The sequence below is a fragment of the Nicotiana tomentosiformis genome, chromosome 4 (genome assembly GCF_000390325.3).
Source record: "Nicotiana tomentosiformis chromosome 4, ASM39032v3, whole genome shotgun sequence".
In the NCBI taxonomy this organism is placed as follows: domain Eukaryota; kingdom Viridiplantae; phylum Streptophyta; class Magnoliopsida; order Solanales; family Solanaceae; genus Nicotiana; species Nicotiana tomentosiformis.
In genome coordinates, this window is record NC_090815.1 from 117,752,652 (window position 1) to 117,823,465 (window position 70,814).

A 70,814-nucleotide genomic window follows, 5' to 3' on the forward strand; every position below is an offset into this window, starting at 1 on the left:
ATTTTCTAATACCTCCTACCAAATGACCCATTAGATTTAATTAGTAGTACCACCTAATCAGGGGTGAATGCAGCTTTATATTAAGGAGTTTATACAATATTTTCGATACCGATAATAAATTTATGTAAAAATACACTAGATTTGTAACAAGCAGTAATAGATATGAATCCATAACTTTAAAACTATAATGAGTTTAATCTTACGAATCTTTAAAGTCGAACCTATAAATCTTGAATCTTGAATCCGCCCCCAATTCTCGGTCTAGCTTTTGATCATATTTCTACTTGGAGAGTTCTGGAAACTGCAGAAAAGTAATATCTCAAAACTAAATTAATGCACCGCCGACTTGCCATGGCTCAGTGCAAGAGCATGCTGGTGGAGTTCCAGCTCTTAACTAAAACAGCTTTGTCATACAATCATGCTAGTGGATAGCAAATTAGTGGGAGAATATACTATGGCTTTTCCTGAATACATACAAATTAAGGGGTTGACACTTTTGGATTTAATTTGATTCACAAAATAAACATCAATATCTCATTTATGTCTTCCAAATTCAATATCAACAATTCAATTAATATCATTTCGTAGGTTAACTTCGTCTAAATACTTCAGTTACTAGCTTTGTTTGGACAATTTTTCGGGCTTACGTCTAATATTTGGGGGTAAAAAAGATGGAAATTTTACCTCCTATAGCAAGAATATACACTCTATTTATTATAAATTAAATTCATTTTAAAATATTATTTTCTATAGCTATCTTTTATATTTTATAGCAAAATAAGTATTTTATGGTATATACTACCATTGTGGCATGAAATACTCTATTTATGTTTTTCCTCTCTCTTAGACAGCCGGACATACCTGATTTTAAGGAATTGTCGTTATTGTATTCATAAATACATGGCGCGAATACATGTGAAAACATGTGCGTACAACTGGATTGTCCTAATTTTAGGCCTTTTTTGCTGTTATATTCATGAATACATGGCGCGGTTACATGTGAATACATGCGCGTACAACTGGACTGCCCTAATTTTAGGCACTTTTTACTATTGTATTCATGAATACATGGCGCAAATACATGTGAATACATGCGCGTACAGCTGGATTGCCCAGATTTTAGGCGCTTTTTGCTGCTGTATTCATAAATACAACAACGCGAATACATGTGAATACACTACCGTAACAACTGAATAATAGCTATAGGAAGTAATTATGTATATGGTAACTATATATCACGACCCAAAATCTCACCCATCGTGATGACGCATATCTCAATACTAGGCAAGCCGACAATCTCAATAAACCACCATATCTTTTAAGTTTCAAAAACATAATATCTAAATTTAGCGGAAGAAAAACTCACAAATACATATATAAACACTCCCAAAATCCGGTGTCACTAAGTACATGAGCATCTAATATGAATATAAGTCTGGAAAATACGGTCCATAATAGTCTGAGACCAAATGCAGTAATTAAGGAGATAGGGAAGGAGAGGGAAAGTCTGCGAAATACGGCAGCTACCTCTGAATCTCCGGAATATCAACTGTGCGAAAGAAATCAACACCCGTTATGGCCGAGAACACCTGAATCTGCACACGAAGTGCAGGGTATAGTATGAGTACAACCAACTCAGTAAGTAACAATAATAAATAAAGAACTAAAGATAGTGACAAACTATACAGTTATAGTTCACTTTCACTAATTCAACAAGGAATAGACATGCTTTCAAATCCAACAATTTAAGTCAAATCAATTTTATACAGTTTAAGTTCATGTAATCCAGATATAAAATCTTTCAGAGAATTTCACAACAATGACAGATAGCAACTAAGCACAACAATAAATGAAAAATAAGTACAGCCTCTCAGGTCAACAGTCACTTAACTCGTCACAACAGCTCAACCACTCGGCTCTCAGCCCTCGGCACTCATACTCAATGGGTACCCACGCTCACTCGAGGTGTACAGACTACGGAGGGGCTCCTACAATCCAAGCGCTATAATCCGCACGGACAACTCACATGCTATGGTATCAATATCTGGATCCGCACAGACAACTCACGTGCTGCACGGACAACTCACGTGCTATAATATAATATCTGGATCTGCACGGACAACTCACGTACTGCACGGATAACTCACGTGCTATAGTATAATATCTCGATCCGTACAGACAACTCACGTGTTACACGGATAACTCACATGCTATAGTATAATATCTCACAATCAGGTCATCGTCCTCGCTTAGTCATAAATCTCCCCAGTCTCTCGGGCTCTCAACAATCATGAAATTAGCCCAAATAACAATGATATGATGCATCAATAATGAACAATAGAGATTGGGATAAAATAATCAAGCAAACTGTTACTCAGTACAAAACATCAATTAAGCAGATAGTTCAACATGTACACGACCTCTGTGGGTCCCAACAGTACCAACATATAGCCTAAACATGGTTTCTAACATGACTTACAGTCAAATTTCCACAACGCATAGAGAGCACATAGCTAACAACAAGTTATTCAACTTAACAGTTTCTACGGGACGGACCAAGTCACAATTCCCTCGGTGCATGCCCACACGCCTGTCACCAAGCATGTGCGTCACCTCCAAAATAATCACATGATACAGAGTCTGGGGTTTCATACCCTCAAGACCAGATTTATAACTGTTACTTACCTCAAAACGAGAAATTCTTTACTCTGCTTTGCCTTTGCCTCGCAAATCGGCCTCCAGATGCTTCGAATCTAGCCACAATAATTTATTTCAGTCAATAAAATTTATTGAAATTAATTTCATAATAAAATACTAAATTTTCATAAAAATCTGAAATTTAGCTCAAAAATCGCATGTGGGGCCCACATCTCGGAACCCGACAAAAGTTACAAAATCCAAAAGCTCATTCAATCATGAGTCTACCCATACCAATTTTACCAAAATCCGACCTCAACTCGACCCTCAAATCTACAAATCTTATTTCCTAATTTCTAAGTTCAAATGTCTTATTTACACCTCAAAATCATGTAATCTAGTCGGATTATTCGATGATAATTCAATATTATGGAGTAGAAATGATCACAAGGGACTTACCTCAAGTTTTTCTAGAAAATCTATCAAAAATCGCCTCTCCACAAGCTCCAATTTGTCAAAAATGGCGAATGGGACGAAGTCCCCTGCTTTATAATTCTGCCTAGATAGCCCTCGATCCTGCCTCGATCCTGGGCCTTCGATCGTGTTCCTCGATCCAGGGCCTCAATTCTGACCCTCGATCATGGCCCTCGACTTTGGCTTTCGATCTTGCCTTCGATCCTGGGCCCTCGATCATGGCCCTCGACCCTGGCCTTCGATCATGGGCCCTCGATCCTGAGAGATTCTGGGCTCGCTTCTGGGTTCGATTTTGGGCGAAGGAATTTGCAACAAAAGGAAATTGCAGTAGCTATTTTGTCCATTTTTTGAACCGTTAACCATTCGAAACTCACGCGTGGCCCTCGGGACCTCAACTAAATATACCAACAAGTCCTGAAACATCATACGAACTTAGTTGAGTCTTCAAATCACATCCAACAACACTAAAAACACGAATCACACATAGATTCAAGCCTAATGAACTTTGAAATCTTCTATTTCTACAAACAATACCGAAACTTATCAAATCACGTCCGATTAACCTCAAATTTTGCACACAAGTCATAAATGACATAACAGACCTATTAAAATTTTCAGAATCGGATTTTGACCCCGATATTAAAAAGTCAATCCCCCGGTCAAACTTACCAAAAATTCAACTTTCGACATTTCAAGCCTAATTTCTCTATAGACCTCCAAAGAAATTTTCGGACACACTCCTAAGCCCAAAATCACCATACGGAACTATTGGAACTATAAAATTTCAGATCCGAGGTGGTTTACACCTAAGTCCACATCCGGACAACTTTTCTATCTTAAATTTTTAATTATGAGACTAAGTGTCTCATTTCACTTCGAATTCCTTCCGGACCCGAATCAACTAAACCGGTAAGTCATAATTTAATTGTAAGGAATAAATTGAGAAATAAATGGGAGAACATGATTATAATACACAAAACGATCAGCTGGATCGTTACATTCTCCCCATCTTAAAGAAACGTTCGTCCTCGAACTAGTTTAGAATAATATCTGGAGTCTCAAATAAGTGTGGATATTTGCTCCGCATCTCCTGCTCAATCTCCCAAGTAGCTTCTCTGACTGGCTAGCCTCTCCACTGCACCTTCACTGATGTTATGCTCTTTGACCTCAGCTTTCGAACCTGCCAGTCTAAAATAGTCACCGATTCCACATCATAAGTCAAATTACCGTCCATTTGTACTGTACTGAAATCTAGAATGTGAGACGGATCCCCGACATATTTTCGGAGCATGGATACATGGAACACTGGATGAACACCAGATATACTAGGTGGTAAGGCAAGTTCATAAGCCACCTTTCCAATTTTCTTAATTATTTCAAAAGGCCCAATATACCGAGGGCTCAACTTGCCCTTCTTCCCGAACCTCAACACACCCTTCAGGGGTGAAATCTTGAGTAGAACCTTCTCTCCAAACATGTGAACAACATCACGAACCTTCCTGTTAGCATAACTCTTTTTGTCTAGACTGCGCCATGCGAAGCCATTCCTGAATCACTTTGACCTTCTCTAAAGCATCCTGAACCAAGTCAGTACCCAATAGCCTAGCCTCACCCGGCTCAAATCAACCCACCGAAGAACGGCACCGTCTCCCATACAAAGCATCATACAGAGCCATCTAAATACTCAACTGTTAGCTGTTATTGTAAGTAAACTCCGCGAGTGGCAGAAATTGATCCCAAGAACCCCCCACAATCAATGACACAAGCGCGTAACATATCCTCCAATATTTGAATAGTGCGCTCAGACTGTCCATCCGTCTGAGGGTGAAATATTGTACTCAACTGAACTTGTATGCCCAATTCTCGCTGCACTACTCTCCAAAACTGTGATGTAATCTGCGTGCCCCGATCTGAAATGATGGACACTGGCACACCGTGTAGGCGAACAATCTCGCGAATATAAATCCCAGCTAACCGCTCCGAAGAATAATTAGTACCAACTAGAATAAAATGCGCAGATTTGGTCAACCGATCTACTATCACCCAAACAACATCAAACTTTCTCAAAGTCCGTGGGAGCCCAACTACGAAGTCCATGGTAATACGTTCCCACTTCCACTTCGGAATTTCAAGTCTCTGTAGTAATCCACCTGGTCTCTGATGCTCGTACTTTACCTGTTGACAATTTAAACACCGAGCTACAAATCCAACTATATCTTTCTTCATTCACCTCCACCAATAGTGCTGCCTCAAATCCTGATACATCTTCGTGGCGCCTGGATGAATAGAGTACCGCTAAATGTGAGCTTCATAGAGAATCAGCTCACGAAAACCATCTACATTAGGCACACATAGCCCGCCCTACATCCGTAATACACTGTCATTTCCAATAGTGACTTCCTTGGCATCACCGTGGTGAACCGTGTCCTTAAGGACAAGCGGATATGGATCATCATATTGGCGTTCTCTTATGCGATCATATAAAGAATACTGAGAAACCATAAAAGCAAAACTCGATTCGGCTCGGAAACATCCAATCTAACAAACTGGTTGGCCAAGGCCAGAGCATGCAATACTAAAGGCCTTTCAGCTACCGGTAAGTATGTTAAACTACCCAAACTCTCCGCCTTATAACTCAAGGTATCGGCCACTACATTGGCCTTTTCGGGATGATAGAGAATGGAGATATCATAATACTTAAGCAACTCTAACCACCTTCGCTGCTGCAAATTAAGAACCTTCTATTAAAACAAATGTTATAGACTCCGGTGATCGGTATATACCTCACACTAGACACCGTACAAGTAATGCCGCCAAATTTTCAAGGCATGAATAATAGCTGCTAACTCAAGGTCGTGGACCGGATAATTCTTCTCATGTGCCTTTAATTGTCTGGATGCATAGGAAATCATCCTACTGTCTTGCATAAGTACTGCGCCGAGACTAATACGCGACGCGTTACAATACACAGTATAAGACTCTAAACCTGTAGGCAACACCAATATTGGAGTTGTAGTCAAAGCTGTCTTGAGCTTCTGAAAGATCTCCTCATACTCATCTGACCACCTGAACGAGGCACCTTTCTGGGTCAATTTAGTCATAGGCGATGCAATAGACGAGAATCCTTCCACGAAACGACGATAATAACCGGCCAAGCCGAGAAAACTCCGAATCTCAGTAACTGAAGATGGCCTGGGCCAATTCTGAACTACCTCTATTTTCTACGGATCCACCTTAATTCCTTCACTAGATACTATATGTCCCAAGAATGCCACTGAACTAAGATAGAACTCACACTTAGAGAATTTGGCATAAAGTCACTCCTCTCTCAGCCTCTATAATACAAGACCCAAGTGTTGTGCATGCTCCTCCTGGCTACGTGAGTACACCAGAATATCATCAATAAATACTACGACAAATAAATCAAGATATGGTTGGAATACACTATTCATCAAATGCATAAATGTTGTTGGGGCATTGGTTAGCCCAAAAAACATCACAAGAAATTCATAGTGGCCATAACGAGTCCTGAATGTCGTCTTTAGAATATCTGAATATCGAATTTTTAACTGGTGATACCTAGACCTCAAATCAATTTTGGAGAACACTCTCACTCCCTGAAGCTGGTCAAATAAGTCATCAATATGCGGCAAATGATATTTATTTTTGATTGTAACTTTGTTCAACTATCTATAATCGATGCATATTTGCATAGTACCATCTTTCTTCTTCACAAACAGAACCGGTCCACCCCAAGGTGACACACTAGGCATAATAAAACCTTTTTCAAGGAGTTCCTGAAGTTGCTCTTTTAATTTTTTTAACTCAGCTGGTGCCATATGATACGGAGGAATAGAAATGGGTTGAGTGCCCTGCACCAAGTCAATACCGAAATCAATATTCCTGTCGGGTGGCATACCCGGCAGGTCTGTAGGAAATACATCTAGAAAGTCTCGCACGACCGGTACTGAATCAATAATAGGAGTATTTGCATCAACATCTCTCACAGAGGCCAAATATGACAAGCATCCCTTTCCAACCATACGTTGGGCCTTCAAATAAGAAATTACCCTGCTAGGAACAAATTCTAGAGAACATCTCCATTCAACCTTTGGCAACCCCCGCATCGTCGACGTCACAGTTTTTGCGTGACAATCCAGAATAGCAAAATATGGAGACAACCAATTCATACCCAGGATTACATCGAAACCAACCATACCGAGTAATAAGAGATCAAATCTAGTCTTCAGTTCCCCAATAGTTACTACACACGACCGATACACATGGTACATAGTAATAATATCGCCCACTGGTGTAGATACACAAACAGGTGAAACTAAGGACTCATAGGGCATATCCAGATAATGAGCAAAATACGATGATACATATGAATAAGTAGAACCAGGGTCAAATAATATAGAAGCCTCCCTGTGGCATACTGAAACAATACTTGTGATCACTGCATCTGAGGCAACAACATCTGGCCTGTCAAGAAAAGCATATAATCGAGCCTGCCCGCCACATGATCGGCCTCCCCCTCTTGGGTGACCCCTAGCTGCCTGACCCCCACCCCGTGCTGGCTGGGCGGGTGGTGGAACTGCTGGTGCTGGTGCCGTCAGTCGAGGACTTTGCTTTGGATCCCCAATCAACAGCTTAGGACACTCTCTCTTGAAATGACCAAATTCTCCGCACTCGAAACAACCCCTCCTCTAACGGAACTACTGCTCCGGATAATCCGAGGAATTACCTGCAAAAGCCTGAGCGGACGAGGCATGATGAGAACTATATGCCGGTAGTGAACTGAATAAAGACTGGCCTGAGTGAGCACTGTAAGAGTTGTGGCTAGCTGATGCACCACGACGAGCTGGACGACCCATCTGAGCGTGTCTGTAAGAACGACCCCTACCACGGTAAAACTGACCCCCCGAAGGAACACCGTTGTAATCACCTGGACCATGAGGCCTCTTAGCCTCCCTTTCTCCATGTTCCTGTCTACGAACCATCTCTATTTGCCGAGCAATGTCAACAATCTCATCAAAAGTAGCAACAGACACCCTCTCCCTAGTTATAAGTAACCGCAGATGATATGTGAGGCCATCAATGAACCTCCTAATACTCTCCCTATCAGTGGGAACCAACCAGACTGCGTGACGAGCCAACTCAGAAAATCTCATCTCGTACTGTGTCACAAACATGCCATCCTGACGTAACTGCTCAAACTGTCTACGCAGCTCCTCTCTGCAAGACCGTGGCATGAACTTCTCCAAAAAAAGAACGGAGAATTCCTTCCATGTAAGTGGTACTGCACCAACTGGTCTGCGCCTCTCATAAGCCTCCCACCATCTGAAGGCAGCCCAGAAAACTGAAAAGTAGTGAACGAGACCCCACTGGTCTCCAGAATACCCGCTGTCTGAAGCATCCACTAATACCTATCCAGAAAACCTTGAGCATCCTATGACTCAGTACAACTAAATGGTGGAGCTCGAAGCCTCTCAAACCTCTCAAGTCTCCTCTACTCATCATCTGCCATAATAGGAACTACCGGGGTCTGAGCAGCTGCAACTGGCTGGGCTGGTAGTGCCCGCGGTATCTGAAGTCCCTGTACTACCTGGTCTGGAGTACGGGCAACAAGGGTATGAGTACCTCCCCCGGCCTGAGAAGTGGCAGGTGCGGCCTGAGCCGAAACCACCTGAGCAAGACCAGTACAAACTGTCAATATATAGGCCAGAGCCTCCTGAAGGCCTGGAATCACAATAGGTGTAGTTGGTGCCTGAGCTGGTCCCGCCGGCTCAACTGTATCCGGAATCTGCTCCTGAGCTGGAGCAACTGGTGGTACTACAGGTGCTGCTCCAACTGCTGCACGAGCTATACCTCGACCTCTACCTTGGCCCCGGCCTCTACCACGGCCCCGACCTCTCGTAGTCCTAACTGGTGGCACTAGTGGCTGGTCGTCCGATCTGGTAGTACGTGTCCTCACCATCTCTGGGAGAATAGAATAACAGAAATTTAGTTTCCGGAATCAAGAAATTCGCACGACAGAATACAAGAAAGTGAAATTTTCCTAAGGGTTCTGCAGCCTCTCGCAGATAAGTACAGACGTCTCCATACCGATCCGCAAGACTCTACGAAACCTGCTCATGACTCGTGAGACCTATGTAACCTAGGCTCTGATACCAACTTGTCACGACCCAAAATATCACCCGTCGTGATGGCGCCTATCTCAATACTAGGCAAGCCGACAATCTCAATAAACCACCATATCTGTTAAGTTTGAAAAACATAATATCTAAATTTAGCGGAAGAAAAACTCACAAATACATATATAAACACTCCCAAAACCCGGTGTCACTGAGTACATGAGCATCTAATATGAATATAAGTCTGGAAAATACGGTCCATAATAGTCTGAGACCAATTGCAGTAATTAAGGAGATAGGGAAGGAGAGGCAAGGTCTGCGAAACACGGCAGCTACCTCTGAATCTCCGGAATATCAACTGTGCGAAAGAAATTAACACCCGCTATGGCCGGGAATACCTGAATCTGCACACAAAGTGTAGGGTGTAGTTGAGTACAACCAACTCACTAAGTAACAATAATAAATAAAGAACTGGAGATAGTGACGAGCTACACAGTTATAGTTCACTATCAGTAATTCCAAACAAGGAATAGACATGCTTTCAAATCCAGCAGTTTAAGTCAAATCAATTTTATACAGTAAGCCACATATAAAATCTTTCAGAGAATTTCACAACAATGACAGATAGCAACTAAGTATAACAACAAATGAAAAGCAAGTACAGCCTCTCAGGGAAACAGTCACTTAACTCATCACAACAGCTCAACCACTCTGTTCTCAGCCCTCAGCACTCACACTCAATGGGTACCCGAGCTCACTAGGGGTGTACAGACTCCGGAGGGGCTCCTACAACCCAAGCGCTATAATCCGCACGGACAACTCACATGCTATAGTATCAATATCTGGATCCGCACGGATAACTCACGTATTGCACGGATAATTCACGTGCTATAGTATAATATCTGGATCCACACGGATAACTCACGTGCTACACGGACAACTCACGTGCTATAGTATAATATCTGGATTTGCACGGACAACTCACGTGCTACACAGACAACTTACGTGCTTTAGTATAATATCTCACAATCGGGCCTCGGCCTCGCTCAGTCATAAATCTCTCCAGTCTCTCGGGCTCTCAACAATCATGAAATCAGCCCAAACAACAATGATATGATGCATCAATAATGAACAATAGAGACTGTGATAAAATAATCAAGTAAACTGTGACTGAGTACAAAATAGCTATTAAGCAGATAGTTCAACATGTACACGACCTTTATGGGTCCCAACAATACCAAAATATAGCCTAAACATGGTTTCTAACATGACTTATAGTCAAATTTCCACGACACATAGAGAGCACATAGCTAACAGCAAGTTATTCAACTTGACAGTTTCCACGGGACAGACCAAGTCACAATCCCCTAGGTGCATGCCCACACGCTCGTCACCAAGCATGTGCGTCACCTCCAAAATAAACACATGATACAGAGTCCGGGGTTTCATACCCTCAGGACCAGATTTATAACTGTTACTTACCTCAAAACATGAAATTCTTTACTCTGCTATGTCTTTACCTCGCAAATTGACCTCCGGATGCCTCGAATCTAGCCACAATAATTCGTTTCAGTCAATAAATTTTATTGGAATTAATTTCATAAGAAAATACTAATTTTTCATAAAATTCTGAAATTTAGCTCAAAAATCGCCCGTGGGGCTCACATCTCGGAATCCGACAAAAGTTATAAAATCCGAAAGCCCATTCAACCACGAGTCTACCCATACCAATTTTTACCAAAATCCGACCTCAACTCGACTCTCAAATCTACAAATCTTATTTCCAAATTTCTAAGTTCAAATCTCCGATTTACACCTCAAAACCATGTAATCTAGTCGGATTATTCGATGATAATTTAATATTATGGAGTAGAAATGATCACAAGGGACTTACCTCAAGTTTTCCTGGAAAATCTTTCAAAAATCGCCTCTCCTCAAGCTTCAATTTGTCAAAAATGACGAATGGGACGAAGTCCCCTACTTTATAATTCTACCTAGACAGCCCGCGATCCTGCCTCGATCCTGGGCCTCGATCCCGGGCCTCGATTCTGACCCTCGATCATGGCTCTCGACCCTGGCCTTCGATCGTGGCATCGATCCTGGGCCCTCGATCATGGCCCTCGACCCTGGTCTTCGATCCCGCCTTCGATCGTGGCTTCGATCCGGAGAGATTCTGGGCTCGCTTCTGGGCTCGATTTTGGGCGAAGGAATATGCAGCAAAAGAAAATTGCAGCAATTATTTTTGTCCACTTTTTGATCCGTTAACCATCCGAAACTCACCCGAGGCCCTCGGGACCTCAATCAAATATACCAACAAGTCCTAAAATATCATACGAACTTAGTCGAGTCTTCAAATCACATCCAACAACAATAAAAACACGAATCACACATAGATTCAAGCCTAATGAACTTTGAAACTTTTCATTTCTACAAACAACGCCGAAACCTATCAAATCTCGTCTGATTAACCTCAAATTTTGCACACAAGTCATAAATGACATAACAGACCTATTAAAATTTTCAGAATCAGATTTCAACTCCGATACCAAAAAGTCAACCCCCGGTCTAACTTCCCAAAATTTTAACTTTCGGCATTTCAAGCCTAATTCCTCTACGGACCTCCAAAAAAAATTTCAGACATGCTCCTAAGCCCAAAATCACCATACGGAGATATTGGAATCATAAAATTTCAGATCCGAGGTCGTTTATACCTAAGTCCACATCCGGACAACTTTTCTATCTTAAAATTTTCAATTATGAGACTAAGTGTCTCATTTCACTCCGAATTCCTTCTGGACTCGAACCAACTAACCCGGTAAGTCATAATTTAATTGTAAGGCATAAATTGAGCAGTAAATAGGGAAACGGGGTTATAATACTCAAAATGACCGATTGGACCGTTATACTATAGGAAGTTAATAGCCACTAAACAATAGTGATTTCTGAAAATTTCTCAAAAAGATCTTCCGGGCATAAATATCAACTACTAGTAAACTTTCCTCGGTTAAAGTTTTTATTACATGTGGTTAATAGGAAGATTTTTTTTGTATATTACTACTAATTGTTGTCATAATAAAAAGAATGCTCTTTTTCATAAGATGTCGGGGAATTAAGGCACACCGTTCATCTACTTTTCATTTAATTGATCTTAGTACTCTAGCAAAAAGGTGAAAAAAAATAAAGAGAAAAGCTTGCGACCTTTTGAAAAGTCACAAATATAAAATTGTGTCTCCATCAATATTAATTACTCCATATGTTTCAAAAAGATTGATGTAGTTCAAAATATGAGGGTCAAAATACTTAACTTTAACTGTGAAATTGGACATAAATTCTTCAAATTTTGGAAAATAAAATTTATATTTTCGGAAACTACATAAAAAGCATTATAAGTCATAATAATTTACAATTCAAAATATTTATATAATATATAAGAAAAATGTGATCAAAGAGCAACCTTTTTGAAATAGAGGGAGTATATATTAGTATCATTAGTATTCAAGTGCATCTTAGACTAAAAGTTATTAATAACAAAATTTCGAGGAAAATTTGATCAGAGGGAGGCATGCTGTGTTTAAGTGGATTCAGATTGAAAGCGACTAATAATAGATGCGTAAGAGAGGCGAGGCTCCGACAAACTCATACACATTGCGGAATGCGGAATATGTAGTGATGATACATCCAACTGATATAATGCCTGTCTTGTACGATGAGTGATTATCGGGCGGATTGGACGGATTATTACGTTTAACGGTTCTGACTTATAAGTTATCGGATTATAAATGTAGTAATCCGCTAACCATCCAATAAGACAATGGGTGGATTGGTATCGGATTAACGATTATCAGGCGATTATCGGGTTGTTTATCTGCTAAATCAAATAGAAAATTTTTGAACCTTAGTTCTTTTGGTTGCAAAGTTAAGAATATTTTTCCGTAAGTTGTCAGATTTAATTACTACCGCTATATTAAAAAGCACTAAATGAAGTACCTTTTATCCCTTACTCTTGAGGACACGATCAAGGAATATGTATGCCAACAACAGAAGAAGAAAGAAAGAAAGAAAGAGAGAGATGCACGTAACTTCTTAACACACATCATTTCGAGTACCTGCTTTTCAATATACTGTAAATATAGCATGTTTTGATAGCAAAAGAAAGGGAAAATAATAGTTGGGAATTCAAGAAAGAGTACCTTAGGGTTTCAAAATTACTTTATTATATACATGGGTAAAAGTATAAATATAAAATTTTTTAACGGGTTAACGGTTTATCCAATAAGGAAATTGAGTAATCCACCCCCAAACCGTTAGGCTGTTAATTATAAAATCTCAATCTATTCACCAACCGTTATCTTGATAACCCGATACCAATAAGTCAATAAGTTATTTTTTCGGTTCGGTTAACGGTTACGGTTCGATTTTGAACAACTCTACTTGTACATGCGAAGTTCTGGCTAGAATTCAAATAGGCGAGAATATGAAGAGGGCCAGAGAAGATGCATGGCAAAATACTGTTTTGCCAAGCTGGAGAAATAAGCTTATTTTGAGAAGTGTTTTTTTCAAAATTGCTTTTGAAAAAAGTACTATTAAAGAGAAGCAGTTTGTGTTTGGCTAATAACTCTGAAAAGTACTTTTGAGCAATAATTAGTATTTGGCCAAGCTTTTCAGAAAGTACTTTTAAGTATCAAATTACGAATAAGGACATAAATATATTTACTTAATAGTTAATATTATAAGTAAATAAATAATCTTAAAAATTTGTTATTACAGGCAATAATTAAATTTTTTTATTTTATTTGAGCAAAATATAAAAATAAAATTTAAAAGTACTTAATTATTTTAATATAAGTTAAATATAATAAAAATCATTCAACAAATATAAAATCATTCACCCTTAGGGTATTTAAGGGTATTTTTAGTAGGAAAACTGCTTCTGCTTTTGGGAAGAAGCTATTTTTTTCGGCTTCTCAGAAACTGCTTTTTTTTCCAAAAAAAACTTGGGCAAACACCTCAAGTTAGGAAAAAAGGTGCTTTTGAGGGGAAAAAAAATACTTTTAGCTTTTTGAGAAGCTTGGCCAAACAGGCTTAATGACCTTGAAAATTGATGGTCTTACTCTTAATATTTTAATTCTCGCTTGTCCCATGGGCAAACTTTTAAGGTCATAAGTCAAAAGTATTGCTGATGTGGCAAATGAGGGGCAACACTTGTTAAAGTTGAAGTTCGCCCGTTAAAAAAATAAAGATTACCTGCTTCGAAGGCCATTCTTGCAAATCACCAGGCAAGATAAGATCAGAGGCCCGGTCAAGAAATACTGGCGTGAAACTACGCTATTCTTGCAAATCCCTCACTCATTTAAATGTAAAAACTTAGGCCCAAGCCCAACTTAATTTCTAGTGTATTGGAAGGAAAACAAGCAAATGAGCGCCAATTCTCACTGTTTTCTGCCTTAAATCGCGCCAAACCCTCGTTTATGCAAATCTGCTCCTCTTATAGCGAACTCCTCAAGTTCCCTCTCGGACAGAATCAAAATCGGTATGTTCTACTTTTCCCTTGCGTTTAGATATTTTCCTCTCTGTCTGGTTTCCATTCGTAGAATTTCATGTTTAAGCAATAGTACAATTGTGAACATAAGGCTTCTGGTGTAATTTTTTTCGTCTTTTATTTTCAAATTTCTCAATTCATGGTCTAACAGAGTTTGAAAGTGATTCTCTCTGTAAATAACGTTCAATTTTTATTTATTTATTTATTATTGGTATGATAGAATTTTCAGTTTTATTAGGTCGGCAATCTGATTTGATGTATGAGCTTTCAGAATAAACTTTATGCAGTAATATATGTATTATGTGTATTATTTATGTTATAGTGGTATATGAATTGTGTATTAGCAATCTATTTATAAAAACACCTAAACATGAACAAAACTCTCTTATAGCTAATTCTTTAGCTTGGTATTGCAATTAAATTTTTGACTCAGTTCTTTGCTCCATGTATGTGTAAAAATTTGGCGCAGATTTATTAGTAAAATATGCTAGTTTGTCATCTGGAAAGCATTATATGATGTAGTCAAGATTTATTTTCTTTGTTAATCCGGGCCATTAATCATTTGATCCAACTTGTCTGAAAAACATTTATGGATAGGTTCATGTATGTGCTTAATTAAAAGAAATGAGTAGTGTTATTGTTATAACTATATTTAGGAAAGGAAATAATTTCTATTGGTTGCTACCCTGGTTTTGCTTCTAAAAGTTGCAACATGTTATTCCAGTATGGTTTGAATGTTCCTTGCTTTATAATTATTGCTTCTATTGTCTCCAGATTCCTCTATTGATTCCCAAGAATGATGGAATCAAATATCACGGAAGTGTCAGGCCGAAAATCTTCTGATATAATTAGCAACCTTCCAGGCGATGTGATTAATGCCATTTTAATGTGTTTGCCCCTGCGAGATGCTGTTAGGACTAGTATCTTGTCCAGGAAATGGCGGTATAACTGGGTCAAACTTCCAAAACTAACACTAGATCACACACTGTGGAAAGAAACCAAGCAAAACATATCAACTCCTAGAGTTAAATTTGTAGTGATTCTCTATCAGCTCTTGTCACTTCATCAAGGACCAATTACTAAGTGTATAATCTCCATTCCTGATCTGAAAGACTGCCCTGAGATTGACAACTTGATGTTTTTCCTGTCAAAGAATGGGGTCGAGTCTCTCGTTCTTGAACTTCCGGAGGGTGAAAAATACAAATTGCCCTCTGCAGTTTTCACGTGTTCAAAGATGAGGTATTTGGTTCTTCACCATTGTCTAATCAATCCATCACCTTCCTTTGAAGAATTTAGTAGGCTAATTTGCCTGAAATTGTTTAACGTCACTATTTCTGCCAAATCGCTTGAGAATTTAATCTCTTGTTGCCCACTTCTCGAGGGTCTGGAGCTGGAAATCTCAGACCCCTTGAACTTTATCGAAGTCAATGCTCCTCAATTAAGATACTTTTACTTTGGAAGCAAAATAAATTCTTTATGTTTCAAGAATACCACTCTTCTTGCTGATGTTGCAATAGCGACTGGACATCCTTTAGATCATGTATCTTCTGTGGAGAGAGGAAAATGTGATTTTGCCGAGTTTTTTGGTTCCTTGTCTGCTGTTAAGGATCTCCGCTTGGATATATGTATTATCAAGGTAAAAGTGAATGGAACTAATAATATTTATCATGTTCTTTCACACACCATGTTTCTGCTGCCCTGACTTTAGTATTTTCCTTGGAAGGCCATGATAGCAGGACTAGATGAAATCCCAGTAAGGCTTCCCATGCCTCTTCTCTGTCTTCGACAGCTTTACCTGTTTGATATTTGTCTAAGTGGATTTGATGAAGTTTGCTGTCTTCTTTGCTTGATTAGAAGCTCCCCATATTTAGAAGAAATTGAAATTGAGGTTTGAAACAACTACCTTGACTTAATTCCTCCTTTTCCTTTGTTTTCCTCTCGCTGTATGTTCTAGTTTATTATGTTCTTTTCCTCATTTTGTGATCTTTCTTCAGGCATTTAATGACAAAGGAGATGAACTTCCTGCTCAGGAATTTTTGGAAGCTGAATACTATTCTGACATAAAGTTGAATCACCTTACCAAAGTTAAACTGAAAGCAATTAGTGGCACAAAGCCTGAGATTGAATTGATCAAGCTTCTGTTGGCCAAGTCTCCGGTGTTGGAAACAATGATTATTGAGACTTGCACATTATCTAAGGAAACATTGATCGATATAATGAAACAGGTTACGAAATTCGGAAGGTCATCACCTCGAGCAGAAGTCATCTTTTAAGTTGGAAATGTTAATCTGGTATGATCTCCGAGCTACCTCTATTTGAATTATTTGAGTGCTATTGGTTATGTAATATGCTACGGTAAAGAGATAGATACATTGGTTAAATTAGGTTGCAGGTGAGGCTTAAAGTCAGCACGCATGCGCTTGCTTAATATTAAAACATGGAAATCTTAAGCAGAACAATGTGTTAATGCACTGACTGTCTTTCTGGAGTATGGCTTAGTAGGTTTACTTTACTATTATGGAAAGTCAAATATAAATTTACTTATGAACAATGTGTTGATGCAGTGACTGTTGACCGTCTTTTTGGAGTTTGCCTCGGTAGGTTTAGTTTACTATTATGGGAAGTCAAATGTAAACAAACTTATAGACTCTAAAATGCCTTTTGGGTCAAATGCTTATGTAACCTTAAAGGCCCCGCCCTGTTTGCCATCCTCACTTATAGAGCCCGTTTGGATTAGCAGGAAAAAAATAGCTTTTAAGCAGATGTGCTTAAAAGCAGCTTTTAAGGCCGAAGCTTGTTTTATAAATAAGTAGTTACGTATTTGGATAAAAGTGTTGAAACTTAAAAAAAAGTTGTTGAAGTGTTTGGTAAACAAGAAGCATTTTTTTCTGTTAAAAAGACAAAAATATTGCCTAAAACAAATCAAGAACCTACATCTTCCTCTGCTTATTATATAACATTCTACCAAACATCGATTTCTACATAAGCGGACCATCACCAAACATAAATCTTGCAAAATGATTGTTACCATATTTTTTTAAAAATGCAAAGCCTTATCCCAGGTTTGGGATAATCTGGATATTCCCATACCTCAAAGAAAAAGCATATAAAGAAGATTGATTTCCACTGAAAACTTGAGTGAAAATACTGAACAAGTGAAGATGAAGGAGAAGAAGAAGAAAGAAGATGAGCAGAGGCTTAAAAAATGAAGAAAGTGGGAGTAGTTCGATGTTTTAGGATTTATTTGATAAGGGTAGTTTTGGATTAGTAAAAGTTATAAGGGACAAGTAAGTAATTTCATTGGTTAAAATAAGATGGCTTTTAAGCCAAAACGGAGAAGTTAGGGTCAGTCAACTTATTGCTTTTGACTTTTTTAAGCCCTTTTTAACTTTTTAAAGCAGTTTTCTTATTTGCCAAACACTCTAAAAATCTAAAACAGGCTGATAGTGCACAACCATGCCGACTATATATGACTCGTGCAAAACTTAGTTGAACCCTGATGGGTAAATGCTTATGTAAAATTAACTTGTCAGTGAGTAGATGCTCCTTTAAATAGCTAAGATGGACAGAAGCAGAGGTCTCTTTGAGTAATTACCTAAGTAATAAAGTTACACATGCCATAATCTAAGAATTCTTCAGTATTTTGATATTTTCATCACATATCAAGTATCTCAAGCAAAATCATCTTGAAACAAGAGTTTTAGCAAGTTTAATGACAAGCAGTACACAAACAGCTAAGATAAGAGATGTAAGAGACCCAAGATGTCTAAGTGGCCCTTGCATAAGTAAAGATGATTCCTAGCTCGATAATAATGTATGGTTGATTCAGAATTGAAAGCGACTAATGAGAGATGTAAGAGAACCTAGGCTCCGACAAACTCATAGACCATTGCGGAACATGCAGTGATAAGTCTACTTCATTTAAAAAGTTTTTTTTTTTCCTTGAGTGAACAGAAGAAAATTTTATCAGATGTTCCAGGAACTAGACATATTATTAATTTGTATTATAGATAAGCACAGCATTTTCTTCCAACGTACTTAACGCTTTTAATTGAAGTTCATCTCTTAAACGCAGATCACCGCATCATGAATTGTTGAATTTAAGCTTGTATGATTTTTTTAACACTATTGTTGAAATGAGCTAATCAGTTGTAACATGCCACCTACTCTCTTTTTTTACATTACCATTTTACTATTCCTATGAATAGTCACCTTAAATTGGCTTTTAATAGGGTTAGTGTCAAAAATATTATGTCATCTGAGTACATAATTTTTTTTCCTGCGTAAACTATGGTTTTAATGGTGGTTCATCTGACAGGTTACGATATCTTTAACTCTTTTAGCCCACAAGCTTCCAAAGTTCAGAATAGTGAACATGCCCCAGCTAGATGATCTTAGTATACTGTAATAGTTTGGAACAGTGTTCTTGCCTCTTGGGATTGACTTATCAAATCCGTAACTATTAGGTAAAAGTTACATATAATGCTTGCACATGCAAAGTTCTGGCTAGAAGTAGGGGAACGTTCTGAATTATCAATATTGCCATTTCAAGCTCATTCATTTGATCCCTTTCCACAGTGGAGAAGATGTCTGTCAACTTTTTAGCGAATAACGAGGTTTTCCTTTATAATATTAGTAACATAAAGGCATGTCAACAGTATGCTCTAATTCTTCCGTGCTTAGAAAAAAGAAAATTCATACATGGTCCTGGGAAGGTATAACATTATACCCTTGATTGCACTTCAATGACAATTGTAACTCCCATCTTGTCTCAGAGGATTGTCATGTTTGATTGATATTATATATATATATATATATATATATATATATATATATATATTCGTTAATTATTTTAGTTTAAGCATAATACTTTCATCTAGTTCCTGAATTTCACATTTCACTTTAAATATAAATTAGCTACTTGTTGATTGCGAATCCGTCACTTTTATAACTAGACAAGATTTTAAAAATATCTACATATTCTTAGCATCATTTATTGAATAACAAATGAGGCAATAAAAATATTATATTAGTAGCAGTTTCCATCTTGTAGTCAATGAAATCCCAATAAATCTCCTAATTAAATTCCCCAAGGATAACCTTTTGCATATGATCTCCGTTTTTTCAACAAAAACCGAAAGAAAAAAAACTCTAGTCTTCAAAAAACTAGACATACCATCAAAGGAAGACACAAAATAATCTGCACCATTGAAGGCATTTCCTTGAACTTCCAATTAAGTGAATTAGTATATTATGGGTATATTGTAGGTTTGTGTTAGTTAATTTAGAAAATTATATATACGACACAATAATGGTATATCATAAATTAGTACTTGTTTAGTTATGTATGAATATATAATTATATTATATCATTATGAAGGGTACGTTGTAGATTTTTATTTTCTTATTAAGTGTGTAATAATTATATACACATTTTAATAATGGTATAACGTACATATGCATTTGTTTATTTATGTGCGCATATGTAATTATATACACGGTATAATAAAGATATTCATGGTATAATAAAAATATACCTGGTATAGTAAAGATTAAGAAATTAGGTTAAGAATTTCAAAAAATTGAGAATGGCAGTCGCAAGAAAAAATAAATTTATGGTGAATTCGAAGGGAATATTATATATATATTAAATAAATTATATACTCAAAGTCAGTATTTTGATCGAGTAACTATTATTTTAGTTAAAATTATCCAATACTCAATTATAAATAGTAAGAAAGAACTAAAATACAAACCAAACCTGCATGTGGTCATCTAGCCATCCCTATTGTCAAGCACTTCTCTATATTTATTAATAGAGCAACGGAAATGTATTAAAGAGGATGAAAGATAAATGGATATATATTTATAAGATTATAAACTAATTTTTAAATTAGTGGTCTATCATTAACCGTAACTACTATTAGAATATGCCATAAAAGTAAATGAATCTGTTAATCTATACTATATTAAAAGCACGAAAACCCTTAGCGAAATATCGTTTGCCTTTTTAATCCATTAAAAATAGAATTCACATTAGACAAAATAATTATTTACTTATTTCTCTAATATTTAGAATTAGGCATTTAAATATTTTCCTAATATTTAGGATTAGACGTATAATTATTTTTCTAATAATTAGTATTCTTTTAGGTTTAGACATTTTGAAGTCTTTTTTTCTCCGTTTGGCAGCACAATAAATACTTAACCAAAAATAAAATTCTACATAACTGTTGCCTTTGTGAACAATTTAGTACAAAAATAACTTCTATCAATTAGTATCAACTTGACAAAAATTACGGAATATTCTGCACCTCCTTATAATGTGATTGGGGATTGATAGATCTATTGTTGAGTCCATGTCAAAGTCTAACATATAAAACTATTACATATACTCTTATCGCAAGTTAGAGTTGGTTTCCTTCAACCAAATCATTAGTACTGATCATTTGGTTCTTGATCAGGTTCGTAAGTTCGGCCTTTTTTTTTGTATCTTTAGTTTTCCTTTGCTATGAAGTAAAAATTGATTTTTTGTCTATATTAAACTCTTGTGTATTTTTCATATAGAATCTTTGTCTTCAAAATATTTGATACGTGAAAACGTATTGATTATAGAATAGATTTGTTGGTTGATTCTCTATTTGTTATGGTCTATTAATTCATTAACGTCTATATGTTCTCCAGATTCTTTAAAGCACTTGAGTGAATATAGTATGTGTATTTTTTTCTTTTTTGTTTTTTATTCTGTGTGTTTTTTTCCTTTATTTTTTTATTTGTATTGATCATGGAATTTTCGAATTCTAAATGTCATGTTTATTTTAAGCATGTTTTAACCTGATAAAAGGTCATGTCAAAACGCACGTTCAATTATTAAATTTCCTTCCTAAATTTTCTATACATACTAAATTGATAAAATGATATTGATAGATTATATATATAACAATGCTTTACATATAGTAAAAAATCAATAATTACAATTATATTTAATCATAACTATTTATTGAAGTAAGATAAACAAAACGAAATTGAAATTATAAAGATGAGAGATTTTTCATTACCTAATGAATCAAATTACAAAGATAAGAGATATTTCATTACCTAATGAATTTTAAGATTACAAAGATAAAAGAGAAAAATATTTTTTTGTGTGTAAATTTGTAATGATTAATAGGATACGTCTCAAGCACTACTTTATATCTATTTAGTATAAAATAAAATTTAAATATGGAACAATTTTTTAGTTGAATGTATTGATTAATGATTGAGAACTTCTCTTGTGGCCGTGATGTATATAGCATCATTATTTATTATTTTTAGGAACATATAGTATTATTTTATAACTCAAGCACAATAGTTATTAATATGTTTTTAAAAAAGTCTTTTACCACTTAGATAGTATACACGCGCAACACGCGTATCATAAGACTAGTTTTGAAAAAAAATCAAAAGTTATGCTATTTATTTATATAGTTTTATATATTTGCTCTACAGTGTTAAAATCTCATGAATTAACAAACGACATCAGAGTCCATACTTGTAATGTCACAATAGTCAATAGCTAAATGGTCAAGAGCAATGCTAATCAGCCATAAACGTTGTGTTTGGGGCTGGAATTCAAAAAAAAAGAGTTAAAATGATAGTTCTACTGCTTATGTGGAGTTTTGAACACAAGGTACCATTAACCTGTAAGTAATGAGCTTAATCCTTGAAGATACGATAATAACAATCTTAAAAACAAAAACAAAAAAATCTTCATGTAAGCTTTAGTCGATCTCGAGTATACCTACATTTCCAAGTGATGTTTCATTTGGCTTCAAAAATAAGATTGATTATTGAGTGAAACATTGCACTACCATGTGTGGGGTTATATACTCATTCTGACTGTTACAAGCCCAATAAAATAAAAAAAGGCTTACAGAAAAGTATGTATCTTATCACTTGACCATGTTACCAGTACGGCTCAAACACATGCTGGGCTTAAGGCCAAAATTTAATACGAGACCTAAATTTTTAGAATAAAGTTATAAGATATATTGTTATCTGAAATCTAATCTTCTGGCTTTTTGAGATATAAAGTTGTTAATGATCTTTTTTATAATCAACTTTTTCTAATAATTCTTTTTCAATCGATATTATAGACAACTCATTTAGTCTTTCTTCAGGTATTGTTGATTTTAGATAAGATATTATAGAGCAATAGAAGTATAAAACTATTTAAAGTTTAAAAGTATTGTTGAACACTTAAATTAATAAAATCTTGGAGAAAGAATATGAGTAAGAATAATAAAGAGAAAGACAAAAAATATGTATTTAAAAAAGAAGAGATTGATAAAAAGAAAGATTGACTTGAACAAATTAAGAAAAAGAGAGTAAAAATTTTACACGTTCTCTAATGAAGGAGTAAAAACTAAAAAATTGAAATGTTAGAAAATTATTCATCTACCAATTTTTAAGTAAGTCAAATTATTACTTTATTTTTATATATATAAAGATTTTTCTTTCTTTTATATTAAAAACTCTACTTTTATATTAAAAATATTAAATATTATATTTTAAACACTTATAAATCTATTATTTTTAAAAAATAGGCCCCCAAATTTGGGGCCTAACGCACGGCCTTACCTCTTGTAACATTAGAACCGGTTACCACTAATACGACCCATAATACGACAGACCTTGTAATGACCAGATACCAATTTTAGTTAACAACGTATCAAATACGACTAATAAAACAACAGACGTAATAACCAGATTGGAGTGCGTCCTGTGTCCTTTCAAATCTCCATAAAATCCTACTACGAGTATTATAAAAACACTGTAATGTACTGACCTACTGAGTAGTCGAGTACTACTATAACAATTTTCACAAACATATGGCGATGGCATGACACAGAAACAGAGAGAAGTAGCCAGGCTAATATTGGAAGTCCCCACCCTCCTTTTTTTTCACTTTCATTTCTCTTTTTCTTTCTCATATCTTCACGTGAATCTGACTGTGCCTTTGCCATATCCTCTCTTCAGTCTTTCACCTCTTTTGTCACGTATTGCACCTCTAAACCTATCTGCATAATGTAAGACTACATTATAGAGCTAGCAAAGAAAAGAAAACCAAAAAAAGGGTCGCAAAAATTCAATCTTTAAACCCCCAACAACTCTTTTCCCTTCTTGCACTGAGAGAAGATGAAAATACATCAGCTCTTAGTAGTAGTTGTTAATCTCTTATATTTATCTTCTTTAACTACTGGTTCTTCTCATTTACATTCTCCTTCCACTAGTTTGTTAATTCCTTCAGATGCTTCAGCATTGTTAGCATTCAAATACAAAGCTGACTTAGGAAACAAACTTGAGTTTTCTGCTAATAGAAGTTTCAGATTCTGCAAATGGAAAGGTGTACAATGTGCAGAAAAGAAAGTGGTTCGTGTTACAATTGAAGGTTTAAGCTTAGGTGGTACATTTCCTCCTAACACATTGTCTAAACTTGATCAACTAAGAGTCTTGAGTCTGCAAAATAACTCACTTACTGGTCCCATTCCTGATCTTTCTTCCCTTGTTAATCTCAAAGTTCTCTTTCTTGACCATAACTTTTTCACTGGTTCAATACCACCTTCTATTTTTACTCTTCACAGGCTCAAAACTCTTGATCTGTCCTACAACAATCTAACCGGTCCAGTACCCATTTCTATCAACAACTTGAACCGGTTGTACTATCTCCGGCTTGACTCAAACCGGATAAACGGTTCAGTCCCACCGCTGAACCAATCTTCACTCCAAATCTTTACCATTTCTCACAATACCCTGTCCGGTCCTATTCCAGTAACTAAGACACTATCCCGGTTTAAAACGGCATCCTTTTCAGATAATATAGGACTTTGTGGCGAAATCATACACAAAGAATGCCGTGCAATACAACCCTTTTTCAGCCCTTCCACGGCTGCCGCCACCAAAATTACACCGCCGCCACCGAAAACTCCGGCAGAACTCGGTCAGAACGAGGATTTACAAAATGGGGTTGCTTTAAACCGTAAAGAAAAAAATACCCATAAAAGATCTTTACTTATTATTGGGGTTTCAACAGCTTGTTTAATACTTATATGTTCAGTAATATTATTAGCATTAGCGACGAAAAAACTGGGTGAAAAAACCCAGAAAGGTGCATTTGATCCAAGTGTTAGTGGCAATGCAGAAGCTGTAATGAGAATTGAAGAAGACAATAATGAGTTAGAAGAGAAGGTGAAAAGAGTACAACAAGGAATGCAGCAAGTGATTGGGAAAAGTGGGAGCTTAATGTTCTGTGCAGGTGAGGTGCAGGTGTATACGCTGGAGCAGCTGATGAGAGCTTCAGCTGAGCTTTTGGGTAGAGGGACAATGGGGACCACTTATAAAGCTGTGCTTGATAACCGTTTAATTGTTTGTGTGAAGAGATTGGACGGTGGGAGATTAGCGGGGACAAGTAAGGAAGAGTTTGAGCAGCATATGGAATCAGTGGGCGGGCTTAGACACCCGAATTTGGTTCCACTTCGGGCTTATTTTCAGGCTAGGGATGAAAGGCTTTTGGTCTATGATTACCAGCCCAATGGTAGCCTGTTCTCTCTTGTTCATGGTACGTTTCTTCTCCATTTGCTCTTAATTCCTCATTTATTGGACGGTGGGAGATTAGCGGGGACAAGTAAGGAAGAGTTTGAGCAGTATTACATTTGCTCTCATTTATATGATATTTTTCATTGAGACATTAGTTTGAAGTGGAAAAAATTCACATCAAAATGAAATGTAAAGATTTACATTAATTTAAAATAAAAGATGTGGTACTAATGTTGCATAAAATGGTACTAAGAATTTCAAATACCTATAAAAGTGCCCCACTGATGAAAGCTTTCTTCTGAAGGATTCCTTGTTTATTTATAATTGCCTTATCCGAATAATATTGTAATTATAGAGGTGGGTTTATATACTCTACAAATAAATTAAGTAATTCAATACTTTAGTATGTTGTCAGAGCTAATGAGTTCTTAATTTTAAAACGATAAATATTAATGATAACTGAATTTGTACAAAAGTTAATAAATATTTTAGATTCGGTTGAATCTTTGGCTCAACTTCTACCTCCGCCACCCTGTTCAATCAAATAGGGTTGTACTCCTATTTTTGCAGTTCCTCAACCCCAAGGTTTTCACAGACACAGAGCATCTTGCACTGACCCTGACGACATTGGAAACCGATTTCTGTCTTCGTAAAATACTTTTATGTTTGTTTAGTGTCCTAATCATAGGTAGTAGTGTTATTAAACTTATTTAATCTGATTTAAGAATGTAACTTTAATTATGTTTCACGTGTGATTGCGTAACTTGAAGTTAATAGTATTGTGGGGGTCAGCACTCGGCATTGCTAAAGTAATAAAGAATAGTGTTCAGTAGTCAGTACCACCGTCGCATATTTAATGCAAAGGTTGATTCTTTGTTGAATTTAGTTAGTTTTCAAAACTGGGTCAATCTGACGTGGCATCTGAAACGTACTTTGACTGGTCAATGTGCCACGTGTTCAGGTTCCAAGTCATCAAGAGCAAAGCCACTTCACTGGACTTCATGCTTGAAAATAGCCGAGGACGTAGCTCAAGGACTTTCCTACATTCACCAAGCATGGAGGCTTGTTCATGGCAATCTCAAGTCTTCTAACGTCCTCCTCGGCTCCGATTTCGAGGCCTGCATAGCCGACTATTGCCTCTCGGTCCTCGCCATCCCCTCGGACGACGACGACCCCGATTCTGCAGCCTACAAAGCTCCAGAAATTCGAAAGTTGAGTCACAACCACCACCAGCAACGCCAAGCCAGTGCCAAGTCCGATGTATATTCATTTGGCATTCTTTTGCTTGAGCTTTTAACAGGAAAACATCCCTCAGAACATCCATATTTAATGCCAGATGATATGATCCATTGGGTGAAATCTACTAGAGAAGATCATGACGGAAGTGGAGAAGATAATAAGTTGGAAATGCTTCTAGAAGTTGCTATGGCTTGTAGAGTGACTTCACCAGAGCAAAGACCTACAATGTGGCAAGTGTTAAAGATGATACAAGAGATCAAAGAATCTGTAATAATGGAAGATAGTCATGATATGGACCTCCTCACTGGCACCTCCTAGTTTTTAGTTACTAAATCTTTGTTATAAAGTTAAATCTGTATTATATTCTAAACACCGTTGATTGTTCATTGGAAAAGCAACAACAACAAATTTCGTGGAATCCCATACGGGGTAATATGTAGCCAGACCTTATCCGATAAACCCTCGATTCAATGATTGTTCAAAGAAAAGCTTAAAAAAAGTAAATTAAAAAGGCAGAAACATCAAGACTATATACGGATTTTCATTTGCTTAACTTTTGGAGCTCTTAGTTTGGGGGAAATTAAAGACTAGTTTTGTTAGCATGTTCATAAGTAACTCGTCTTATTTAAATACTATCCCATTATTTCACATTGGGTATCCCAATTTCTTTTTTCAAGAGTCTAAGTTGATTTATTTTCTCTATAATCTCTTAGAAAACTTTATGATGTTATAAATTGAATCTTGGTAGTAGATGGGAGTATCATAATAATTTTACGGAAAAGGGTAGCAAATTTAGTTGCTTCCAGTAAAAGTGATACAATATTTAATGCACATCTAGTAAAGTTCAAGAAAAAATACAACTTGGCATCTAGTTGGCTGTTGGAGCTACTTCTCATTCAGTAATTGAAGGTTGAATTCATAAAAAATAAATTAGACCATATTATTTTGTGGCTTGATAGAGGTGAGTAGGTGTCTATAGTTAAAGAGGTAAAGTAAAACTCAATTGTGTTAGCTGGACAAATGAATATATTCACCCATGAACAAATTAATATGGTGTGGACAGCCTCATCTACCACACAGTATTTTACACTCGAATTGAGCTGCCATTTAACTCCCCCCCCCCCCCCCCCCTTTTTTTTTTTTGGTTCCTGTAATGGAAAATTGAACAAACGAAATCATCTTAAGTTGTTATATAATCCTAGCAAGCATGTTGTTACTCTGCACCGTTAGAATACTAACTTTTTTTGGAATACTGATTATGAAGAATTTGAACAAAAAATAGACAAGGTTGATAAAAAACCATTATCAACATAAATTGACGAGTTCTTAACTTCAATCAATGAATTTGATAATGAACCAAAATCGAAGTATGAACTATACACTAATAAATATGAAGAGTGGATATAGATTTGGGAATTTTGCATATAGTATGGCCGTGGTGTATTTTTTATAGCAGATAATGTTATGCTTCATGACATGTGATGAAACGTATATTTCACCAATCAACATAACAATATGAAACGTATATTTCACCAATCAACATAACAATTCATGACATGTGATGAAACGTATATTTCACCAATCAACATAACAATTGAAAGGAAAGAAACTATTTCCCTTTTCAATGGTCCCTTTGTCATGTACCTTCACTATATATGTCTTAACCAAAATAACTAAATATTTCATGACTCACTTTTTCTTAGCTTACCTTAAATAGATTTTGATGTATATCTATGAGCAAATAACAATCACAATCTATTCATTTGCCCAAATGAGAAATAACCATGGACCACATATACCCGATAATACCATTTCCCAAACTTACCAAACTACCTATTCATCTGCTTAAAGTTGGAAACAAAGTCTTCCGACTATTCATCATTGTTGATTCCTAAATTGTGCGAGTCAATAAACTTTGGTACCATATATTAGTTTTCACGGAAAATGTAAATATTATGTAATCAAGTAACGGGTCATTGTGTCCTTGCATGATTAGTTCGATCACCGAAAGATCATAATTAATTTAAACAATAGTGTCAAGAATTCGAATTTAGCAATCTTTCACCATTGTTCGCCTTGTTCAAATTTTTTTGTAGCAGAAAAGTTAGCAACACAATCAATTCGATCTAACACTAAACACACGTCCGTTTCAGGTTAATATATGCCTACTTGACCTCGAGGAGTGGCAAACAATACATAACTTTAATCAATTAAATGCCTCAATATTAGATGTGAGTCTTCCCTACCTTTATATACTTTTTCTTTGTCTAATTTCCTACCTTTATATAGGAAGAATTTTTATAAAACACTACAGTTTAGAGCCTAATAACCATATGTATATAGTTTGTTTAATTATCATTTGTAGCTACTGTTTTATTATTACCAACTTGTATCTCTTGTATTCATTCGATCTAATTGGATGTATCATTTGTATTCATACTAAAATATAATGATACATACAATTATTGTATCATTGTATGTGACTTTACTGTATTTACCTTGCTACAAAATACAAAGAATAGTTACGAATTATAATTATGTCAAAGTGTATTTATGTATGCTAAATACAGTGTATACATTAGCTATACCATGTAATTTTTACGCACAAAAAAATGGATTAATGGGTCACTGGACTGTAGTTTAATTGGGCCTAGGTGTGAAAAGCCCATAAAACAAAAGGCCCAATAAGAGAACAATCAGCCAAGGGGACGATGATAGAAGAGCCGAGGAGGAAAGATGAGTGTTGGGGGGTGGGAAGGGGCAAATATTCCAGAAATTGCTAGAAACATCTGCTTGTCTCTTCGCCATTTCTCTTATCTTCTTCTTTTTACTAATACCTCCAATCAAATACTAACCCTTCAGTACAATAAGAGTCAGAGATAAAGTATTCTTCACCGACGAAAGTACAGATCGCAAAGTGCAACTGAAATGCCATGGACAGTACGGATACTGACATGATGGAGGCGGAGTCCACGGCGGCGCCACCGCAACCTCCACCGTCACAACTGCATTCCAGTTCGGGCCAATACGACGTCGTTAGAGGCATGCTCACTACTGCTCGCCAGCTTATCGATCAAGGCAAGCCTTCTCAGGCTCTCCAAGCGGTAATCTCATTTCTCCCTACCTTTAGCCTCGTCTTCTGAAATTTTAGTATATGATTTTAAATTCTTTGTTTAACTGGAAATGAATGCTAACTGTCTCTTAATTTAACTATTGAGTGAGCGGTGAATTTTTATCTAAATGCTAGTGTTTTTTGTCGCCATTTTTTAGCAGATTTAATTTAACTTTTTGGTTTATACTAATTTTCATGATCATATTCAATATTAGTAGGTTATTTTGACAGAAAATTACTTTTTAGCTAATAACCAACTTTAAACCGGTATAATTCTAACTCTTTACTAATCACCAATTTAAATAATCTCAGATACTTGTATAATATAAACCAGACAGACGAAAAGTACACTGTAATAACTTGGATTTAGCTGACGATTGTAGGCTACTCATTCTGACATTCATGTATCTCTTAGGAATGGCATTATGAAGTTGTGTAGATTTTGCAAGAGTACTTTTGAAATATGTAAGAAAGAGATTCATACCTACCTATTGTGGAATGTGAGGTACACTATCCTGTAATCATTGTCACTGAAGATTCACTAAGAGCATCTCTGTTGATGGATATTAGATTGTTAGACGTGTTAGAATAGACACTTCATCGATATGTTCTAATAGTTTAGCTGGTTGAATAGGCACAATGGTGGATGTTGTCAAAATATTCCAATACAGGTAGCTGCTTGGTAAGACACCATATCAGTGGCTAATTCTCATTGCCTGTTAACTCTGGCTTATGTCAATGAAGGATGAGTCAGTGTTTTTGAGAGCGAGAAGCGCAAAAAAGCGACAGGGTCTCGCCTCGCTTCAAAAACGAAGCGCAAAGCGAAGCGCACGCTTCATTGAAGTGAAGCGCAATTCTTAAAAAACATAATGTAAACCTTGCAAAGACACAATATAAATAATCAAAGAGTTCAATTTATATATAAGAAAAAAACATAATCAAATAAACTGAAAATAATATATATATATATATATATATATATATATATATATATATATATATATAAAATACTAAATAAAAAGAATAAAAGGAAAAATAAATCGTGCCTGCCCTAGCTGTGAGCAGACACCTGGACGGGAACAAGAAGAAAGAAGAAAGAAAAAAAGGAGAAGGAGAAGAAGAAGAAAGAAGAAGAAAAAAAGAAGAAAAATTACCCGGAGTATTGGAGGAGGTCTCTGGCGACTTGAACCCTAGCAGTACTCAACAACAATTGATTTTGGGAAGAAGAGAGAAATGGTCTTCACTTTGGTCTTAGGGATATGTTTTGTATAATAAAAAAACAGACCCAAACATTTTCTTTTTAAAAAACTGACCTCTTTGAACAGAAGCGAGCGATTCTGCGCTTCTCGCTTCAAGGTCGCTTCGCGCTTTTTCGACTGAAGCGAGCGCTTCGTGTGGTCGAGTCGCCTCAGGCATGGAAAAGCGAGCAGCCATCGCTTTGCGTCGCTTCTCGCTTAAAGCGATCGCTTCGTCGCTTTGGGATGAGTACATGATTAGAGGAGAAATGAAATGTAGTTTACATGCTAAGATGGCAATTTGTATCGAAATTTATAGAAGAACGAGAATAATAACTTTAATTATCATACTTGTAGTCAAGAAATAGTCTTAGTCTATTGGTTTGTTGAGTCTTAAGTTAGAGAAGATCCGGATTTCAATTCTACTTCGTCACAATTTTTAACTACAGAGGTTTTCTCAAATATTTGCCAAAAAAAATGTGCTAGTTAAGGTTCGAACCTCTGACCTCTTAGAGCAAACTCAGGCATACCACCAACATGCCAAGACTTTTCTTACTTATCTGTTTCCTCACAGTATTAATACATATATTTACTTAAATTTTCCGTCGAAGCCGTGTCGATTGACACCGCCCCGGGCTAAGATATCATTTAATATTTTAGTACAATAGACCCTTGTGGTCTGGCCCTTCCCCGGACCCTGCGCATAGCGGGAGTTTAATGCACCGGGCTGCCCTTTTTAGTACCAACAGTGTTAGTTTTTTTTTATTGGGATGTCTCAAACAGTTCCAGTTTAACTGAAGTAGCATATCTGCTATTCCATACTGTTTTCTGGATGATATAAGATTCTGTAGTGTACTATATGCCTAAGATTTAAGGAACAAAAAGTTTTTGTAGTGGTGTAACTGTAAAAAAGATACTGTACTGGTGTTATTGTCAGTTTGTCACCTCATAAACCTCCTTAGGTTTGAGGCCTACGTGGTATGGATTATCTAAAATTTTCTAATAAGTGTTACTATTAATTATCTGCATTTTACTGTTCAAGGCCATTAGCTATCTCACACAGATTTTGTGCATGGATGTCACATTTCATGCACAAGCCACTTGTGCCAAATCTTTTGAAATATCTCTTAATTGCCAATATTTCAAAAGATTTTTGACAAATAGTTTCATGCATGAGAAGTTATGGACAAGTGGCTAATGAGATTAGCCAAATGATTTCATGCAGGCAGAGGCGGATCCAGGATTTAAAATCTATGGGTTCAAGTTTAAAATTTTTTAACATTGAACCCATTATATATTTAAAGTTATGGGTTCATATCTACTATTTTTGCAATTTTAATGAACTTTTACACATAAATTTCTACTCCTCGTCGAAAGTTATGGGTTCAATTGAACCCGTAACTGCCACATTGCATCCGCCCCTGCACGTGGAACGAAGCGGTATCATGCGACACCGTTTCGTTGAAATTTTTTACGAGATATATGTAGTAATACGTACGGAAATAATAACATAAAAGAAATGACTCCACTTGATATATAACGCTGGTTAAGTTCCTAATTTTGCTGGTTAAATAACGCTGGTTAAGTTCCTAATTTTGCTCTAAGAGGTTAGAGGTTCAAACCTCAACTAAATCATTTTTTTTGCAAATATTTGAGAGAGCTTCTATTGTTAAAAAAATGTAAGTAGGTAGAATTGAACTCATGACCTCTTCTAGCTTAAGATTCAACAAAATCAATGAACTAAGACTATTTCTTGTTAGGTAATGTGATAATTAATATTATTTATTCTCCTCTCTTCTATAAATATTGACACCGCTTACGAAAAATCCTGCTTACGCCTCTAATTTCATGCATTAGAGGTTACAGACAAGTGGCTTCATGGTATATGACACTTGTCATAATAAGAGGCCGTTTCACGTATGATAAATAACTAATTATAATCCCATTATTCTGCAATCATAAGCATCCTTCAATAACTCTTTACACCAGGTGTTTCTTCATGTGATTATTTTCTTGAACAAACTCTTAACTGTACCTTTTCTTATTTTTCTTTGCTTTGCTGACTTGTTGGATTGTTATTTTAATTTTGTTTTTCCTTCCCCCTCATAGAGGAAAGCTTGTTTAATCCTGACTGATTTAGTTTCTTAGATTGTTGAAAGTTAGGAAACATATTGACAATATTTATATATGAGAAGATACATGTGGAGTTTGAGTTGTGGTAGACACTATCTCAAGAAACAGGACAATGCCTAACATGACTCAAGCTCCATGTCTATCTCCTCATAAATAAATTATTTTTTGTAGTGATTATTTTTCACTTGCTTTCCAACAATCTAAAATCATTTTCGCAGGATGAAAAGTTTCCTCGGGATTAAAAAGGCCTTCCTCTGACGGAAGAAGGAGCAGAACATCAAATTTAAATAAGAACCAATAACCTATGAGTGGAAAAGAAGATAAGATAAGTGTAGCTAAATGTTTGTAGGGAGGTTGATTGTATAGAAAATAAGGCTGAAGAGAGTAGATATTAGGACAGAGTAATAATTAGTACAATCTTTGTTCCAATTTATGTGGCAGTGCTTAACTCGACACGAAGATTAAGAACGAAAGAAAGACTTTTGAATTTTGTGATCTAAAATATGCTATAGATATTTGTGTGGCTGTAATTCATTTTATTAGGGGTAAAGTAGGAATTTAAAAATTAAATTATTTTTAAATAAGGAAGTATGACATTCTTTGTGGGACAGACTAAAAAGAAAGTATGAAACATAAATTGGGACAGAGGAAGTAACAATTATTGGTGTGGCATGAAGAAGCCATAATTAGGCCAATATTTTGTGTGTTCATGATGGAGTAAAAATGGAGTATTTATAAGAAGCCATTTGTCATGGCTGCATGTTAAGTGGCAAGACACTTAGATCATGTCCACTTGCCACTTAGCGAAACATGAAACCACTCGTCCATATCCATTTTCCACTTAAACAAATAGCTTATGCATAGATTTACCTACAAGCCGTTTGTCAAACATCTTTTGAAATATTCTTACATTGAAAAACTGGGTGAAAGAGTTGTTGAAGGAAGACTTATGATTGCAAATAATGTGGTTATGATTAGCTAATTATAAGATGTAAAATGGTCTCTTGTCATGACAAGTGTCATAGGCCATGCAGTCACTTGTCCATAACATACATGAAATCATTTAGCTAGTCTTCTTAGCCACTTGCTTATAACCTCTCATGCATAGCCATTTGTAAGAAATCTTTTGAAATATTGGTAATTTAGAGATATTCCACAATATTTGGACAAACGGCTTGTGCATAAGAAATGTGACGTCCATGCATAAGATCTATGCTAGGTTGCTCATGGAAACAAGTGGCTAAAGGACCACTTAGAGGGTATTTGGATTGTTTTTTAAGCTGATCAAATCAGCTTTTAAGTTCTTTTTTCCGTGTTTGACAAAGTCAAAAAAGTACTTAAAATAAGTTAAAAACTGCTTAAAACAAGCCAAAAGCAATAAGTTGCGCAACCCAACTTATTGCCTTTTGGCTTAAAAACTATTTCTGCTGAAAGCTACTTTTTTTAAGCCAACCCAAACGGGATCTTACACTTGGCAAGAATAGAGATTCTACGTTTGCGTTTTTTTTTGTGGGGGGAAGGGGGTGGGAGAAGAAGATGAAAGCATTGGCTTGTATCCGTTATCTTGATCTCATGTTAAGGTGCTTTTAGCCGTTAAATGGACCTCATGACTCTGAGTTGCAAAAATTAGCGGGGTATACGCCCAAAAACAATTAGTTCTGTACCATATATATTCAGATTTTCGCTGACATTAGTGTTATGAAAAGTTCTCGTTTTCTGTCTGTGTTCATGTTAATCTTGGTACTAATTAAATGAGGTAACAGGTGGTGATGGCCATGAGAACCAAAGGCGGTGAGCAAGCTGTATTTCAAGCCCTTAATCGTGCCCAGGAGTTGTACAGAAATAAAGTACAGGCAAGTGTGGCTGCAGATGAGCTGGCTTCTTTATTTGCTGAGTGTGCCATTGCTGAGGCCATGCCTCCTGTATCCCAGCCTTATGAACATGAACATAATACAGTGGATAAACCAATTGAAGTAGATGTTGATGGAACTTCAATACTAGCTGAAACTGGCAGAAAACAGATAATGCTTGATGCATTCTCTGATGGAACCAGCTTTGTCTGCTTACAGTGTGGGGGTCTAGTTAGTGCGCACCGCAAAGATGAGCACTACTCATTCTGGTGTTGCAAAATGTGACAGTTTGCTACTTGATGGGGTACATTTCCTTGCTTGGTTACATTTTTTATGTCATTACTCATCATGAGAGGCATATATCTCGTGCATGTTGCTGGCGCACCATAGGTGGTAGTTTCTACTATATACATAACCTGCTCTTGGTTGCAGATGTACTTTCTCTAAAGGCATGTTGCTATAAGCGTTACATGGCCAATTTGGTGGCTGAAGTTATGAATGCCTGAGGTAGTACTAAACGTCATATGGTTAGATATTGATCACAGGAAATGTATTCGGTTCTAGGAGTGTGTTTGTGCACTTTTGTGCTGTTTAAGATGTTATCAAATAATACGCATATACCTAGAATGAGCTTGTAAATTATGGTTGTGCCAAACTTATGATTAACAATCTTTTTTGGCTCTTAGGATTAGCAGCCTAAATACTGCTCTGCTTGCTGTAAGTCGTTCTAGTAGCATGACCAACAACTTCCAAAACATATCACTAAAAGAAATACAAATATCCTCTCTCACATCGCGATTGATTGCTACATAAATACTCGTGTAATTCTTATGGAGTTCAGACTAGCAACGCTTGTTTGGGTCCTTTGCCCCTTCCCGGTTTGGTGGTGTGCTTAAGGGAACGGAAATTCTCGACTAATTTGACTGATCTAATAGGGAGCCATTTGAAGTTCGTTTAACTACCTTGATTTAGGTAAACTCTTGATTGCAGCTAGAGTCAATGGCTGTACCCGAAAAATAATCACCTTTTGTCCATCTTGCCTTTTGGAGTGCTTCAGTGATGAATAAACTCTAGGTTAATATCGTTACTCAGAGAGAGAGAAGAGGGGGGGGGGGGGAGGGAGGGAGGGAGAGGGAAAAATTAGTCCCCCGAAGCATGAAGTGTCAAAAATTACACTACTACATGGATACTGTTATAAAACAATAAAAGAAAAATATTACATAGGAAAATAGAAAGAACTCTTATTGATTTGGGGTGAATTACAATGGAATAGAACCCTCTATTTATAGGAGAAAATGACTTAGCCACCAAGTAACAAACCTTAAAATCTCTCTAAATATAGACATTCAGCTTAAATACAATTCTATTTATAACACTCCCCCTTGAATGTTTATCCAACAAATAATGTGCCTCGTTAAAACCTTAACTAAAATAAAATTCAGTGGGAAAAAATTCTAGTGAAGGAAAAAGAGTACACATGTTTAGGAATACGCCTTTTGGTTACCTCGTTAAAAATTTTGCAAGAAAAACTCAGTGGGACAAAACCTTATAAGGAAAAAAAAGTACAACGCATTAACTATTAATTCCCCCTGATGAGAGCATCAATTCACATCTTTAAGCCTTCGCATCCCGATCTTGTACACTAGCTTCTTGAATATTGACGTCGGCAGAGATTTGGTGAATAAATCATCCATATTAACTCCAATGAATATGTTACACCTTGAAATAATCATTCTTGATAGATATATAATGTCTTCATATAATGTCGTAGAATAGCCTTTTCAATATCTCCATAGAGGTATTCTCGTTATTACATTATCATGCTTTTAGTTATATCAAGATACATATGCTTTCCTGAGCCGAGGGTCTATTGGAAACAACATCTCTATCCTCACAAGGTAGGGGTAAGGTTTGCGTACACACTACCTTCCCCAGACCCCACGGTGTGGGATAAGACTGGGTATGTTGTTGTTGTTGTAAGATACATATGTGCACAAATTGCACTTAGGATATGGTACTTCAGGACCAAGAATTGTATATGCTTTAAGCGATTTAAATCTTTCAGGGATTGTCATAAGTAAAGTCATATAAGTCATATAAATGGACTTTTATTACATCAAGTTTTCATGTCATGCTAGACATATAAGATAGATAAACGTGATTGCACACACCATTGACTTTATACTTTCAAGTGTTTGAACTGCAGGTCCAAAACTACATGTTTTTTATATGAAACCAATTCTATTTGAATTGTTTCTCCAGAGTTAAGATCCTCATATATATTTAGCGTTATCTTAGATGTAATCGGCGAACATTTTATATCAGTTCCAACCACCTTTTTTCATAAAAACACGACATAGAAATCTCTTCATTTACATTTTCAGGTACCTGAAACTCTCTTGAGATTTTATGAAGTATTATGTCATGTGATCTTCTAGATCACCTGCCTCCTTATTATGATCATTTTGATCATTTGCTCATATTTTTTTATCAAGAATTTTATTTGAAACCGATTTGTTTATACGCTTTAAGCGTACCTTAGACTTTGTCCTTCTAGGACTTATTCTAATATGAACATTTACAGTGAGAATATAGTTACATTCTTTGGGTCAGCAAATGCATCTAGAATGCTTTGCAATATATTGTAGATGAATTATCTTCTTATGAACTTCAAGTTCATATTTTCTTATTCGAGAATCTAGATGTACAAATGATAATTCATTCCACGTAACTTTTTCTCAATTTTTATCTTGTCTCCCCCTCATGTTAGAAAAACTAACTTGCTTCCTTAACTTTGGAAATCCACCTTTGTGTATTATGGTGTTAATCAAAATTACACCGCACATAATAATAATATGAAATTATTTGGTTCCTAACCCTAAACAACTTGTGAGGGGAGAATGTAATATATTTTCGTATATAACGTATATCAAACTGATATAGATACCTTTGTTCTAATAAGCAATAGTTTAGTTATTAAGTTGAGGCACTCAATAAATTATTTTGCTAAACCAACTTATCAAGATGAACTATCTTGAATAAAAATCTGGAATATGCTCTAAATTAAATTATTGAGCAAGTTATTTGACTAACACCATGGTGCGAGTTAATAATAATCGCACTTGTAACCATCTCATAGGTGCATCTTATGTTATATACATGGCAGGTGAATGAGCCCATATTCACCTTTGATATTGATCTATTAATTAATGAGAACAAGGAACATGAGAGAATTCGTAAAGAACTTTCTAGTTCTTTAATGTGTACCCATGTGAATTCTCTTTTATTTTTGCACATCATACTTATATTAATATGGCTAAACCAGTTATGCCAACTGGATAAATTATCAATATTGATAAACTTCAGGTTTACACCATGACGTGTGCAATTATCAATAAACTCAAAGTTTATTATTATATGAGTTTTTATATCAATAAACTTATAGTTTATTGTGGCATTCTTTTATTTGTATAGTACAAACTGGAGAATAAAGCGGGTAACTTTTCACATACATATTATCCCGCTACAAGTTGTAGTAATAGAAGATATTAAGTCTTTCCTGTATTTATAATCTCAATATAACCAACCGCTTTCGCAAACACTTTAGAAACTAAATAAGTTTCTTTTAGACTTATTATGACACAATACCTTATTGCTAATCAATTTTATTTCTCCAAAATAGTGATAATTGGCTTTTCCAAAGCTCTCAATTAATTTTGTACTAACACATATTCATCAACACCCATATGGTGAATATCTCTTTCAAGGAGAAAGTCATACCATTATGGTCATGGTCAAAATTATATGCAAGATATGTTTCTTGCATTACTGTTGTCCTTTAATAATCACATTACAAAAATATTTTGGCGTACAATAGGTACTTAACCAATGACCATTCATGCCACAATAATGACATTATTTTCTTATTTCATCTCAAACCTCATTTTAGAGGTGAGTGTGGTATATTCACTACCACTAGCACGTTCATATTCCTCCAAGAATGAATATGTATTCATACATCACATGTTGTCACATTCACATCATGAATGGAGCATAATCAACTATATGTGCTTTACAACATCTCATGCCTAATCGATAACAAACATTACTTTCACATAGTGAAAGATTACTTTGAGAATCCTTATTATTCTCATTACCACAATGATGACGATTATAATTTCGTCTATTGTCACATCCACATCCATTGATACTTTCACGGTAATAATTTTGTCTTCTTTCAGACTTATTACATATTGCTACCACATTCTCTTAAGGGAACGAGAATGAAGCAAGTTCAAAATTATATGCAAGATATGTTTCTTGCATTACAATTGTCCTTTAATAATCACATTGCAAAACTATTTTGGCGTACAATAGGTACTTAACCAATGATCATTCATGCCATAATAATGACATTATTTTCTTATTTCATCTCAAACCTTCTCTTTCTAGAGGTGAGTGGTATATTCACTAACACTAACACGTTCATGTTCTTCCACGAATGAATATGTATGCATAAATCACATGTTGTCATATTCACATTATGAATGGACCATGATCATCTATATGTGCTTTACAAAATCTCATGCCCAATCGATGACAAGCATTACTTTCACATAGTAAAGGATTATTTTGAAAATCCTTATTATTCTCATTACCACAATGATGACGATTATAATTTCGTCTATTGCCACGTCCACATCCATTGATACTTTCATGGTAATAATTTTATCTTCTTTCAGACTTATTACATATTGCTACCGCATTCTCTTAGGGGAACGAGAATGAAGCAAATTCAAAATTATATGCAAAATATGTTTCTTACATTACTGTTGTCCTTTAATAATAACATTGCAAAAATATTTTGGCGTATAATAGGTACTTAACCAATGACCATTCACGCCATAATAATGACATTATTTTCTTATTTCATCTCAAACCTCCTTCTAGAGTTGAGTGGTATATTCACTAACACTAACACGTTCATATCTTTCCACGAATGAATATGTATTCATAAATCACATGTTGTCACATTCACATCATGAATGGACCATGATCATCTATATGTGCTTTACAAAATCTCATGCCAAATCGATGACAAACATTACTTTCACACAGTGAAAGATTATTTTGAGAATCCTTATTATTCTCATTACCACAATGATGACGATTATAATTTCGTCTATTGTCACGTCCACATCCATTGATACTTTCACGGTAATTATTTTGTCTTCTTTCAGACTTATTATATATTGCTACCACATTCTCTTAAGGGAACGAGAATGAAGCAAATTCAAAATTATATGCAAGATATGTTTCTTGCATTAATGTTGTCCTTTAATAATCACATTGAAAAAATATTTTGGCGTACAATAGGTACTTAACCAATGATCATTCATGTCATAATAATGACATTATTTTCTTATTTCATCTTAAACCTCCTTCTAGAGGTGAGTGGTATATTCACCAACACTAGCACGTTCATATTCTTCCACGAATGAATATTTATTCATAAATCACATGTTGTCACATTCACATCATGAATGGACCATGATCATCTATATGTGCTTTACAAAATCTCAAGCCAAATCGATGACAAACATTACTTTCGCATAGTGAAGGATTATTTTGAGAATCCTTATTATTCTCATTACCACAATGATGACGATTATAATTTCGTCTATTGCCACGTCCACATTCATTGATACTTTCACGGTAATAATTTTGTCTCTTTCAGACTTATTACATATTGCTACCACATTCTCTTAAGGGAACGAGAATGAAGCAAATTCAATGGGACGAGTTTCCACTTCTTGTGCTCATAATCATAAATGAATTTGATCATGGCAAGACATTTAAATTTTACCACTTCGGGAGGTTATAATTACTTACAAACTCTATTAGAGTAAAAAATAAAAAATAAATGAAGTTCATGGAATAATTGACAATCATTATGCTCAATCTCAAAGCTTCTATTCAATTGGTTAGAGTCTCGTGATAACAGAGAGAACTCTTATTGATTTGGGATGAATTACAATGGCATAAAACTTCTCTGTTTATAGGAAAAAGTGACTCGGCCCCTCAGTAACAAACCCTAAAATCTCTCTAAATATAGAGATTTCACTTTTAATACAATTCTATTTATAACAAATAGAACGGTAAAAAATTAGTCTCCTAAATATCAAGTGTTCTTTACAAATCCTACGCAAGGCCATACATAATTCCACTACCGCATGGACAAAATGGACAAAAAGAAAAAGTTCCAGCTGCTATAGGAAATGCTGCATATTTCATTATACTTTAAACAAAATCAATGTTGTGTTTACACACAATGTACATTACACAAATTTATCAAGAATGACCAAAACAAATTCAAACAATAGGATCTTTTGACATGCTTCTGTGACCTGACGGAGGAATTCCTTCAAGTTTATGTTATTTGCCAAAATGTATACACAAATCTCCTATAACTAAAATCTACTGGCAACTTCACCATCCACTTTCTAAGTATTGTTCAGCAATTACTGAGGCAATCCTAATGTAGCTTCAACATATCCACAAGATGCTGCTGATGAATAACCACAGTTCAAAAATTCAAAGATCTAGCAACTCCAACTAAAACCACTCCTTTAAGAACACCCCAATACCAAAATCCCCTCCACCGCTCGACCACTTGAACTGCAACCTGCACGTATAATACCTGTATTGCAAATGGCATTAACCCATGTTCTTGAAAATAAGTTACTACCTAATAAATAGATAAAGGCTCAATAGATATAGCACAGTGAAGTGCGTCTATGACTAGGCAATTTGACCATTTATGTCAATGCTTCTCGTTTTTTACATTTTCCCTTCAAGTAAGAAACGACAGAATTTTATGCTTCTTAATAAACCATAATATAGCTCATAATTCACTGTTTATGTTGCAATGTTAGTTATCCTAGTTAAGCATAAGTGTGGCCAAGCGTCGGACACTCCTACTGTAATTTATTCCTTGAATAAATTGTTTTTTGTCCATAACGAGGATGACATGCTTCCATTACCACAATATGGAACCATGTGAAATCAGTCAAAAAAGTGTTCATTTATCAATTTTATGGAGGCAAAGGCAGTTAAGATCCCAGAAAAGAAGAGACGAATCACAGTATAATTAACAAAATAGAACTTACCAGCACTTATTTCCAGCTTCTCCCTGTACCAAGTGTAGGGGTCAAAAGAGATCAGAATAGAATATACAGTTGGCATGAATAAGCTAGTGACCGTTTCTGCACATAATATCTGGCAGAGCCTGGGTACGGGGCCGTGACCTCATAATTGTTTCATCACTGTGTCTAATCCACTCAGAGAGTTTCCAAGGTTTTTGCCACTTCCATTTGAACTGTAATAACCACTGGTGATGACTTCTCTTCCACCTCCACAGCTTCCCACCTTGTCCTGCTACTGTTAATTTCTTCATCGACAATTGCCCTAGTGGCACCATCTGCATAATTAGAGCTTATTATCAGCCATTTTAGTTAATAATGATAAACTTGAGTTTGGCAACTGTCAAAGAGGTAGGGAAAAAAAACATTAGAACAACCTTTCGTGTTTGATCTATAAAGGCTGCTGCCTCTCTGATTGACGCATTAGCAATGCCAGCTGAATATTTGAGCTGTTTTTGTGCTGGTACAGGGATTGGAGATGGTGGACCGCTCATCTCATCAACAAATTGCTTGTTAGAGATAACCTGTTTCTCATGGCAACATCATCAGTATAGGGAAAATGTAAAACATAAGAATGTAATCCATTCTGATCTTGTAACTACAGTTCAACAGTATGCATAAACATGATGCACTTAACCATATAGCACGCAGAAAGACTCAATCAGGCATTTCTTTCAAAACTCAAAAAATATTACTCCCTCCGTTTCAATTTATGTGAACTCATTTGACTGGGCACGGAGTTTAAGAAAAGAGAGAAGACTTTTGAACTTATGGTATAAAATGAGGCACATATATTTTGTGTGGCTATAAATCATTGCATAAAGGTAAATTGTTTCCAAATAAGGAAAGAGATCATTCTTTTTGGCACGGACTAAAAAGGAAATAGGTTCACATAAATTGAAACGGAGGGAGTACTATCTAAAAGCCTTGCATGCTTCCCTTAAAATAAGATCTAAAACACTTGATATATAATCTGGGACTAAAGAAAGTAAAATCCTACCGAAGCTGGGGAAGCCAATGCATCTTGAACAGCTTGCTTAAGCTCCTTTTCAACTTCCTTTCTCCTAATTTCACTCTGCCGTAATAGACCAATGAGTTCTTTCATCTGCTCTTTCATTTCCTTGGTCTCAAGCTCCTTCTCCCAAAGTTGGCATCTGGATGACATAATGAGAGTTAAAGCAAAAAAAATCCAGCGGGCTGCCGCAAAATAGAACTAAATGAGATGTTGCTTCTACAAATTTTGTTTTTAGTTAATAGCTGGACGTCATGTCAGTAATCATCCAGAATTCATATGCACTTTGGGGTATGCACTCATTCCTAAGGAAATCTTCCAAGGTTCTGTCTTCCTTCTTTTTTTCTTTCCTTTTTTTTTTTCGGTGGAACTCTTTTGACTGGGATGATGTGGAATTTTACACTTGTGTAAACATATGGAGACCAAATGTACTTTCTAAAGTAAAGACAAGACCTGCTTACCCTTTTGGAACTCACTTTCATTACCTTTTGACGTCCCTAGCTTACCAAGATACAAAATCTTTTTGGGTTGAAAACTCTCACTACTGGACCTAAGCAGTATGCTCCTAATCCACATTCCACTGCTACGCTCAAAAGACCTATCTAGTGTTTCAGATAGTTTTAGTTGCAGTAGACCTTCAGTTTCTCTATTTCCTTTCGCAATTCCTTCTTGAATACAGAGCATAAAGATTCTAGTTATTTCTACTTATAAAGCTTCAGATAATAACAATTCATACTACACAAGATACAAAACACATCAGTAGATACCTTGCGTCAGCAAGAGAATTGAACATATATTGGAGTAGACTTTTTGCATCCCCCATTGAGCGGAGCTGGTTCCAACGTCCCCGATTGCTAAAGGCACGCTCTCGTTCTTCTGCTTCTGAAAGTTGTGAAGCCATGGCAACTAGAGAATTGGATGAAATGCTTAACATATTCTCAAGGGAAGCAATTCGTGCCATTCTAGCATTTGGCGACATTGAAGATGCCCTGAACAGATAACCATGAATAGAAATCCATTACCCCGAACTTGCTTTAGTAGTTTAATGTAGTTAATGCTCTTCCAGCTGCATTTTGGAGAATTACGGAATCCACTATTGGCTGAAAGATAAGATGAGTTTAGTATACGCACCTAGAGAAACCATTTTTACCCCTTGGAGGACTCAGTCCTTTTGAGGCAAATTCATCAACTTGTCTCAACACTGCTAGCTCTTCACCCAGTGCAGCTCGTCTGAGATGAAAAGAATCAATTTTAAGAAATGCAAAGAACAAGAATTGTTGAGTGTGTACAAATTAAGAGAAGATTTCATTAGGTAAACTAAAGTTTATTACATACACTTGACTTTGCTTCTCATACTCGTGACGAACTTCATGAACATTCACCATCACTTCAAGCTCATGATCAAGCCAACGTTGCAATGACTTCTCATTGCTCTGAATGCAAAAGATACTTGACTAAATTCTTTGATCAAACAGGCACAGAAACAAAATCCATTAGACTATTAGAGTCCAAAAGAGAGCAAGATAAGTACCTGTCCATTTGCTATGTGGCCATTGCTAGTAACTGCATGTTAAACAGAACATATGTAAAGATGAACAGTTAAAAGTTCAGAAATTAGTAGAATTTCAATGGAACTTTATATGAGAGCAAAATTCTTGATACCCTATATTATAAATAGAAACAGAAATGCACCAGTAATCCACAACAAAGGCATCAGATAAAAGCTAAATGTAGTGCAAACCTGAGTTATCACGACCTGAAGATTTACGCGCTTCTAGCAATTCTTTCAGTCTCTTGGTTGCCATTGCAGCCTCCTCTGTCTTTCTTTGAAGAACCTGAAATAAATCCATGATGTCATATACAATTCAGATATTGACTGTGATCACCCCCTTACACGAGCTTGACTCTTGTCCATATTATTCTAGTAAAGCCACCAACTTATGTTACCCACTACTAAATCAACACTGTCAAATGTACAATAGTCACAATATGGCAGGGAAGGTACCACTTTTCTCTTTAATATATCTTGCATTATACTTGAGCTAGATCTTCAGGAATCAGTGATCGAAGTAAAGTTCTTAAGAAAAAGGCTGTCATCTCCTCTGGTACAGATAGACGTTCAAGTGGCTGAATTTTTACGTAAAGGATAACAAAAATTGCCACTTACACATATCCATTTCATGAAGTACAATTGAAGATTTTTAAATTAGACTTTGGCCAACAGATTAAAACTGCTGTAGAAGAATGAAAGAGAATGCAAAGACAAAAAGGAAAGTAAAATGCTCACCATCTTTTGTCGCTGATTTAAGGCTTGCAATTTATGTCTCTCATACTCATTCCTTCTCCCTTCCTTCCTTAACTGCATTTCAAGGAAAATCTTTTTGATAAGGTCCAAGGAAAATATTGTTGGTTAACAAAATAAAGTAGAATTTCAACCACAATGAATTGCATTTGCCTCATCAGTAATGCATGAATATAATACTCTTATGAAAACATTTATAGTACTGAAATAGCAGAACAATCATCCCTTTCAAATAATGACCCCCCAACATGTTACAAGACGAAGAACGTACGGGGAAAAAGTAATAGCAGCAAACTACCTGCATTAACTCTTTCTCCCGAGATGCCTTCCATTGACGAAATTGTTCAGCCTCTTGTTTAATTTTATGCTGCAATTGTACCTATAAAAGGAAAGAATATAAGTTGCATCTAAGTGGTAGAAAGGGTGTTAAGCAAACGAGAAATGTAAACCAACCTTTTGTGCCTTGATTGATTGTATTTCATCTTGCAAGCGCTTTGCTGCGTCATCACTCTTCTGTTTTTGCTTTAAAAGCTGAACCTGGTTCTCTTGTTTTTTCTTAAGATCTTGTATCTGGTCAGCAAAAATGTTTAAGATATTAGAGTTAAGCATGACACTCATGGCTATACAATGAACATGGTACAATTGGGCAAACCTGTGCTTCAAGGGACTTTAGTTTCTGGGAATGCGTGTCTTGCAATTTTAGTGCTTGTCCATCATTGTTGGCTGCAAGGTTTTCAACCTCAGCTAATAATCTATCTCTCTCTTGCTGCATCAACAGGTCAGTTGAAAAAAGGGAACATCAGTTTGACAAGCTCAAAATGACAACGTGTGATCACATTTTCATTGCTTTTCTATTACCTTCACCGCTCTTTTCTCCTCTTCAAGTTCCAAAAGTTTCTTTCCAAAATGTTGCTTCAGCGCCATGGTGTCCAAGCCTCCATAAAGTTTCATTTCAGACTGAATTATTGTTACACAGATATATATGTCAAATCACCACATGCATCAATGATAGGAAAACGAGCAACCATACCATCTAAGAGAACTGCACAACCAAGAGCGCTATCCCATTTCAAATTCTATATTCGCAATTAATATTTTTAATGAATAACTATATTCACAATTAACTGCAAAGCGTACAAAAGAAGAAACATCCACATATGAATTTACTACAGCAAAAGACAAACCATTAATATTAGAAGTTTGAAGTCGCTATTAGTGCAAATGTGAAAAGGCAAGCAAAGGACGTGGAATCTCTAGTAGCCTCCCTTCTTTAATGAATACTAGCACATCTCTTTAATAGGTTAATCCCCCCAAAACCGTATGCACAGGAACAGACAATTTTAAACAATATCAAATTGATTTAGTGTTAAGAACATCTATTTTGTTATCCCTGCATGGTAAGTCCAGATGCAATCAAGAGTCTGCCTCACCTCTTTCTGCTCTAAGCGCCTATTTAACTCATTCAATTCTTTGTCCATTGTGTCTTGCAGGAGGGTATGTTCCCACTCCTTTGCTGCTTCTTCATCCATATCTCCTGAATCACCTGGCAGTACAGAGGCTGGTTCCAAATAAGAATACTGAACCACTTAAAAACATTTAGATTTTAAATTCTTGAGACAATGAAAATGGCTTTCTTCCTGAGAACATCTCAGTCCCAAACATAGTCATCAGAATATAGACCTCATTGTCTAGTACCAAAAGTTGAGTGTGGCATACCATTTTCACTCATTGGATAGTCAGATGATTCTATACTTTGCAAGCCCCTTTTGAGCCCTTCGCTTTTTACTGAAAAGACACCATTAGCCTGCAATCGACATGAAGAATTTGTTAGGCAACTAAGTTGGATGAGAGTTCCACTTCTTTTTCTTTTTTTATGACCGGGAAATCCTCGGGGACCAGTGACGCACGGTTCAAAACTCATTGGATAATGGGCCCACCCCTCTATCCTTCTCCACTTAAATACCAATTGCCAGAATTTTGCCTGTGGCAGTGTTCGAACCCGTGACGTGCGTCTAACCCACACATCACAAGCTGGCACTCTTACCACTAGACCGAAGCCTGGGGGCATGATAATTCCTCTTTCTTAAAATGGCTTCTATAAGTGAGGGGAGCTCAATACCTTCACTTCAGTTCCACATTGTTCAGTGCCAGAGCCTCTTCTGCGGTACTCATGCAGTTCTCTGCTTAGCTCCTCATTACTAGCTTCAAGCCATGAAATCCTATCCTTGAGTACCTATTTCAAATTGAAATCTCCTTTGTCATTTTGGTGAAGACTGAAGATGACCAGAGCTTTATTTAATATTTAAAAAGGTAGTCTGCTGACATCTACACACGGAGAACAACAACAAGTTTACCTGAATTTCAGAGGAAGCACCTCCCCCACGGGCACAGAGTTCTGCCTGCAAATACTCTAGTTGTTGCCGCATCTTCAGCATCTCACTAGATACAGGATCTCGATTGATCTGGACATCGTTTAAGGAAAAACTACTTGAGATTTTTGATCCAGAAATGATAAGATACATGAAATAAGTTTTGTCACTAGACTTACAACTGGCTTGTTCTGAATATTACGAGCCCGGTTTGCATATTTAAGAGTGTTGAGAGTTTCTTCAGCATTTATATCAGCAGGACTAATGCATGCTGGAAAATACATAAACCAGACCGTAAGCAAGAAGAATACAGAAAGAATCTGCTTGTCGCAGGACAAGACATGGAAACATCTCAAAGGCCGACAAGAAAGAACGATAACAGCTCTAATTAAATAACTTATTGTTAGCTTAGATAAGCTTTAGTTCACTCTTCCAAAGACCACTTTTATTTCCTTAGATTTTTTTTCTCCTTTTAACTTGATAAGGTAATATATCTTCATAAAAATTGTGTCGTCATGTGCCAGATAGAAACATCTCACGAGGTGTGCCAAACGAACATGACTTTGACTTCCTTATTGTAACCATACACATATCACCCACAGCTAACAGGCTTGAAAGCAATGACAGGGGAATAAAACAACCAATTTGGATAAAAGCTAAACTGATGTCGAGGCCTGTGTTCAATATCATGATTTACCTAGAAGAATAAAGAAGAGGCTTTCACCTAAATCTAAAGAGAAACCAAGCTTGTGCAAGTCATTAGAAAATGCAAGCTTTGTCGTCTCCAAGGTAAAAAATCTCCAAAGAGCCGCTTCTTTATTTAGTGAACAGAAACAATTTAGTGTAATGAACTTCTGCTTAAATGCTAACACTGACGTTCATTCTTGATCAAAGAAAACAACTACAGCGTTCATTTCGAGAGTGACAAACTGCCTACTAGAAAAATCTGTACACTTGTGCATTTGGTAGTTTAGCATGGTTTATTCTAGGTACGGAAGAAAGAATATAGTTAATATCACTAAGTCAAGGTCACAATGCTTTCTTTGGCAAGACTTAAGTGTAGAAAAGTTCAGCAAAACTGAGACACATAATAGGTTCTTCATTCAAAATCCATTCAAACTAGAACAAATAAGGGGTTAAACTGGAATTACCAATCATGACAGTCCGACTGTTACCACCAAGTGAATCCTGTCATTTGCCAAAAACATTTCATTAAAAAAGATCAACAAATAACTAAATAAACAGACTAGAAAATCAACAAGGGAGAAACAAAACAAAGCAACTTTAAAAGATGATGATATTATCAAAATCTAAAATACCAAAGCCACCCTAATATTGTATTATTGCCAAACTCAGTCCACAATTTTCGCAGTATTCATTTTCCAATTTAATTCCTCTCCACCGAGATGACTTATACTTCTATGTGATAAATTCTCCAGTGAGAAAACTTATTACTAAGGTTAGCTGATGTTTTACTATTATAATAAAGAGTATCAAGGATTTCAGGGAACATTTCGATATAGAAGTCTGATGACAAGAAAAAGGTTGGACTTATTCAGATTGGATGTTGGAAAGACATTCAGGAAACATTTTATTATCAAGATTGCATCATAACTACTGACAAATTGGGAAGCAAGAGGTTCCCCTGATGTCAATGACATCTTAAGAACAAACAGGTGTAAAGAGAACTCATTTGATCAAATGAACCAAGAGCTGATTTTGTTGAGAAAAACAAACAAGAGCTGCTTTGGATTATTTTGATCAAATGAGTTCTCTTCACACTCGTTCATTCAGAGCTCCATCATACAGTACACAAATGAGGAGATACTCAGACAGAAATATGAAATGTTTTTCCCATTTCTTAGATCTGGTTCTTCCTTGTGTTTATTATTTCAACGATTTAATGAAATATTGGAATAACCTAAAACATGGAACCATGTCAAACCTGCAATAGCCGAGTGAGTTTACTGTCTCGATAAGGAACATGCACACCTTCTTTCCGCTTTTTCTCATCCCCAAGTGCACTAATAACATTTCCAAGTGCAAGAAGGCCCTTATTAATGTGAACTCCTGTGATGGACAATTCGGTCAATAATCGCCATGCAAGGGACACTTTCAAAGACAGCAAGAATGTTAAAACAAGAACCTTCTTTAAAACGGAGACCGTTTGATCCAGTTCGTTTTGCTCGCTCTGAACCAGCAAGATCTACCAAATGCAGCTTGGCACAAAGATATTCTTCAGTCATGCATTCATTGCTATGGCCGTCATTAGAACCAGTCTTGCGCATCTGCTCCACTGTAATGGTGAATATGGCATGAGAGCGACTGAAAAAGTGAAAACAAAAAGGGGATAAAGCAGCTTATTGTATAAGTGTAAATATTTACAAATAATTTAACAGAAAAAACGCATCTTTCACGAGTCAATACTCGGTCCATCAGGATACAAGCAACAAAAGCTGGATTTAAGAACTCTCGCTATTAGTTTGCTCGTATTCTTACATTCGTGTTAATAAATTCATGTGTCAAAATCTTGCTCGTTGAAATAATTTCTTTCTTAACAAAGAAGCAAGTTCATTCGTAAATTATCGGAACATTATAACTACGCCTCAGTCCCAAACAAGTTGGGGTCGGCTACATAAATTCTCACTTCTTCATTTAAGCTCAACTCATATCATCATTTATATGCACAAAAGTTCAACGCCACTTCCACCCAACCCCCAAAGAAAGAAAATTAAAAAAAAAATTATTGTCAGTTTTTTTCTTTTTAAATTTAGGAGTTTCATGCGAGAGTATACCATGTTTCAGACCAAAATAAGTAAGGAGGAGAGAGTACACTATACAATTAACTAGGTTCCAACCTTGATTGGTTATTCATGTTTGTACTGCCTGTGGCCCTGCTAAGAGATCCTTGTTCCAGGCAATCGGCCATTTCTTTGAGTGTTTTCACACTGCGTTCGGTGGATCCTGCCAATGTAATAACACCATTTGAAGATTCACGAATTTGTATTGGGGGTTTCCCAGGAATAGCAACTTTTCCATTGTGTCCATTTGTTGTCTCTGATCTGTTAACAGAAATAGCATCCAGCAAATCTCGTACTTCTTCTTTGTGTATCTGGAAAAAGAATTATCTTAGTAAAAATGCTGCATAATTACTATCACAAAGCATGCGTAACATCACTCAAATAAAAAATATATCCGGTCTATACAAAGAACAAGATGATAAAGAGAAAAAAGTTAGCATCTAGAAATAATGTTTGATCAGTCTCTGGGTTCCAAGTAAAGAGAATTGAAAGCAGACTATTGTATGATGCTGCATTGACGAAACTACATATTTGAACAATTAACACAATCCAATATCATCTAACTAAAAGAAGTCGGGAAAATGCATAATCCATGAGCAAAGTCGATCCTGTGCCGAGTTGCCACCATGTTATTTCATCCATCTATCTCAACCAAGGATACATTATAGTAAATGCAGCATGAATTTGGACTTGATGTACACTTTGAGTCCATCATGGAAGTATAATCCTACTATGGCTAAATTCTAATAGAAGACTATGTGCTCAATTAACAAAGTCCCTCAGCTTCCTTATCAATTAGTTCTTAAGTGATCTCAATTACACCAAAAGAAATATGCGAAGCAGTTTAGGGAACATAAGAGCTATCTACTAGAATACTGAGGATGCTTTGGTTTCAATAGCAATTTGCACGAACAAATACTCGCCAGTAAATGAAATGCTTAATGCATCAACAAAATGAAAATGAATTCACAGGAAATTTTTTAAGGGCATGCGTAGGTGAAGATTTCAGTGAAATTAAAATAAAACAGAGGAAAGAAATGAGTCACTAAACCTCGATGAAAGACACATGCAACTGGAATTCTGCCTGATGCTTCAAAGCCTCAACCTTGTTGAACAAAGAGTTCATGACTTGGGGAATTAGTCCAGTTTGGAAACCATCTTTGAAACCGGTGCCCATGGTGTATGTTTTCCCCGAACCTGTCTGCATTGCATTGAAATGTAAATTGAAAGAATATGGGGAAAAAATGCCTGAATTTAACTATAGCTTCTATTACAAACCCACACTTCTAGTATACCAAAATGATTTACCTGGCCGTAAGCAAGAACGGTGGCATTATAACCTTGGAACAAACCATCCACAAGAGGAGCCACACACTCCTCATACATGGAAGCTGAGGGAGAAGCAGTGCTCCCATAAACATGATCAAAAGTAAAGGAATGTGTTCCAATTTGCACCTGCAAGCCCAACCAATTATCAGAAGTGAAAGTCATTAGAAAGCAGCAGCCTATTAAATTAATTAGGATAAAAGAGACTGAAAAGTGGTAATTATTAATTATCAATATGGAGAAAGAACGCAGTCCAAGTAGTTTAGGCTTTTCACATAAACAAGAATAGTGACATAAGGGAATTAGTTCACATGCATGATTCTTTTGGAAAGCCTTAATCTTTACCCAGGTGAGTTGTCTTGCAGTTGCTATACAAAACTACAAAACTCAAGAAGAAAAGTCAATTGCAGATCTAAATGAAGCAAAAAAAAAAGTTAGGAAAATAGGATTTTAGTCCATGTATGAACTCCTGATAGCACCAAAAGAAGTTCATTTTCCCCAATTTAGAGCCACACTTTGAAACAATCAAACAAAAATTAAATCTTTAGAGTCAAGTCCTTTTCACCTTCTCTCTCCTCACCCCACCCAAAATGTATTAAGAAGAAAAAAATCAAAGGAAATCGGATTAGCATTCTTCAATCAGGCAGATAGAATGTTAGATTCTTCACCATTTTTGCCACAAACTATCAGAGTAAAAACTCCGATTACACAAACACTTGGCTTAAACTAAAACATGCAGAATCCATAAGGTCCATAAAAGGCAATTAAGCTATTATCACAATAAGATCCAGATCTCCAAAAAAGCTCCAATTCAGTGCAAAAATGCTGAATCGAAGAATCACATTAGAGTACCTGAGGCTTGTTAGGGACGACAGAGACACAATCTTTACAACCCTGAAGTTTCTCATCTCCAATGAGTGGCCTAATATGAACTGCCACTTTAACACAACAATCTTCCCCAGTAGCAGCTTCCATAAGAAAATTCTCAAGAAAAATAATACAGTGAAAAGAAATGAAAGTGGGAAAAACAGTTAGAAGAAGAGAAGATTGTTTTTTCACGGAATTGGAAAGGAAGTATTAAGGAACCAGAAAGTGATGCAACAACAGCAGCTAATAGAGTCGGTGAGGAACAAAGAAAGCTAGTTATTCACACTCAGAAAAAAAAAAAATGTAAGAAGATTGAGAAAAGGGTAGTTGAGGGAATAGAGAAGTGAAAGGGGGTGTATGGTATAGGAGGAGTATTTCAGAAGATGGAGATTGTGACAGTGGTTGTATATGTGTGTTAGTAGTGTAACAACTATGACAACTACCACTTACATAACATCTTCTTTCTATTTCCTTTTTTCTTTTTTCCCCCTCTTTTTTTATTTTTAGCTTAACTATAGTAAGTACCCCATACCAATTACAACAATGTAAAATTTTCAGTTGTAACAGATTACAACATTATGCCAAGTAATAACTAATAACACACAGATAATAATCATTTAGGACTGTGATGGAAAGTATAAGATTCATTTACCCATAATCAGAATGTTTTCCCCTTTAATGCTACAAATATAAATTGATTGGTGCTCCATTTGCATATCGAACACCAAATAAAAAATTAAAAAAATATATAGGCAACTAATGTAACAAACTACTCTGACTATCAATGTGATTTAATTGATTATTACTCTAATCTAAGGTTATGATTTTGTGAGAGTTACCTCTTATTATATGTCAACAAACAATTTAATCTGACAATATATTTGTTATTATATTGTTACTACAACACATGAAGTCATAACCTTTAAGTAAAACGATATATATATTACCACTTACATAACATCTTCTTTTTATTTCCTTTTTTTTTCCCCTTTTTGTTGTTTTTTTAATTTTATTTTTAGCTTACGTATAGTAAGTACTCCATGTCAATTACAATAATCTGGGTGCATATCTATATTACAATTGTATACAGATTACATAACATTTTCCTGAGGAATAATACACACTTACTGTTGATAAATATCAATAAATTATTTTGAGTTTAGATTATATATAGAGATAATAACTACGGTATTAAGGATTGTAATAGAAAGCATAAGATTCATTTATTCTTAATAAGCGTGATTGTCTCTTTAATAGTACAAATATTAATTGATTGGTGCTTCATTAGAATACCGAACACCAAATAAAAAACTTAAAAAATATACACAACTAAGGTAAAAAAACTAGATCCAATTAACAATGCAATTTAATTGATTATTACTCCAGTTTTAGGTTATAATTTTGTCTTGATATGGAGAGTTGCATCTTATTATAGGTCAACCCTCAACAGACATGAAGTCATAATTTTAAAGCAAAATGATATCTATATAAATATTTTTAATAAAATTGAACCTTTTAATATTTAATATTAATGTTTCTCTCTTTTTTTTTAAGTTGTCTTGGTCTTCACTACAAATAGTGCACACTACACAGAAGCCCAGACGGTTAGTAAGGAAGGAGTAATGGCTTCCAATGCTTAACATGTCAGAAGAGAAGACTTAAGAATCACTCTTTACGAAAATGCCCTTGGTTGCAACGGCTTCTTACTGATTTCCCGTCAAAAACAGTTGTCCCTTCCACTTTTGGTCGTTATTCTATTTACTCTTTTGCCCCCTTTTTTTCTTCTTCTTTTCCCCTTAATTTCTTAAATAAAAAATATTTCATGGCCAATACTTACTATATATACAAGTATGTATCACGTCTAAAAAGAAAGGACAGCGTTCTAATAAAATCCCAGAAAATGGTAAAGGTGCAACACAGCGCAAGGCCACGTGATTTGGAATCCTATATACGATTACTAGGTAGATGATGTTTTCATTTCCTTTGGCACGAGTATGCCAAGTGGGTTCGGCTTCTAATATTTTATAATTTTCTTTTATTACTATATGCTTTACATACATGTATATATGTCTACCATAAAAATTCTATTGTGGACCCATATAAGTTCAAGGATAATAAGTTACATATTATTGGTTAAAAAATTATATGTTAAATATTAATAATACTTTTTATACACATATATATTAGAAATAAAGTTCAAAATGGTGCTCTATATAATCAATGAAATGTAGAATTTTTTTTTTTAAAGGTTTGTGAAATAAACACTATGCCGTAATAGTTTAAAGAATTTACTACATTATATATACCAATAGTCAAATGAAATTTTACGTCCTCATTTTACTTTAACTAGTCACAGCTGATTATTTGTTTTATTTCCTAATTTATATTAGCAATTTATGCTAACTACTAACTATACATAGATACCTATTATTTCAAGTACTTAATCTAACGGTCTAAAAAGTTATATCGTCAACCTACGAACATTTAACTCATAGTAGTAGTTTAAATGCAAATTGTTCATTAAACTACAAGCTTAAATTGACTTTAGCAGGTTGAACTGGATAAAAAGCCATTTGCTTATTTTTTTAGTAGGAAAGGAATACATATTTTTCGCAGTGACTGGAGACAGAAAGGGTCAGTTGCACTTGCTTAGTAATATTATAATAAACTAGAAATAGAAGATTGGACTCATTCTGTTAATAGCCATTGAATTGAACTGCTACCACCCAACTAATACTGCTCCAATGGTGGTAGAAAGAGGTTCCAGAAATTCAAAATACAAGCAAACAAAGAAGAGCACTGTATAATTAATACAAAAAAGAATATCAAAAAAAATTACTCACAGTATACTCAGTATTTACATTATTTCACCTATGTTAGAGTTTTCCACGTCAAAGGAACGTTAGAGCAAATGCTTCTACACATGCTGCTACTTTGTTCACCATAATAATTAGGGGTACACGTAGTAGATTTATTTTTAGACTTTATATTGATAGGTCATTATCTCTTGGAGATATAATGCACATGTTGTTGTTATCAATACGTTTATAAAACCAAAAAATAAAGTGAGATTTTTTTAAGGCTAGGGTCTAGTTGTCTATGCGTTTAATGTTTTTGTGTTACTTTTATTTCATTACATTTAGTGGAGCTTTGGATTAACGGTAAGGTTATTTTCTTGTAACCCTTAAGTTATAGGTTCGAACGGTGGAAGCAGTCACTAATACTCGCATTACGCTAGGCTGTCTATATCACATTCCGATCCTTCCCCGAATTCAGCGTAAATGCGATGCACTTAGGTACTTTTTTCATTTCACTAAATGTAAACATACTTAAAGAGAAAAGCAAGAAAAAAGGAGAGAAGCGGAAAATGTGTTGGATATCAATTCAGGATAGTTAAACACATGCCTTTGAAATATGCCAATTGTTTCTAATCAATTATACGATATCGGTAAGTGTTTTTGGAGTCTACCAAAAGGATAGAAGAGACTTGAAGGAAGTCCCGTGATGAAGAAAGACAAAGTACTTTGGAAAGTGACATTTGTTTTTGTGTTTTCTTTTTCTTTTGGTTTAGGCGCTTTTAGTGGATTTAACTTAATCTATTGCTATATATATATATATATATAATTTTTTTGATATATACATACGATGATTTTTCCATTTTTTCTGAATTCACTAACGTGGATTTGCGCACAACAAAGAATAAGAGGAAGGAAGAAGAGAAGAGTAAAGAGAAAGGGTGAGAAAGAGACCCACAAAAATAAGACATAGCCAGCTGGTGGTCTCCTACCTCACATGGCATATTTAGCCTTATACTGTAATAAGCTGGAACCCACTTTCCACTTATAAGTCAGACTTCTCAGGCAAAGCAAAGGCTCCTCTTAATTGGTAATTGGTCCCCTTATAAGTTTCATCAGTTTTTTGATAGTTCTCTTCTTTCTTTTTTATTTTTTGGGGATAAGGTGACCTGTGATTTTGAAGAACCAAGATAAAGGAGAAAAAAGAGTTTTGATCGAATTAAAACTTTACACAAAACCTATGGTCTAGTTAAAACTTTACACCTAAGTCCTAACCATTAGACTGCAGTTTATTCACCTCTGATTTATTAGTTTCTTAATATATTACGTAGGTGTTTTAACAAGAATCTTACAAGGAAAGTTGATATAAAAAGAAGCTCATTAATATTTGTATGTGCCAACAAGATCCTATAAATTAGAAATTGATAAGAACAAAAAAAAATACTTTCTTCGTTTACTTTTAGTTGTCTACTTTTAATTTTACACTCCCTTTATAAAAAATAAAGTTTATATTTTACAATTTTATCCATAATAATAATAATGATAGCATTTTCAAAACTCTTGGAAAATGATTTGAGGAATTGGTAATTAATGATAAGGGTAAAACAAGAAAAGAAAGATTGTCTTTCTCTTGATTTAGTATAGTAGACAAGTAAAAGTGAAAATATATTTTTAGTATAGTGGAGAAGTAAAAGTGAACGGATGGAGTACATATGAGGTATATGCAAGAATATTCTTGTCACACCCCGACCTCGGGGAGCGCGACCGACGCTCAACAGAGTTACCCCGGTCGAGCAAGCCTACACAGTGCCGTCTACCCAATTCACCCATGAATAAAGAGAAGAATACATTTCATTAATTAGACAGCAAGAGGTCATGTAAATAACACCATTTCATTTCCATTAGTTACGTCATTAACAAGCCTCCAAAACAGTATATTATACAATCATAGTTGAAGTGGAACAGATTATGCGATTGCAGCATTTTAAGTTTTAACCTTCCCAAAAACAGATACAACCTACACTATGTCTATAAAGCCTCTAACAGAAACTAAATATTATTTTGACAATGCCAGCAACAAGGCCCCTGCTATACCTCAAAACGCTATGTACAAAGGATAAGAGATACATGACCCCGAAATGAAGTGGGGCTCACCAAGTCAGTTGAGGAGAGGGTGTGCTGCTATCACGGATCAATACCACCTGCTATGGAACCACCTGCATCCATTAAAGATGTAGCGCCCCCGTCAAAAAGGGACGTTATTATATATGCAATGGTACTAATATGTAAAACTAAACATCCTCTCAATAGAACGAGTAACAGTAAACGGAGAATAAAATATGAAATCAATATGAGACTCAAACAGTATCAAGGTGTCAAGTTAGGGGAAAGGTAAGTTTCAGTAATTTAAGTTGGGAGATCTTTAGCACCGATACACCACCGTATTTTAGTATGAAGTCCGATCTAAGCCCAACCGGCTAAGCCGTTTCACCCCGAGACATACACTCACAATACCACCATGTGCGCGGTATGGCGTCCGATCTCAGCCCGATCGGCTAAGCCGTCTCACCACGATGTCGTGTGGGTCGACATCACATCACATTTCGCTAGCAATAATCTTATCCCATTTAATGGGAAACATCTCAACACACCAATCTCATCCCATATAAGGGAAAAAAGTCTCACCACATTAACATGGAGACTTACCCCTCAATCACTCATATACCGGCACGTGTAGTTTCGGATTTAGGTTGTTCCGACCTACCCTTCATCTCTGGCTGAACGATACTCCCAAGGCATTTTGTAACAACCCGGCCAGTCGTTCCGAGAGTTATAGCCATATTTTTTCCATTTCTGCTTCTTTATGTGTTGTTCAACTGTGTTGAGTTATATCTAGTTGGTAGATTTGGGTCCGTAGTAGTTTTGGAGTGAAATGAACACTTAGTCTCTTAGTTAGAAAGTTAAGTTAGAAAAGTCAACCGGAAGTTGACTTATGAGTAAATGAATTCGGATGTGGATTTTTATGACTCGATTAGTTTCGTTGAGTGATTTTAGACTTCGAAGTGTGTCCGAAATATAATTTGGAGGTCCGTGGTAGAATTAGGCTTAAATTGGCGAAAGTTAAAAATTTGGCGATTTTGGTCGGCGGTGAAAAATTATTAGGTATCGGGGTCGGAATGGAATTTCGGAAGTTGGAGTAGGTTCGTAGTATCATTTGTGACGTGTGTGAAAATTTGAGGTCATTTGGACGTGGTTTGATAGGTTTCGGCGTCGTTGGCGAATTTTGAAAGTTTAGAAGTTTTTAAACTTGAATTCGAGGTTGGTTTGGTGTTTTTGGTGGTCCGGAGATTCGACTAAGTTCAGGTAGTAATATATGACTTGTTGGAATTATTGATTGAGGTCCCGAGGGCCTCGGGTAAGTTTCGGATAGGTTTGGGTTGTGTTGCGCTCGTTTTTCTTATGTTTCGACGCCGTTTCTTCAAGCATAAATGATATCATATTGTAAAAAAATGAGCTCCGGTTTCCTTTTTGATTGAAGAATTAGATCCGTATCATAATTACGGACCCATAACAAAAAGAATCGTCGGATTTGGACATCGTATGAGGATTTTATGGTCATTTTACTAAGAATTAGGTTGCTAGATTTTTCAGATTAATTATGAAATTGCCAATGACGGTGTATTTAAAAATCTGCACTATTTGCAAATATTAAAACCTACATATCTCCTTCATTATAAGGTCAAATTGAGTGATTCAAAAGTCTAACTTGAGTAGAACTTTACAAAGAATCCATTGAAGACATAAGAAAGCGAATTTTGGGATCGTTTGGCATGAGAAACGAGGCAGAATAGCTGGCAGAAGATTATATAAAATAAGGGTTTGTTCATTCGGTCATATTTTGAGTTGGGGAGCTCGGATTTGGGCGATTTTTGAGGTGATTTTCACCATAGGGATTGGGGTAAGTGTTCTCTACTCGGTTTTGGTTATATTTCATGAATCCATCTTCATTTTTGGGATTTGATTGATGATTTCAAGGAGTTAGGGCTTGAGTTTTGGAGAGTTTTAGGTAGGGATTTGAGGGACCAAACATAGTCTGATTTTGATAAATTTTATATGGTTAGACTCGGGAGAGGACGAAGGTTCTAATTCTACCATTTTTGACTGATTCTGAGATGTGGGTCCGGGGGCCGGGTTTTGGCCGATTTCGAATTTTTGGCATATTTAGTAGTTTTATTGTGGAATTCGATTATTTAGCACATGTTGACAGTAGTATTCTGATTTTGGTTAGATTCAGAGCTTTTGGAGACCGAGACTAGAGACGAGGGCATCCCGGAGTAGGATTTTACGTTGTTGAGGTAAGTAACGGTTTTAACTCTAACTTTGAGGGTATAAACCCGAAGATTTAACATCATGTGATTGTTTGGAGGTGATACCCACACTAAGTGACGGGCGTGTGGGTGTATACCTCGAGGGATTGAGACTTGGTCCGTCCCGTGAAGCTGTGAGGCCTAATAACCACTATCTGTGTTTAAGCATTTACTTATTGGTAAACTTGTCTGCCTTCACGTTAGAGATCATGTTTAGGCTTCATTCATGCTCACGTTATTTGTACTCAGTCATAGAAATTATTGTACATGTTTACCTCAGTCTCTATTATTTTTCTGATATGTTGTGATACTTGATGTGGGTTGTGTCCCCTTATTTGTGGTGCATTGTGAGGCTGGAGAGGTACATGACTGAGTGAAGCCGAGTGCCTGATTGTGAGGATATTAATACCATAGCGCGTGAGCTGTCCGCGTAGCACGTGAGCTGACCGCGCGGGGTCCAGGTATTGATACCATAGCGCGTGAGTTGTCTGCATAGCACGTGAGCAGACCGTACTGATCCAGGTATTGATATTATGGCACGTGAACTGTCCGTGCTTAGCATTTGGGCTTTGGGAGCCCCTCCGGAGTTTGTACACACCCCCAGTGAGCGCAGAGTGTTGAGTTTTTTGAGTGTTGAGTACTGAGTGCGAGTGATGAGTGATGGAGTGACACTGCTGTGAGGTTGTATTTATTTGTGTTGTTGATGCATTTATTTGTTAAACTTCTTTGTGGCATTTACTGAGTTATGGAATTTACCTGTTTATTTCTGTTTATTTATAAATTGTGAAAATAAATAATTGGACTGTTTTACTTAGCTCGTCACTACTGCTTAGTTCCTTAGTTATTTCTGTTATTTGTTGAGGTGGTTGTACTCATACTACACCCTGCACTTTATGTTCATATCCAGGTGAGTTAGAGCGCGACGATCGTTGAGTTCAAGCCGACTATCAGTAGAGATTTCAAGGTAGCTGCTAGCGTCCGCAAGACCTTGTTACTCCTTTTGTCATTTCTTCTTTTGGACAGTTAGATAGTTTATATATCTTAGTTTATAGTTTTAGATGCTCATGACTTAGTGACACCCCCGATGTTTAGGGCTCGTTTTAGGGCTCGTTTTCGTATTTTTCTATATTATATTTAGAGTTGATTTAGTTAATGAAAAATTTAAATGTTGAAATATTTTATTAAATTCTTATAATCGGCTTAGTAGTAATATTTTAGGAAGTAGGCTTACCTTGTAATACGATAGGCGCCATCACAACTATGGTTAGATTTTGGGTCTTGACACATTTATTATTAAAAGTATTTACCACTCAATTCATATTTTTTTACATGTCATCTATTTTATTGGCACCATTGGCCATAACGCAATATCATTCTTGGCACGTTGGCCGTACTTTATAATTCATGCTCATTATTCCACTTTCAAACATTAACACGGATTGTCAACAACAAACATTTATATTCAAGACTTTAAGCCCATATTTGAACAATTTAGGGTCTTAGGTATATGCGATTTCTTACACAATTTGATATGATCACTTTCATTTGGGCCTGACATGAAGTCACAACATTTTAATACATACTCATACTTTGAATACGCTCCCGAAGAATAACATAACATGATAAGAATATTCTAGAATACATTTTGAACATATTCATATAAATACATCTTTCGATACCAACTTATTCATAAAAGTCAATTCATAATGGACAACTCGGGACTTACAAGAACATCATGAGAATTCAATTCTAAAAGTTAAGTTTAGCCAACATACTTTACCTCGAGCTTTTTAAATTACTACAATGTTCTGAAAATCTTAGCCACTTCGATCTATTTAGAGATATAGCAAAATTGAACACAAATTAGGAAGGAGTTCACAGTTCCAGCTCACTTGAGCATTTTATCAAACACTAGGTGTGTATTAAGATTTCAAGGTCCTCCTATGGTGGATTCTTTCATCCCACTACCCAAAGTTTCCCCCAAATGAGCTCAACAATCTTTCCACTACCCTTGATGGTACATGCATATAAAACAAACAACTCTCACACCCAAGAATTACTTGGCTTATTACCTATTTTCAGTTAAAATCACGAAATTGAGGGCTATGGAGTAGAACATTACCTCTAGGATGAAGATTTAGTGAATTCTTCTTGTAAATTCTTCAACTTTGAGCAAGAATTGATGAATGATGAGCTTAGGAACTAATTCCCCTCTCACTCTATGGTACTCTCTCTCTCTCTCTCTCTCTCTCTCTCTCTCTCTCTCTCTCTCTCTCTCTCTCTCTCTATCTATCTATCTATCTAGAAATATATGTTTTAACCTTCCAAAATGATCCCCAAGGTTGTTTTATAAGAATGGGGTCAGGTTCAAAAATTAGAAAAAATGACACCCGATGCAGATCTGCGGTCGCATATGCGACCGCATAACGCTTCTGCGGTCCGCAAAATAGGTTGCATATTGGCCCTCCGGAACTAGGCACCAATGCCTTACTTTGCGACCGGTCTGCGGTCCGCATACCTATTCTGCGATCGCATAATGCGCCGCAGAACTGCCCTCCAGAATATTTTTTTGTGTTGGGTCTGCGATTACTGTTATGCGGCGCCTTCCTGAAGTTCCTTGGAAGGGCGACGTAAGGCTAAGCAACCGATGTTAGTACGATTGTTGTCCGCCAACTGAGGTCCCCTCCGTACGCTAGACTAGATTGTCAGTGCCGTACGAAAAAACCAATGTCGTGATCAATTGAAAGAGAGAGCAGAAAAGAGAATTGAGAATGAAAGAAAGCTTGATTGCATTGAATGAAAGCTATTATAGAAAAACAATACGGTGTCGGGGGGAGAGACACCAGTACAGAGAATTGATTACTTGCTTGGTCCCCCTTAATAATGCTTAAAAAAAATAAACCAAAGTTACATGACTAGACCTATGAAAGCTGAAAAATCACACTTAAAGAAAATGCAGCAAAACTACTCTATATTTACAATGAAAAGGACTTAGTCTTCTACAAAGCAGCAGCAAGTCCGTTGGCAGCAACTTTGTCTTTAGCATCAGGGTCTGCGCGCGCGGCATTGTCTGCGCGCGCGGCGCTGTTGGCTTTTGCCTGTGGCTGGGCGCTGGCGATGGCTATCGGTGGGGCGACAGAGGCACATGCGCGCTTGTCACTTGGAGCTGCCGAGACCACGGGGCCGACCGTGGCGACGGGCGTTGGGAGGCTGGCCAGGACGCCACGGGGCGCGTCCAAGGGATCATGGGGCATGGCTGGAAAGCCGCCCATGACATTCTCCCCCACCTGAGTTGGCGACGTCCTCGGCGCCTTCCTTGCAAGGTAATCATCAATCAGGCTCTTGTAGGCTTTGAGGTTTGTTCCCCTCTCCCAAGTATTCTCCTCTGCATCACATCCCTGCCATTTCACCAAGAACTCCTGGTGATCTTTTCTTGAGGCGTGAATCACTCGATCATCAAGAATAGCTTCAGCACGCCTTTTTCCGGTTGAATTGGGGCCTCGAATACTTGGTATTGTGAGTTGGCTTCGTGAAGGATCCTCCACATCTTCCCGAAAAGGTTTCAGGAGACTGACATGGAAAACAGGATGGATTTTCCACCAAGCTGGGGTATCCACCCGGTATGCAACTTTCCCAATGCGCCTTTCAATGGACAAGGGTCCAATATATTTTTGCAATAGGCGAGGGTCATGGACCCCTGCAAACAAGTACCGCTTTGGGATTTTGACCATCACTTTGTCTCCCACCTGGTATTCCACAAAGCGGCGATTCTGATCAGCATGCCTCTTCATCCGCTTTTGGGCTTTGACAAGATAGCTCCGCACTATCTCCAAATTTTGCTTCCATTCTTTTGAGAAGCTGGCAGCCCGAGGAGATTTTGACATGTTTGGTGCGTTCACTGTGTGTGGGAGTAGCGGTTGCTGTCCGGTAACAATTTCAAAAGCGCTTTTGTTGGTACTTGAGCTCTTTTGTGAATTGAAACACAGTTGAGCAGCATCCAGAAGCTTCACCCAATTCTTCTGCGATCCGGTCACAAAGTGCCGGAGATATTCCTCTAGCATGCCATTGAATCGCTCCGTCTGGCCATCAGATTGCGGATGAAAACTTGAGCTATGACTCAATTTTGACCCGAGGCACTTAAAGAGTTGGGTCCAAAAATTGCTAGTGAAGCGTGAGTCGCGATCACTAACAATGTCTTTAGGTAAGCCCCAATACTTGACGACATGAGAGAAGAATAGTCGAGCTGTATCTTCTGCTGATATATATTGTGGGGCTGCTATAAAGGTAGCATACTTGGAAAACCGATCCACCACAACCAAGATAGTTGTGAGATCTCCGACCTTGGGCAATCCGGTGATGAAGTCCAGGGAAACGCTTTCCCAAGGTCTTTTTGGTACAGCTAGTGGTTCCAAGAGCCCTGCCTGCGTCAAGCGGTCTGACTTATCTTTTTGGCATACTAGACAAGTCTTCACATACTGAGCAACGTCATCGACCATTTGAGGCCAATAATATGCACGGCAAAGCAATGCCATGGTGCGTTCCTTGCCTGGATGACCGGCCCACAAAGTATCATAGCATTCCGCCAGAAGAGCCCGTCGCAGATCTCCTCCTTTAGGAACATAGAGTCGGATCCCTTTCACTTTCAGGAAACCATCTTCGGTGTAGAACTGGCGAGTCTTGCCCTGTCCTACCAAATCAACTAAATACTGTGCAGTAGGATCCTTGATGAGTAGATCATGTATCTGGTCTTTTATGGTGGTGGTTACTTCGCTTCCCTTTAGGGAGGCAAGTACACACACCGATGCTAGATCAGCTCTCCCACTGAGTGCATCAGCAACATGATTGGTCTTTCCACTTCAGCACTCCAGGTTGAAGTGAAATTCCGCTAGGAGTTCCTGCCATCTAGCCTGTCGACCATTCAGCTTTGGTTGGGTCATGAAATGGCTAACGGCTCTGTTGTCTGTCTTGACCATGAATGGGGCTCCCAGCAAATAATGCCTCCAAAGGCGTAAGCAACGAACGACAACCAATAATTCTTTCTCATGGGCGGCATAGCGCCGCTCTGCATCCTTCAGTTTTCGGCTCTCGTACGCTACAGGATGCCCTTCTTGTAGCAATACTCCACCAAGTGCATAGTCGGAGGCATCCGTTTGCACTTCGAATGGCATGGCCAAGTCAGGGAGGGCCAGGACAGGGCTACTAGACATAGCAATTTTCAATGCGTCGAAGGCCTCTGCCCACTTGGGGCCCCAATCGCACGGGGTGGCCTTCTTGAGAAGTTCTGTTAGCGGCACTGCAATGAGGGAGTAATTTTTCACAAAACACCGATAGAAGTTGCATAGGCCAAGGAACGACCTCAAGGCATGGATATCCTTAGGAGGCGGCCATTCTGTAATGGCCTGAATCTTCTGCTGGTCCATCTTGTTCCGCCCTTCCTCGATGACATGTCCGAGAAAGTCAATTTGTTTCTGAGCAAAGGAGCACTTGGATAGCTTCGCATATAATTCGTGCTCCCGCAACCGGGCTAGGACCTTCCGCAAATGCTCTAGCTGTTCTTCCAGTGTCTGGCTATATACCACAATGTCATCCAAATAAACCACGACGAATTCATCAATGTATTCTCGGAAGACTTGGTTCATCAAGGTGCAAAATGTGGCTGGCGCATTAGTCAAGCCAAAGGGCATAACCAGAAAGTCGTACGACCCATATCTTGTCACACAGGTCGTCTTGTGCTCATCACCCTCTGCAATCCGAACTTGCCAATAACCTGTCCTCAGGTCTATTTTGGTAAATACCGCCGCACTACCCAGTCTATCAAACAAGTCTGCCATTAGCGGAATAGGGTACTTATTTTTCACAGTGATTTTGTTTAGAGCCCGGTAATCCACGCAGAGTCGTAAACTACCATCATGTTTTTTTTGGAATAGCACAGGGGATCCGTATGGGGACTTGGAGGGCACGATGATCCCTGTGTCTAGCATTTCCGTCAACTGTCTCCGAATCTCGGAGAGTTCGGGTTGTGACATTCTGTACGGCGCCCGGGCAGGTGGCTTCGCACCCGGCACCAACTCAGTCTCATGGTCCACAGTTAGCTTAGGCGGGAGACGCTTTGACATGTCTTGTGGCATGATGTCTTTAAATTCCAGAAGCAACTCCTTCACGGGGGTAGGAATGGGACCCGAAGAGCGTTCTATATCTTCCAATCAGAGGGTAGCCAGGAACATGGGTTCATGTTTTTTTTACCCCCTTCTTCAACTGTAAGGCCGAGATGTTCTCGGCTGCCATCTTCATGGGATTGCACGAAATAATGCAGGGCTTAGCCCCATCTTTTCCCATCATCAGTAATAAGTCTGCATACGGTGCGGGCATGGTATTGGTCTGTCTCAGGAATTCCAACCCCACTATCAACTCGAAGTCATCTATGATCACCACGCGCAGGTTGAACTTTCCTTCATAAGGGCCAAGTTTCACCGGTACATCTTTGGATATTCCACCCACCGGCTGAGGTGGTGAGTTGATAGCCTTGACACGACCTTTGCCCTTTCCTACAACTAGGCCAAGGCGCTCCACCTGAGTCGAGGCTAAGTAGTTGTGGGTAGCACCCGTGTCTATCATTGCCCGAATGGGCTTGCCATTTACCTTCATGTCAACGAACATTAAGGTCCTCTCTTGATGAGGAGGAGTCCTCTCGTTCGCCTTCTTTTTCCCTTTCTTAGCGATTGGACAGGGGCCCTTCTTCTTACGGATACCAGCACTGGTTCCCGCTAGGGGCTCAGAGATAGAGCCAACAATGGCATTGAATGCACCAACTAGTTCGGTCTGGTCCGCATCATCGGCATCGTCATCCGTCCCATCCTCAAAAGCCTGATGGGCGTTCATCTGTGTATGTAGGCATTCATTATTCCAATGTGGTCCGCCGCAATGACGGCATCCTGAGGGGGGTTTCCTCCCCCAATCATTGTTGTTAGATGCAGCGCTAGTACTGCTTGAGAAGGGAGCCTTAGATTTGGTTGCACTCCGGTCTCCTCCACTTCTGCTAGGGGCACCAGTGTTTGGCTGGCCTCCTTTGTATCCTCCTCGGACAGGCCATTGAGGTCTGTCCTTTCGGGCTTCCACCTGATAATCCCCAAGGCACTCTACTGCTTGGATTGCCTTAGGTAACGTGTCTACCCTTTGTCTTTGCAACTCTATGCGGGCATAAGGTTTCAACCCTTCCAGGAAGGAGAAGAGTTTGTCTTTGTCCCCCATGTCGCGGATGTTCAGCATGAGCGTAGAGAATCCCCGCACGTAATCCTGTACTGATTTGGTCTGGCAGAGCTCCCAGAGCTTTCTCCTAGCATTGTACTCAACATTTTCGGGGAAGAACTGTAGGCGTATGACTGCCTTCAATTCTGCCCATGTCTCGAAGGCATCTTCACCAGCCTTGATGGCTTCGTATTTCACCCGCTGCTAGAGTTTGGCATCACCCTGAAGGTACATGGCAGCAGTTGCTACCTTCGTAGCTTCTTCTAGGCCCCCCACGGCATCGAAGTATTGTTCGATGTCGAAGATGAAGTTTTCCACTTCTTTGGCATTCCGAGCTCCACTGTATGGCTTTGGCTCAGGAATTTTCAGTTTTTTGGGCCACAGGGGCGAGGTTCACAACACCCCCAATTTGGTTTCCACCTCCTCGAAGCAGGCCTTGTAAAGAAGCATTGACAACATTGAGCTGGCCTGTTAAGTTGTCTATAGTTTGTTGTATGGCAGTCACCCTGTCTGCCTCTTGTGCCCTGTTGGCTAAATCCTGGACGCGCTCCTGTTGGAGGACCTCAAATTTACCAAAAATTTCAGCTGCCTCTGTGGCTGCCGTTTGCCGGTCTCCTTCAGAGTCGCAACTGATGTTTTCTATGTCAACTTTGGCCTGGATCAGTCTGCGATCCAGGTCTTCCAACCTTTGCACTAGGCTGGTCTTTAAGTCAGGCACCATTTCCATGATGGGCCGTAATGCGTCAACCGTTCCCTCAAGGGTCGCGATGCGATCCCCATAATTCACCATGGTCAGAAATGGTGGTAATTATAATGTAATCCCTCATCCGATGTCGAGCCTAGGCTTTGATACCAACTGTTACGCGACGCCTTCCTGAAGTTCCTTGGAAGGGCGACGTAAGGCTAAGCAACCGATATCAGTACGATTGCTGTCCGCCAACTGAGGTCCCCTCCGTACGCTAGACTAGATTGTCAGTGTCGTACGGGAAAACCAATGTCGTGATCAATTGAAAGAGAGAGCAGAAAAGAGAATTGAAAATGAAAGAAAGCTTGATTGCATTGAATGAAAGCTATTACAGAAAAACAACACGGTGTCGGGGGGAGAGACACCAGTACAGAGAATTATTTGCTTGCTTGAAAGTTTGATTGCTTGGTCCCCCTTAATAATGCTTAAAAAAAATAAATCAAAGTTACATGACTAGACCTATGAAAGCTGGAAAATTACACTTAAAGAAAATGCAGGAAAACTACTCTATATTTACAATGAAAAGGACTTAGTCTTCTACAAAGCAGAAATAAGTCTGTTGGCAGCAACTTTGTCTTTAGCATCAGGGTCTGCGCGCGCGGCATTGTCTACGCGCGCGGCGCTATTGGCATCTGCCTATGGCTGGGCGCTGGCGATGGCTATCGGTGGGGCGACAGAGACACATGCGCGCTTGTCACTTGGAGCTGTCGAGACCACGGGGACGACCGTGGCGACGGGCATTGGGAGGCTGGCCAGGACGCCACGGGGCGCGTCCAAGGGGTCATGGGGCATGGTTGGAAAGCCGCCCATGACATTACATATGCGGTCGCATAATGGACCGCATAATGGTCCAAATATTTGCCCAGATTTCTGTCTTAGTATGCGGCAGATCTGCGATCCGCAGATCAGTTCTGCGACCGTAGAATGGGCCGCAGAAACGCCCTGCACTTCTAAAAAATTTCTTCAACCCCCAACGCATTGTCCAACCCAAAAAGTCCGAACCGCGGCACGAAGAATCTCTAAAATCATCAATGCATAAGTTTATTTCGGCATCACGAAACCCTAAATTGTAGGTAAAATTTTACGGGGCCTTACAATTTTTAATTGTATAAAACTTTTTGAGAAAAATTGTACATGCCTAATTGTAGTCTTTGAACAAAATATTTTATATTCACGTAAGGTTCGTGAAGCACGGCACCTAAAGAAAGTAATGTTGACAATTTACCCAAAGATTTGTAGTGTCTTGAGCTAAACTGTCTTCTTTGAACTTGATAATCCGAACCATTGTGTGGTTGCGATTTTATTGACTTCAACCCAACACTGAAAACTAGGTATCATTTATTAATCGAATAAATAAACATAAGTAGCTCATACTAAAAGTCTAAAACTAGTATTTTTGTAATAATAAGAAGAAAAGTATTCGTCGCCCTAACTACGATATAAAATTATGTCACCATGCATGGGCTGCGGCAACAAGTGTTGTATGTCTAATGTGAACAAGACGCAGTACAAATTTACAATCCTATGAAAACCAGCTCACCTCTTTGACAATGGCACAGTGGCACATTATTCAACATTAATTAAATTTTCCAAGTATGTCTGACAATTCCTTTTTAATTGGATCTCCTTTACCGTACGTATTATTGGCTTCTTCTTCTTCTTCTTTCTTGGTAGTGTTGGGTTCCCTTCCTAGCACCTGCCCTAGAATCCTGCATCACTTATTTTTTTGTACTTTGCATTACTTTATTTTCTTTTAGTTTTTTTCATTTTATTAGACATGATATCTTCTAAGTTAAACAAGAATTGAAACATTATCAGTGAGTGTCACAAACGTTACATCCTATTCCATGGCACAGAATATAGTTAATTTGTAATTTTTGTAGATAAATTAAAACAAAATATCATTGAACACGAGACTACCAATGTCATCTGAAATAAAAATTAGCATGGCTTTAAAGTGCCAAGTTTTTCCCTTTCATTTTAACTGCTTCAACCAATCTATCCTACTTCTTAACTTCTCAAAAGAGTGAGGACTAACTAAGAAAAATATTGAAGTTCGAATGAGTATTTAACTGATTAGGCTAAGATGTACACAAGCTCGTTTGGGTAAAGAATCTATGAACATTAAATAATCATTAAAAAAAAGATTTCACAAGACTCCCTTACCTAATTAAACAACTTAGTATGGTCCATGCAAAGCATTTTCATTGACAAGATTAACATGTTAGCTGTTTTTACAAATGCGGCTGTTTAGTGGTCCACATAACGTGGTTAAAAGTTAAAAGGACTTTTCTAGACCTAATTAGCATGTACTAACTAGGTTCTAAGTACCTGATTAATGGATAAATGCATGATATTGACATCTAACCCTATATTGAATTAAACTGAAGCTTTCAGTGATCATTTGGCAAAACTTCCTTGCCAATTGTCGGTATTTGGTTTTCACACTGCCAGTAACTCAACTCACCTTAATTACTATCCAACATCTTACGTACTATAGATGAAAATTAATATGACCAAACAAATGCATATCTATTGTCTTTTATTTTCTCAGAAAAATAAAAATACTGGTGTCGTAGCACCATGGCCTAATTCTCTGATCGAAAAAATTACTCCACCACCCCCCACACCCCCCCCCCCCAAAAAAAAAACTCCAAAAACAAAATTCGAGGGAAAAAAAAAATAAACACACTCTCAATTCGTGTGTTGGAGGGGAGTCTCGGCAGAGACGGATCCGGGATTTAAAGTTTATGGGTTCCTATAGCGACCTTAAATAAATATACAATAAGTAAATTGGTTCACAATCAAATATTTATGAATATTTAGTGAATTTTGTAATATATATACAG

General features: G+C 37.1%; 4 protein-coding genes and 1 long non-coding RNA gene across 10 annotated transcripts; 3 read left to right on the top strand and 2 right to left on the bottom strand.

Moving 5' to 3' along the window:
* The first annotated feature begins 14,601 nt into the window (after positions 1-14,601).
* Positions 14,602-19,533, top strand: LOC104099925 (F-box/FBD/LRR-repeat protein At1g13570-like). 3 transcript variants are annotated; one of them, XM_009607060.4, is made up of 5 exons: positions 14,602-14,778; positions 15,562-16,423; positions 16,511-16,675; positions 16,782-17,078; positions 19,106-19,533. In XM_009607060.4, exons 2-4 carry the CDS (start codon positions 15,584-15,586, stop codon positions 17,058-17,060), a joined length of 1,284 nt encoding a protein of 427 aa, XP_009605355.1. In that variant the 5' UTR covers positions 14,602-14,778; positions 15,562-15,583; the 3' UTR covers positions 17,061-17,078; positions 19,106-19,533. The 3 variants fall into 3 exon arrangements, with proteins under 3 accessions (XP_009605355.1, XP_009605356.1, XP_033512937.1); XM_009607061.4 differs by lacking the exon at positions 19,106-19,533 and adding an exon at positions 17,352-19,095; XM_033657046.2 differs by lacking the exon at positions 19,106-19,533 and having other exon boundaries at positions 14,603-14,778; positions 16,782-17,338.
* A 4,296-nt stretch (positions 19,534-23,829) lies between these two features.
* On the top strand, positions 23,830-27,022 carry LOC104099924 (probable inactive receptor kinase At5g67200). The gene is made up of 2 exons (XM_009607059.4): positions 23,830-25,387; positions 26,327-27,022. The coding sequence occupies exons 1-2, from the start codon at positions 23,968-23,970 to the stop codon at positions 26,920-26,922; spliced, it is 2,016 nt and encodes a 671-aa protein (XP_009605354.1). The 5' UTR covers positions 23,830-23,967; the 3' UTR covers positions 26,923-27,022.
* A 2,284-nt stretch (positions 27,023-29,306) lies between these two features.
* On the top strand, positions 29,307-35,573 carry LOC104099923 (uncharacterized). Its single transcript, XM_009607058.4, has 2 exons — positions 29,307-29,708; positions 34,848-35,573. Exons 1-2 carry the CDS (start codon positions 29,538-29,540, stop codon positions 35,217-35,219), a joined length of 543 nt encoding a protein of 180 aa, XP_009605353.1. The 5' UTR covers positions 29,307-29,537; the 3' UTR covers positions 35,220-35,573.
* Positions 30,376-31,379, bottom strand: LOC138909089 (uncharacterized). The gene is made up of 3 exons (XR_011415606.1): positions 31,030-31,379; positions 30,871-30,906; positions 30,376-30,593 (listed from the first exon to the last, which is right to left on the bottom strand). It is a non-coding gene; the product is annotated as an uncharacterized lncRNA (long non-coding RNA).
* Positions 35,574-41,204: 5,631 nt separating the features above from the next.
* LOC104114386 (kinesin-like protein KIN-4A) lies at positions 41,205-53,191 on the bottom strand. Of its 4 annotated transcripts, none has more exons than XM_070200195.1 (26): positions 52,799-53,191; positions 51,929-52,075; positions 51,672-51,821; positions 50,678-50,931; positions 49,966-50,144; positions 49,765-49,889; positions 48,971-49,007; positions 47,999-48,090; positions 47,805-47,912; positions 47,570-47,683; positions 47,167-47,254; positions 46,881-46,993; positions 46,309-46,407; positions 46,103-46,216; positions 45,904-46,020; positions 45,749-45,829; positions 45,436-45,507; positions 44,890-44,983; positions 44,680-44,711; positions 44,484-44,581; positions 44,280-44,378; positions 43,916-44,137; positions 43,137-43,290; positions 42,514-42,660; positions 42,104-42,414; positions 41,205-41,634 (listed from the first exon to the last, which is right to left on the bottom strand). In XM_070200195.1, exons 1-25 carry the CDS (start codon positions 52,919-52,921, stop codon positions 42,187-42,189), a joined length of 3,087 nt encoding a protein of 1,028 aa, XP_070056296.1. In that variant the 5' UTR covers positions 52,922-53,191; the 3' UTR covers positions 41,205-41,634; positions 42,104-42,186. The 4 variants fall into 4 exon arrangements, with proteins under 4 accessions (XP_070056296.1, XP_009623113.1, XP_009623111.1 ...); XM_009624818.4 differs by having other exon boundaries at positions 44,905-44,983; positions 46,881-47,008; XM_009624816.4 differs by having other exon boundaries at positions 46,881-47,008.
* Positions 53,192-70,814: the final 17,623 nt, after the last annotated feature.

Excerpts from the sequence above, each read along its gene's own strand:
- LOC104099925 (XM_009607060.4), top strand. The coding sequence starts at position 15,584 with ATGATGGAATCAAATATCACGGAAGTGTCAGGCCGAAAATCTTCTGAT. Across the intron at positions 16,424-16,510 it reads TGGATATATGTATTATCAAG|GCCATGATAGCAGGACTAGA; the intron begins GTAAAAGTGAAT and ends TTTCCTTGGAAG. Across the intron at positions 16,676-16,781 it reads TAGAAGAAATTGAAATTGAG|GCATTTAATGACAAAGGAGA; the intron begins GTTTGAAACAAC and ends ATCTTTCTTCAG.
- LOC104099924 (XM_009607059.4), top strand. The coding sequence starts at position 23,968 with ATGAAAATACATCAGCTCTTAGTAGTAGTTGTTAATCTCTTATATTTA. Across the intron at positions 25,388-26,326 it reads CCTGTTCTCTCTTGTTCATG|GTTCCAAGTCATCAAGAGCA; the intron begins GTACGTTTCTTC and ends CCACGTGTTCAG.
- LOC104114386 (XM_009624816.4), bottom strand. The coding sequence starts at position 52,921 with ATGGAAGCTGCTACTGGGGAAGATTGTTGTGTTAAAGTGGCAGTTCAT. Across the intron at positions 50,145-50,677 it reads AACATGAATAACCAATCAAG|TCGCTCTCATGCCATATTCA; the intron begins GTTGGAACCTAG and ends TCACTTTTTCAG. Across the intron at positions 49,890-49,965 it reads CGGTCTCCGTTTTAAAGAAG|GAGTTCACATTAATAAGGGC; the intron begins GTTCTTGTTTTA and ends TGTCCATCACAG.
- LOC104099923 (XM_009607058.4), top strand. The coding sequence starts at position 29,538 with ATGGACAGTACGGATACTGACATGATGGAGGCGGAGTCCACGGCGGCG. Across the intron at positions 29,709-34,847 it reads CTTCTCAGGCTCTCCAAGCG|GTGGTGATGGCCATGAGAAC; the intron begins GTAATCTCATTT and ends ATGAGGTAACAG.